Below are 72,089 nucleotides of genomic sequence, written 5' to 3'. Positions count from 1 at the left end.
GCTGTTGCCTGAAGGGTGCATCAGATCCTTGAGGCTGCCCACAGCTCCTACCTAGTGGCCCTCTCCAAGGGCTGTTCATAACACAACTGTTTATTTCTTTGAGGCCAGCAGGAGAATCTCACTCCAGTCTGCTCATATGGAATCTCTCATAATGTAACATAACCACAGGAGTGACACGGCATGACCTCTAATTAGAAGAAATATGTCTGTCCACACTCAAAGGAAGGGGATCATGCAAAGGTAACATTCACTGGGGGGGTCACCTTAGGGTGTTTCCACCATATTCTGGTTTCCTCTCCCACAAATTGACTTCCTCTTGACACTTCCACTCCCTCGTGCCCACTTTTAGAAAAGGCCTACCAGTGTGTTGGAAATGCTTAGGGATGCCTTGTTCCTTCACCTGCACATCTAAATCATTGGAAATGATGTTTAAACTCCACCTTTAAAATGCATCCCATTCCTCACCTCTTCACCTATATCCTCTTACTCCAAGTGCCATCAATTTGTCATATCACTGCCACATTACCCGGGCTCCATCCTCCCACTTTCTCATCACCCATTTCCACACAGCAACCAGAGTCATCTTTTAAAAGTTGTGAATCAGATCATATTGTCCCATGCCTTTCACTCTCAAGTGGCTTCCCACTGTGCTGAAAATCCAAACTCCACACCATAGTCTTTGAGGTTTCACTTAATCAGGGCTCTGTCCCGACTCTGACTTCACTTTCTCCACCCTCAGGAATGTGAGGTTCATAAAGCCTGGGACTTTATCTTATTCTCTCTTGGAGTTTCAGTGCCTAAAATAGAGCCTGGGATATTTAAGACAGCTTAAATCTTGTGGATGCTTCATAGGCTCAAGTTGAACATCTGTGATACAAAAATGGAGCAATGAAGTTTCCATGTTCAATGGAGGAAACAGTGTTATAACAGTTGGCTCCAGTTTAGAGAAAAACTGACTTGGGTTAAAAGAGCCAGCTGATAGAGGGCATTACTAGGGCACTGGGGCCACTGGCTAACATGGCGCTTCTGTAATAATCCCAAGTTCCAACATCCATCAGCCTTTAGCCCATGATATGACCCAGTGTAGGAACTTGCCTTTTCCTATTAGTCCTAATAGAGCAAGGATGCTAAGTCAGGGGCTACAGTGAGGAAATCTAATTTCTTTGGATTTAGCCCCTTCACAAGTATGAAGTTTTATAGATGGGGTTTCCAGCCTCTGATACTAGCAGAAATCCAGAGCCTAAGACTTTCTGACTTTTGCTGTTATTCTGAAATCCTCAGTCTAAAACCTAATTTGAGCTCCCACTTTTCTTGTGTTGCACCAAATTTAAAAATACTCCTTTGAGACAAGGACTATTCACCTCCTTCAAGCCCACATAGATCGCACTGATAAATCAAGATACTGATTTTTCTCCCCAGATCATCTCCAGTGCTATTTCTCAAGCCATCATGTATGTTTCAAGTAGCAGTGGTTTGATGGTCAGGATGAAAACAATTCTTACTTTAATGAACAGGAATTCCTTACCTCAAAAGGAATAACCCTTATTTTATGTCATAAGGAAAGGTGGTATGATCCCTTCACATTTCAAATCCTCTGGGTCTAATATAAAGAGATCTAACCAGCTTCGTCTCCCAGTAAAACTACCACTGTAGACAAAGCATGGTAAATGCATTCAATCTAAGTGGTGAATTCTGACCAACTGTTAGCAGCTGGTGGAATGTAGTCATGAGATCACTAAAGTTATATCTGGGCTCAATGAAAAAGAGTATCTTGGTCAAGGGTGATAGCTGCTATGAATTTTCTAATTTTCCTTCTTGTTCATGTTCCAAACAACCCCCCTCTGGATGAGGTTGACACCACCATACTCGATAACTCCGTGGGCTCATGGCCCAGAGTCCCCCTGAATTTACTGACTTCTCATTTCTCAGAAGTAACAGAGAGAGCCTGTAAAGTTCACTTCTGCCTTCTTAAAGAACACAATGTCAGCCAGGTGCGGTGGCTTATGCCTGTAATCCCAGCACTTTGGGAGGCCAAAGCCAAGGCAAGGCGGGTGGATCATGAGGTCAGGAGTTCGAGACCAGCCTGACCAACATGGTAAAACCCCGTCTTTACTAAAAATGCAAAAATTAGCCGGGCATGGTGGTATATATGCCTGTAATCCCAGCTACTCAGGAGGCTGGGACAGGAGAATTGTTTGAGCCTGGGAGGCGGAGGTTGCAAAGAGCGGAGATCATGCCACTGCATTCCAGTCTGGGTGACAGAGTGAGACTCCATCTCAAAAAAAGAAAAAAAAAGAACACAATATCATTTCCTGACCCAGACGATGCTAAATCACATACAGGACACCTAGTGTTTTAAGTTTCCCCATCTTTGGTTTCTGGGAATACAAAGCAAAAGATCCAGGGGCATGGAGTGACGCATAAGTCATTAAAGGCTGCCCTGGCTTTTCCCTTCATGATGTACTGGGAGACACCATGTGGTGTGAGGCATTCATTTGCAGGTATAGAGTCCGTAAAATTGTATTCTAAAATTAAAAAAATTTTAATTAGAAGGCAGCATCTGTGAACCTTTTGCTGGAAGCCACTATTTTTTTTTTTTTTTTCTGATAAATTATCCCAGCTCTGTGGCTCCTTATCCCCCTCCCACCATGTCAGAGATTGTAAAACCAGCCTCTGCTCCTGTTGCAATACTCCTGTAACAGTCACATGGAGATTTCTCTGCTTAATATTTAACAAGCTACCCATGCCTCCTGGAAAACTTTGAGAAATATTTAATTTAGAGCCACTTCTTCCCTCATAGACTCTCATGGTTGCCCTGTTTTGCTCTCATTTCCTTATTTCCAGAAATTGTGTGAATCAAAGGCGGGTCTGGACTTCTGAGGAGGGCACTGGCTTCTTAATCCTTGCCTGCTGCCATCTTTTGCCATTTGAAACAATGTAATTCACTCTGGCTGCAATGTGAGTAGCCAAGGTTGAATACTTTTTTTTTTTTTTTTTTTTTTTTAATTTCAAGTGAGAGTTTTTTTTAGGTTAAAAAATATTCTGCGTAGCAATGGTAGTCTTAGGGTCTCTGTATACGTCTATTTTCACGCTGCTGAGGAAGACATATCTGAGACTGGATAATCTATAAAGAAAAAGAGGTTTAATCAACTCATAGTTCCACATGGCTGGGGAGGCCTCACAATCATGGCAGAAGGTGAAAGGCACTTCTTACACGACAATGGCAAGAGAATGAGAAAGCCAAGCGAAAGGTGTTTCCTCTTATAAAACCATCAGTTCGTGTGAGACCTATTGACTATCACGAGAACAGTATAGGGGAAACCCTCCCATGATTCAATTATCTCCAACTGGGTCCCTCCCACAACTGGTGGGAATTATGGGAGCTACAATTCAAGATGATATTTGGGTGGGGACACAGCCAAACCATATCCATATGCAGATGAAGGCGGAGATTGGGCTGATGCATGTACAAGTCAAGGAATGCCAGAAATTGCCAGGAAACCCCCAGACTTAGGAGAGAGGTGTGGAACAGTTTCTTCTTTAGATCCCTCAGAAGGAACTAAGCACACTGACACCTTGATTTCTCAGACTTCCAGCCTCTGGAACTGAGAGACAATACATTTCTGTTGTTTGAGCCATGTAGTTTGTGGTACTTTGTTATGGCAGCCCTAGCAAATGAATACTGTAAGTATCATATCCATGTGGCAAATATGATTAGTCTGTAAATATCCAGCCTCTATTTTTCCCCCCTCTGAGATGAAGTTTCCCTCATCACCCAGGCTGGAGTGCAGTGGTGGGATCTTGGATCACTGCAGCCTCTGCTTCCTGGGTTCAAGCGATTCTCTTTCCTCAGCCTCCTGTGTAACTGGAACTACAGGTGCGTGCCACCATGCCTGACTAAATTTTTGTACTTTTAGTAGAGATGAGGTTTTACCATGTCGGCCAGGCTGTCTCAAAATCCTCACCTTGGGTAATCTGCCCACCTTGGCCTCCCAAAGTGCTGGGATTACAGGCATGAGCCATCATGCCCAGCCAAGTTTCTTAGTAAAAGAATTTACACTTTTGACTGAGACATTGCCACTGGAAGTAATGCCTGTATTTCCCAGCCTTCTTTGCAGCTACGCCAATAACATGTATGGTGAGTTGTGGGGACTTTAGAGAGATTCCTTAAAAGAAAGGGAGAAGAGGTTTTGTCTTTTTTAAAATCTACTTTTCTAAGTATTCTGGAATTCAATAGTCCAAAAGAAAGCTTGAAGGGCTGAAGTCCCCACTGCTAATCACAGAGCTACCACAACAATTGTACATTGCCTTCTCCCAGTCTTTCATGGTGTGAGAAATAAAGCTCTGTCTAATCTAAGAATCATTGTTTGGAGTTTACTCTTATAAGAAGCATCATCTATTAGTAACCGATACATGGCAGTTGTGTATACGAGAAGACTTAGAGAGGTGATGTGACTCACCCCTGGTCATTCAGCCTCAGCAGCTGGCAGATGCCCAAACTGAAGTTCACATTTTCTTCTTCCCTAGTTCAGATTTTATCAAAATGTGGTTCATGTGCCCCTGTTCAAAATCGTTGCAGGTGCTGGTTAAAAATACCAATTCTCCTTTGTACTTAGCCTTTTGAATATCAGTCTCTAGAAATCTATGCTTTAATCAGCAACTAATTTGATCCTTTTAAGCACACTGAAGATCGAGAAAGCCCCCGTTTCAAGCCACTTTGTGCTCAGGTACCAAATCCGAGAAGCAGATTCAAAGGGCTAGAAACAACAGTTCTGGATTTTCCATTCACGGTTTTACAATCCACTGTCCTGAAGATGAAACAAGTCCTCAGCAGTGAATGAACAGGAGAACAGAGCCATCTATCACATTTGCCTCAAGGAGGGGAATTTAGGGGACTCTTAAATTTCCTTGGGAATGCAGAACACACCAGAGAAGAGCAGTGGCCAAAGCAGTTACTGTGCATTCTTCCGCCCCACAGACATCAGGGTCTGAAGTCGGTGTGAGTCATCCTTGTTGTCTATTGCTACCTCCACACCATTTTCTCCCTCCTTCCCTCCAAACCCTTGATCCTTTCAGGCTCATACTCTCTGCTTGCCTATACCTCCCTCACTTCCTCTCCATTTCAGACATGTATTGTTGTCCTTGTCACTTATCCTTATTCACTGAATACTTTGGCATCTAGTCTGTAGTCTTTCTGTCCATTTCAGCTTCTTCCTATTAACCAGTGGAAATCCTGGCCTCTCTTCCTTGACCTCATTTTCTCCAATGACCTTCTTATTCACTCCATTTCACCCGTTTCCATTCTCACATCTTGAAGCATATTAGCTGTAACCACAGCATTTCTGAAATCGCCAGTGGAAACAGCTAATTCTCCCAAGGGAGCCTCTTTGCTCTCCCAGGTCCTCTGCTCAAGTTTCTCTATTAGAATACTTTATCCAACCTGAAGCTCCCATCTTCATCTCCCCCTATTGCTCCACCAATCAGTCTCTCCTTTACTCAGTGGATGTGAATGCAGGTTAGAGTGCCTGCTCCATTGAGTCAAGCACTCTTTTGCAAACATGCTTAACTCTGCTACCACTTTGAGCATTCAGCATGAGCTAAATCCCAATCCAGGGTGAACCCAATTACTTGCATCCACCATCTCACATCCATCCTAAAAGATGAGCCTGACTAGGGGGAAAAATAACATAATTAGGCAGATTAGAATCATTATGAATTCATAATCTTTTAATCACCTGCTTCAGCTGGGCACTCATTAAAGTCTAGCAAACATTCAATTTCTCTCATCAGCTCATCCCTGTCTGTTCTATCAAAGGAAGATCCATCTGCCTCTGCACTGGCTCCCAAGAATTCACTAGCTTGTTTTTCGCATTCTGCCCAATATCTTAAATCTTTGTCATCACTTCTCCATCCTTCTCATCAGTATACAAGCTTACTAGATATTCTCTTTTTGAGAAAAGTTTTTTTTTGTTGTTGTTCTTTTGAAAAAAAAGCATGAAACCTGGAAGCTCTCCTTGGATCCACATCATCCAGCTATCACTACTTCATTTTACTCACCTTTCTTGCCATATTTCTCAAGAATGTTTTATATATGACACGCCATACCAACAGCTCTTTATCATTTTGTGATCTGCTAAAGTCTGCTTCTACCCTTGCTACAGCATGAAAACTGTTATTATTAAAGACATTTGTGTTCTCCACATTTTTGGATCCAATCATAAAAAGAGTTCCAGTCCTCATTTTAGGTTAACTGTGGTTCTGTTTTATATATCTTCTAACTTCTATCTTATATAACTAACCTCTGTTTTATATATCTTCAGTCCAGTTTCCAGCCTGAAGAGGCAGCCCATTTTCATGGATCCAATTATTTTAAAATGTTAAGTCCTTGGGAGGCTGAGGTGGGCAGATCATGAGGTCAAGAGATGGAGATCATCCTGGCCAACATATGAAACCCCGTCTCTACTAAAAATACAAAAATTAGCTGAGCGTGTTGTTGTGCACCTGTTGTCCCAGCTATTTGGGAGGCTGAGGCAGCAGAATTGCTTGAACTCAGGAGGCGGAGGTTGCAGTGAGCTGAGATGGTGCCACTGCACTCCAGCCTAGTGACAGTGAGACTTTGTCTCAAAAATAAATAAAATAAAGTCCTCATTTTTTGTTGACTGTGGGTTGCTCTAGGTCTGTTTCACATGACTTATTCCAGGGTCCAGTTTGACAGGCAGCCCCTATCTGGATTATGCCCTGGTATAGACCATTCTCATGGCAGACAGAAACACAAAATCTGATTGAACAAAGGTTTTTGCCTCTTCTACTGGGATGTGACATAGGTTAGGCCTGCTCACTTTACGCTGGCCAAATTAAGTCACATGGCCAGGCCCAAAGTCAATAGCATGGGACTGTACACTCTCACAGATGGGGAGGGGTAGTACACTGCCAGACAAACAGCAACAAACAAGAAAGTATAATTCTCTTACAGGGAAAGGGTGACCAAACATGTGGGGACAGTACTGCACTCTGACAATCATTTTAACTTGATCCTTGATCTCTCCTGTTCTTATTTCATCTCATACTTTAATCACACTCGCCTCTGTATCTACCTGATCCCCAAGTCAACTCATTGAAACACAGTAATTTGCTAATTCTTACCCACTTGACTATTTGCCATTTCCATTTTGCAAATACTTATTCTTCCTGTATGCTTTCTCCCTATCTTGTTATACATTGATAAAGAGAAAAAAATGTTGAGTCAACTGTGTGATTATAACTTTGTAAGGCCCTCCCTGCTATATTTTTTCTTCCATCTCTTATAACTTCATAGTGTATATGTTATAGTGGCTATTAAAATAGCATCTGCCCTTCTCTGTGTATCTCTCCCACTGTGAATATTTTCATTTCAGTGGATAAATAAATCTTTGGCTATATGAAATGTTCCAAGCCATCTGGTTTGAGATCCATCAATTTTCTTCCTTACTATTTCTAAATATCAACTCATTGTCCCTCTTACTCTCCTTCATTCTTCACAGCACAAAAGGAAGTATTCCTCTCTGAAAATATCCAATTCTTCTTTGTGCTCACTTGTGACAATATTATAACCTTATTGTAATCCATTTAATGCTATTTACTGAGGATGCCCTAATGACTGGTGTATGGAAAATACAAAATAAATAATGACTTTATTTTCCCAAAGACAACTGGGGTTGCATATGTGTCAAATAGAAAATAATAGATAGGGATTTATTCCTCCATTAGCTTTTTAGGTTTGCTTATCTCTCAGAGTAATTTAAATTGAAATGGAAGACAAATCCTTATTTGATTGTTAGCCAATTCAATACTATTTATTTCGTGTAAGTTGGTGTGAGATCTAAGTGCACTGTTGTTAAAAGGCTATTTAATGTCACATAGAGGGCCTATTAATTTTTTCGATAAAGTGTCAGCATGCCCAGCCAATTGCATCTATTTAATAGGGAGAGTCTAAAAGTCTGCCTCTATACTTTATGGTAATGGTGCTATAGCTTATATTCTGCTATACATACTAAAGCACTGCTTTTGTCATCAGAAGTCTAGAGATAAATTTCAAAGCGAATTTGTGGCTCTGTTAGAAAAAAGCTCAAAGAATGATACAAGTTTTGTAGTAGAACAGAGATTCAATAGGCAGCACATGGTAGGGAGGATGGGCTTTGTATTAATAGTGAAAATATTGATAATTCAAGTTAAATTTTAACACATTGTTGGTAAGGATACATATTTACATAGGCTTGAATCAGGACATTATCATGGACATTATTTTCTTACTTGGTCTGAAAGACTAGAAGTCACAAAGCTGTTTTCCTTTTCTTGCCTACAATTGGCATACATTGCTAACTAATTAATGCTTACAAGTGAATAGTTTTCTTTTTCATAGAAATAATTGACAATGCGAGGCAGAATCTTAACATAATGCCTAGCACATAACAGTCAATATTTGTAAAATAAATGAATGAATTAAAATTGGATAAAGAAACACAAATGGCACTTGTGGTTTTAAAATGGTGGAGGAAAGATGATGTCTCCTCTTCTTTCCAAATGTCTAATCACTCACAGAACAGATGAAAATGCAGATAATATATACTGCTATGAAATGAAAACCTCAGTAGCAATAATGAAGTTTAAGAATATTATAGTCTTTAAATTTTAAAAACCCATATCAAAAAGGGATAGAGGCATTTAGAGAAGATACAGCAAAGCAACAGAAGAAGAAAAAATACTGAGTTGTTACACCCTGGGGTGGCAGGAATAAAAGAAAATCATCACAAAAATGAGAGCTGTATTGCCAAGAACATAAAGTGAAAGAGGCCTTTTTAAAAATACAACAAACATGAGGATGGATTGAAATAAACAAGAAAAACAAGTGTTAAAAAGAATAGAGAAATAATAAGAATTATTATAAAGAACAAACAAAAAAAATCCAGCCTATAATTACTCATGTTTCCAAAGAAAAAAACTGAAATGGAATAGAAATTGTTTATAAACATAATTTCTAAAAATTCCATAAACAGTTGGATCTATGGATTTAAATAGTACTCCACGACCAATAAAAAAGTTAACAAATAATGACCAACAATAAGATATATCCTAATAAATGTATTGCACTTCAAGGGTAAAGAAATTTCATTAGGAAATAAAGATATAATATCTAATCTCTAAAATTAGGAAAAACCAAATAAGCCTAAGGTGTTCTCCCTCTTTCTCCTTCTCCATCTCTCATATATATGTACATATGCTGTATGTGTATACATGAATATACTGTATATGTATATTTTATATTTTATTTACATATTTTATATCACTCTTGTATTATAAATCTCCTGTATGCACATGTTTACTACCACACACATACAAACACATACACACACAAACACACATATATATAATATATATATGCATACATATATATATATGTTTTCAGGTACAAGAGATTGGAGTAGTGGTTAAAATATTATCGAGGAAAACAAAGATGACTCCAGAATTTTATACCCAGCCAAACTACTATAACAGTATACATGCAACAGATAAACACACAAGCATTCAGGAAATAGTTACTACATGAGTACTTCTTAAAGAAATTCTAGAGTTTAATGGAGTAGAAATAAATAAAATTTCTAGGACAAAGTTTAAGAGAGAAAATTATGAAGGAGACCTAGCCATACTAGATATTAAGCTTATTGTAAACATCATCGTATTTGAGACAGTGTGGAGAATAGAAAGTCCAGCAATAGCTCAAATACATATATGAATTTCAGTTGTAATAAAGGATGTCTTAGTGTGCAAACTACTTTTGAAAAAAGGGTGGATGCTAATCCAGATTAAAAGAAAAAAGTTGGATTTTTATCTTACATTTTGTACCAAAATTTTAGATTCAAAAGAGTTTTATAAATATCAAAATCATAAAATAAGAATGTAGGAGAATTTTTATGATAAAGCAGGAGAGAAGGCTATTCTAAAAATGATAAAATCTCAGAACTCAGAAAAAGTAGATACATCTAAAAAGATAGTCAAAAATTGCTACATGGCCAAAAAAGCCACGAGAGCCCAGAAAATAAAAGTACAAAGTACAAAATTGGGAAGTAAATATTTGCAACTTATATCACAGATCAAAAATTAACACGGTAATTGTTCTTGGTAATCAAGAACAAAAGTCAAGAATGTAAGGTTAAAAAGTCAAGAATCAGACTTCAGAAAACAAAATGCACACAGCTATTAAGCCTATGAAAAATTGCTCAAACAATAACTAGTATGAGAGGTATAAATTACAACTATCCCACATAACAGTTATGTATTTTTATTTCATTATGTATAAAATTGGCAAAGATAAAAATGTTTGAATTCACAACCTTATACTTTACTAGTCAAAATAAAAATTGGCATGCCTATATAAAGAGAAACTGGGGAAAATCAATTAAATTTAAAATTTTGACATATCCCTTGACCTGTTGTGTTAGTCCATTCTTTCCTTGCGATGAAGAAATAGCCGAGACCATAATTTATAAAGAAAAGAGGTTTAACTGGCTCATCGTTCAACAGGTGGTACAGAAAGCCTAATGCTGGCATCTGCTTGGCTTCTGGGGAGGTGTCAGGACACTTACAGTCATGGCAGAAGGCAAAGGGGAAGAAGGCACATCTTACATGGCCAGAGCAGGAGGAAGAGAGAGAGGGGGGAAGTGTTATACACTTTTAAACAACCAGATCGCGTGAGAACTCTATCACAAGAACAGCAATAGGGGTATGGTGCTAAACCACTAGAAACCACCTCCAGGATCTAATCACCTCCCACTAGGCCCCACTTCCAACAATGGGGATTACAATTCAACATGAGATTTGGTGGGAACACAGATCCAAACCATATCACCTGTCAATTGTACTGCTGGAAATTCATACTACTAACAAAAGAACGTAGGAAATTATATATGTACAAAGATATTCAATAGTTTAATAGTAAGTTTGTCAGAATCTAAAATGTCCATGAACAGAGAATTTGCTATAAATTATGGTACATCCATACTCTCAAATACTATGCAAGAAAAAAGAAAAAGGCAGTTATATATAAATTGTTATAAAAGGAGGTCTAAACAATATCATTAAATGAAAAAAGAATTGACAAATGTGTAAAGCATCCTGCCATTTTTGTTCTTTTTAAAGAAGCAGCATATCATGTATAGGTATATGTTCAGAGATATCTATAATATTTAAACAAGACCCAGTAAGGGTCATTGCCTCTGTTGAGAATTAGGGAACCAGAAAAGGGATCTGAGAACAACTTAGATTTAATTGACTCTATCTTTTACTTCTAAAATGATTTTACTTCTAAAATGATTTAAGAAATAGGTCAAGGTACATTTAAGTTTTTTTTTTTCTAACTCATCTACAAAGATTTTGAGAGAAAGCCTTTTTTATAACTATTTATTAATGATTCCAAGTGGAAACATTTAACTTCTACTCTGGTGGCAAATCTCACTAGATTTGTACCTCACTTTGCAACCGTTGATTAGGATCTCACTGCTTCCCTCATACTCCTGGTTATTTACTCCAATGGAATTTCTCTACTTACTGCAAGAAAGAACCAGTCTTATCGGGGCTACCAGAGAGAGGGGGTCAGCACTCCAGTTCTTGGCTCTCCCTCAGAGCCTGGGACTTCCCTTATTTCCGAGAGGGAACAACAAACTTTTCTCTTGCTGCTCTTCTTTTGTTGTCAAATCTTCAACCTCATGACTGAGAACTTATGGACATAATGATCACATATGCTTGCACCACATTGGCTAGTGTCTAGAGCTTCCATTACCTTTTCCCTCCTGTAATGTACATTTCTTAGCCTCTTGATTCACAAAATCTTCCTATCTCATTAAGAAAAAAAATTAGGCTGGAGGACTTAAGGCTGAGTCTCTAAGCCCTGCATTAACAGTGTGGTGCCTTCCTGAGAGCAGTGCTTGATTTTTGGAAGTTAATATTGCTGGGATATTTCAAATTAACAAGGAAGTCCCAGAAAGTCCTCGGGAAATTGTTACTTGATCAATTACAAATTAACACTCTCCTTACACATACACACACATGCCAAATCTATTTTGGAATTGGAATTTCCTCTCTCAGAGTAGGAGAGGTGGGGAAATGGGGTGACTATTTCTATACCTCAGATCCCCACTGTCCTGCCAGCCCCTAAATAGTCTGGTCCCTGCCACCTTTGTGGCTATCTATTCTAAAAGCATTTTCTCAGCAGCATTTGTTCTGAAGATTTGACCTGATGAGACAGGATGCTCGAATGAAACTTCTGCTTTATTCTCCCAAGTTAATCAGATGGTTTGAGCTTTTGTAAATGAAGTTTTATTGGAGCACAGCCACATTTATGCACTATATTTTCTGCTTTCATGCTACAATGGCAGAATTGAGTGGTTTCCACAGATACCGCATAGCTTGCAAAGCCTAAGATATTTCTTAACTAGCCTTTTATGGATAAGTTTGCTAACCTCTACTCTAGATCCTGTAAAGTCCACAATTGTTTATATTTAGTGTAGCTGGAGACACTCATTAGTCTTTTAAGTACAAGCCACATCTTCGGTCCTCTTCTGATAGCAACCCTCTCACAGCCTTATTCCTCTTATCCTCCTCATCTGAGATAACGTTTGGGAATAAAGGCATCCCCTGGGGGATGGAATAAACACAGGATTGACGGGTTGGAGGGGTACTGTCTGGTGTCATCTTAATTCCATCTCACAGCTGAACAACTTTGTACCCAATAGGTTATAACCACCAATGTTCTTGCCCACTGCCTAGATAGAGCTGATTCATCAAGGTAGGGGAATTGCAATAGAGAAAGTTTAATTCATGCAGAGTCAGCTGAACAGGAGACTGGAGTTTCACTGTTATCAAATCAGCCTCCCCATGGGGGTTAGGGTATTCCAAGGATAGTTTGATAGGCAAGGGAATGGGTACTGCGGATTGGTTGGGGTTGCAATCATAGGGGTGTAGAAAATGGTCTTCCAGTACATGCATGCTGAGTCTGCTTCTGGGTGGTGGGTCCCCGTGGAGTCATAGGTCATCAGAAATACAAAAACCTGGAAAGGCATCTCCAAAGGCCAATCTTAGGTTCTACATCAGTTCTCTGTATAATTGGGGAAGCTGCAAATTTTGTGATCTCGGGAATAATGACTGGTAATCCTTCATGCCTACACCTTAGCAGAATTCAGGCTCCTTTCATCCTCCTAACCCGATGCTCTTTCATTAGTTTTACAGAGCAGTTTAGTTTTGGGGAAGAGCTATTATCATTTGAACTCTAAACTAAATTTCTTTCAAATTTAGCTTGGCCCAAACCCAGGAATGACTAAAGGCAATTTGGAAATTAAATGCAAGATGGGAGTTGGGTAGATCAGATGTCTTTCACTGTTATAATTTTCTCACTGTTTTCATTTTTGCAAAGGCAGTTTCAAAATTATTCAACCTCTCTGTGCTTCAATTCCTGCATCTGCAAAATAATAGGAATAAGTACCTAATTTATAAAGTTTTAATGAAGTTCAAATGAGATCTTAGAGTATATAACTCACTGGTACATAGTAGTGATTGTTTAATGTTACTTACAATTGTTGCTCCTCAGACACCAATGATCATGTAATTTACCACAAGGCACATCTTGGCCAGTCTCTTTCAACCAAAGATAAGTCCTTCATTCAAGAGCAAGCAGGTCCATTCTATGGAGTCTAAGGAGTCCACAAAGTGACCAGGAGCAAAGTTTTTGTCTATCCAGTGTGGCTGAGACTTAGAGAGAATATATATTATATACACATATCCCTGATTGCTCAGGACAGGCCTGATGTACACATATCATCCTGGCATAATTAATAGATCTCTTTCACTTTTTAATTTGGATGATAACTACACAGCTATTATATCCCTACAGAGTGGTGACTGTCAAAAGCAGATAGCTTCAGGAAGTAAATTGATAGTGGGAGAAGTGAGAGACTCACAGAAATGTCATTAAAAAAAGCTCTTAGGCAACAAGAGACTCCAGGGGTAAGCTGATGCTATGAGACATGTCAGGACAAAGAGAACAGTATAGACAGTAGGGAGAGATTCTGCCATGATATTCAAATAGCTTCAGAGATAAAATTTGTATTGGGTTTGTGGCTGTGGTTTGACGCAGAGCAACACAATGAAGCCTGTCAAATTCAAATAGAGAGATAGAGGAATCCCAAGGCTGAAGGTTGGTCTGAGGTCAAACTTTCCTAGAGTTAACGAGGACCTATGGGGACCTATAGTAGGGATAGGCTTATCAAAATAACTCCCAGGGCCTCCTGGGGCTCTTCCTTAGTGAGCCTCTATCATTTGTGGAAGTGACAATTCTAAGACATCTTTGAAGAGAATAAGCCAATTTGATAACAGCTTTGTGTGTGTGTGTGGTGGGAGGTGGGAGGTGGGTATATATAGAAACAGATAAACACAAAAGCAAGACAGGTCAGTGTTTAATTATGTACCGTAACCCCGATCATCATAGACAGAGCATTATTGGATCCACTAAGGTAGGATACTTATTCGGTGAAACATCCAAATGGTGACTGGAACCAGGCTGGGGCTCTGGAGGTGGACCCTGTCCTTAAAGGGTAAGGGTTAGCTTGGAAGGGATGAGCCTGTCTGTCGCATTTTCTTGTGGTTGGATTGAAGTTGACATCTTTGGGTGGATTACAATATATGATCACATGAAGCTACAAGCATCCACAGAATGACCAGTGATGAACTGAGAAAGACCTCTGGCAAAAGAGTTGGTACAACGAACCTTCTGTGTATGTTAATGAAGAGTTTCCTTTGGGATGAAAAAGGAATATGGCCAAGCCTTGCACCTCAGGAGTTAACTTTTCTACAAGATTAAAGAGAGAGATAGGGGGAGAAAGGAAGACAGGAGGAGGAAGAGGTAGGGCCGAGGAGGAGGCAGGGCAGAGGGAGAACCTGCAGAAGAAAAAAAGGAAGAAAATGACATTTAATTATATAAAAATGTCAACACCATAAAACAACTTTATTGTAAAGTTAATTTGATGAATGTTTTCTCAATCAAGCTTCCATCAGAGAAACAGAACCCATGCAATATATACCTATATAAAGAGATGTATTGCAAGAAATTTGTTTATAGTATTGTTGGAGCTGGCTACGCTAGTCTGAAATCTGAACGATACATCGGGAAGGGTAGGTTGGAAATTCTGCCACAGGAGTTAATTCTACTGTCCATGGCCCAACTCTCTTCTTTCCAAAGGAAGAAACACTATTGTTAAGGCCTTTCAATGTATTAGATTGGGCTCACCTAGATTACCCAGGGTAAACTCTTTTGCATAAAGTCAATTGACTGTGGATGTTAATCACATCTACTAACCTACCTTTGTAGCAACACCTAGCTTAGTGTTTGATTAAATAACTGGGACTATAACCTAACCAAGCTGATATATAAAAGTGACCATCATTCATGTCAATTTATTTTATTTATTTTTTATTTTGAGATGGAGTTTCACTTTTGTTGCCCAGGCTGGAGTGCAATGGCATGATCTTGGCTCACTGCAACCTCCACCTCCCAGGTTCGAGTGATTCTCCTGCCTCAGCCTCACGAGTAGCTGGGACTACAGGCATGTGCCACCAGGCTCAGCTAATTTTGTATTTTTAGTAGAGACAGGGTCTCCATGTCTCTGATGACCAGGCTGGCCATCAATTTATTTTTATAATCATATCTGTTGTGCTTAAAAATTAGAAATCAGTGCTTCTCAGGTATGAGGTGATTTTTTTAAATAGAGTCAAACCAAAGTTTTACAATTGTAATACACTGTGATAGAAATAACAGAGTTAGACATTTTTTTTAAGACCTAATATATCCCCAAGTCCCCAGTGCTTCCCTGTTACCTCCAAAAACATCCAACCTAGTCCCAACCTACCATTCCCAATCCTCCCTTCTTTACTCCACACCTCCTCATTTCAGATACTCAGATCCTTTATCATTCACTGTGGGTGCCATACCCTTCCATGGCATGTATAGCACATACTATTGTGCCAGCCTAGAATGGAGGGGAAATACCAAATGAATGAGTGAGAGATTAAAAAAGCAGGAGAAGATGAAGGAAGCACAGCCACGCAAGGTGTCATGGCTCCACGCACATTGACTACTGAGAAGAGCACATCAATGCCTTCATCCTCAGGCACAATCCTGCTGACCCTGCTAGTCACTGATTCTGAGTCAGGCCCCTGGCTCCTAGTGCTCTGCACAGCAGGTTGCTACTCCAGACCTATAGAAATCCTGCCTGGGACCCAGGTACTCTGCAGTTCCTAGACAGGGGCAGTGTTAGGGCTCCTGGTTGCAGAAGAGGTACAAGATCTCAAAGTTTAGTGATTATGTAGATAATGGGGTACTAAGGCTTCAATAAGGCCTTACAGAGGCACCTCTTCTAGAGAAGGTGGTGGAGAGTTCAGTCAATCTTATTACAGACTCTGAAAGTGCTGGAAATGTCCCTCAAGTTATCTATCCCCCAGCTGAAGTGGGGGTCCACCCTGAGCTTCCTTTTTTTGTCAGAGGAGTTGTTTATGGCAGGAGAAACAGTGCCTCCTCTCCCCTATGAGATGTCGAATAGGGCTGAATACTTTTACACTTGCAGTTAGAGTTTAGACAAGATTAGTTAAGATGTTTGAAGTAACATTAACTACTACTCAGGATTAAGCAATCCCAATTAGAGGTCAATCCTTGAAATGATTAAAAGACATTAAACAGCAGTTTTATTAGATGTCTAAGTACAGGAGAAGGGTCATGAATTACAGACAGTAATTCTTTTGGCAAGTGCTAAAGACAAACTTTTTCCATTGGAAATCAGGTTGAGGCTCAACTAACTGACTCTTATGCCTGTGGTCATTAGAAAGTCCTCAGGGGCAGCATTTCTGATAGTTGAGGCCATTCTCAGTTTAGAGGAAATCCCACACCAAGGACATAAAAACTTTAAGTCTCTGTTCACTGGGACAGCCCTTGTGTAGGATCCCAATCTCATAGTGACTCAACTTGGACAAGGTCAAATTTTTGTTCCTTATCCATTAAGGAGACTGCTGCCAATGGATCACTCTCTAGAGATAGAACAATATGGGTACACTGAACTCAAGGATGGAGTCTTTCTGCTCTTCTCTCCATCCCTGGTGGCAAGCACAGCACTTGATTGTTTTACTGAAGAGGCTGTTAGCATTATGGTTAAGAGCCAACGATGGGAGTTCAGACTTCAGCCTGGCCACCTTCTAGCCGCATGATCCACTAACCATGCCTCACCTTCTTCATCCATCCAAAGGTCCTAATAATTTTCTTCCCACTTTAGGATGTTACATAGAATAAATGAGTGAAAATTGCCATATTTTATGTTTCTAAAACTCCATCTGAATTCAAGTTCTCACACACCTAGATGTGAGATATCCAAATGTCTGCCTGACTTGAGGTTTTCCTCTTCCTAGGATGGCACAAGAAAAATGTGTGGGGGAGGGGGCTGGTTAAACAGCACCTGCTAAGCAGGGAAAGAACCTCTTGACTAGTGGCTGACATAATCATGACCTCTGAGATGTTCATTGTCCAAGTCCATTTTCAGGCCTGTTGTTACATCCTCCAAGCCAATACTAGAGTTCAGTCCCTCCAACCATTTCAGGTAACCCCATGGGATGTCCCAACACTAGTTCAGCCTTAGGAGCTAGGTTTGTGCTCCCTCAGAGGCAAGCAGGGAAAGAAACCAAAGAGACTGTTTTTAGTTAAATATTTGGGAAGGGTTTAGGCAAGCATCACGGCTTAAAGTTGGTAGAACTGTTTAAGGGAGATGTTTGGGGCAAAAAATCAAGCTGGCTTGAGACAGAGTGGTTGATGTCCAGTCATAGGGAAGTTTTTCTTTCATCTCTGCTCAGAACACTGATGTTTGGAAACTCTAGGCTGGAAGCTTTGAGAGCATCTGTCATCCTGTATCTAGTTTCCATGGTGAGCTGAAATAATCAGGCTGAGGCCTCATGGACAGCAGGTATGGACAGGTGGGAAAGGAGCAGGGAGGAGGCCCAGTGTGGTACGGAGGCTGCAGAACACAGACCGGTTGAAGAAACTTCCAGAAATAACTGGAGGGCACTTGGAGGACTATTAATTTTTAGCAGTCAGGTCTGCAGGGGCTCAAATGCCATAATTAGGTCATTTAAAGTAAATGTGATAGAACTTTATATTGAACCAAATGCTTGGCCAACAGGGACTATGGAATAAAAATATGTTCAGATATTAAAAGGAGAATATGAATCTTCATATGCAGAGACAGGTAAGATCTAGGTAGTATATTCATATTCACAATTACAAATGGGTACATATTTCAAGCTGATAAAACAAGGATCTAGTCTCAAATTCTACTGATTCTGTGAGATACTAAGTATCAATTATGCTCTATTCCAAAGCTAGGTTCTGGATCACCTAAACAAAAGTTCTAAAGGAAGTGAGAACACTGGTGTCAGGACTACACCCAACCACATACCTCCAGCTTATAAGAGAGGTTGCAGAGGCCTGCACAGGAGAAGCTTGAAATTGGCAAGCATGGTCGTATTCTTCCAGTCTCAAGCTGGCTGAAAGGGCACAGAGTACTCATAAAGAATTCAACGTGTGTGCCTAGACCCTGTGCCTCCTGCCTCCACTGAAAGAATAATCTGATGTGAGGCTGACCTTAGCAGCATGACCTTAGCAGCGTGCTCTTCAGACAACAGACAGTGTGAACCATGTGAAAGAGTCAGCTACGAGTTTTACCTGGGCATGGGGGGGCTGGAGTCATCCCATCAGGAAGAAGCTGAAGGTCATCTTCCAATTGCCCAGGCGGAAGAAAGGAAGAATAGAACTGTGGCTGAAGGACCCTAGCTAAAGCTGGAGAAGGGGTAGCTGAACGTGCCCGGGAAAAAAGTCATCTTCAACTTCTGCTTCGATTGGGTAGAAGAAATGAAAGCTATAATAGTGGTACTCAAATGAAACGTTGCTCATTCCTTGCCCCTTGTTCCTCCTTGCTCACCACCCTGCCTCAACTAAAATAATAAAACTATTCGAATCTGAAACCTGAAACAAGGGGGACAAGGGAGGAGCTGGAAGAGATCCAGAGAGAAGCAGCCGACCTTATCCCACCTCCTTGACTGCAATTTTCAGCCTGGGGAGGGGAAGAGTTTTAATTTTAATGATATTCAAAATATCTATTATTATATTGGATAGGCCAATTAATGAATGGAGACTGTTTTACAGAATAATATGACTGGTGAATGTTTTATTATGTGGGACTGTCTAGAAAAAACTATGAGACCTGCCCTAGATTTCACTGGAGTCATGGGGACAAAACCTATCCTACAGAATATATTTAAAGGACAATGGCTGGTGAAGAGGAGGAAATATGATTTTTCACTGTGCCATGGAAGTTATTTACTTAATGAAACTGGCTACATCCACCCACAGACACATTCCTTATGCCCATTAGCTTAGCCCCTTCCTCACTTTCCTTATCTCTTTTGTGTCCAGTTTCTGAAAACCATATATTGCTCTCCTTGGTTACTTTGCCACATATACAGGCACTCCTACAGCCCTTCGTGGCCTGGAGGCACTGCTCTAAACTTCTACTTGCTTTGCTGTGGCCCTGAGATGCCCCCTATCTCTCAGGATCACCCTTCCCTAGTATTGGTTCATGCCCTACATAGTCTAGCTCTTGGCTGAAGTCCACCTAAAGTGAGGACAGGGCCTGATTGACTTTCTCTTCCCCCTTTCTCCTGTATTACTGCTAGACTTTTGTATCATATCCAAGCCTCTCCAGTTGAAGACACAGATGGCCTTTGGGAATTTTTCTAGAGCCCACGCCATAGAATTTTATTTTTCTTTTAAAAAATTTTTGGGAGAAGGAAGAGAAAAATTTTGCCCATTATATAGGCAGCACCTGTTTAACATGCATCCCTTATTTCTGGTGTCATAACTAATTATTTGATATCTCCAAGAGGAACTTCCTATTCATCGTGTGTCATTTAGCAGCAAATAACTGAAAGCAAAGCAACAGTTTGACAAAATATATGCTGCATTAAGTTGGATATGAAGTTATGAGGGGAGAGAAACAACTCTCACACTCTAAAGTTTTAAAAATATATTTGTTTAAAATAACGAATTGTTGTGAGTGCCAGTAGAGTTGCAAAGGTGTGGGTTGTCAGGATCTGAATGTTCTGATCTCTTCAGTCACCCTGACAGCTAAATTACTAGGAAATATGACGAGAACACACTTCAGAGTCAAGAAAGTGAATTTTCAAGAAATAAGACTAATGTTGAGGTTAAATTAATTTATTGAAAATCTGGAATAAACACTTTAATTTTCTCAAGGAGAGCCCTGACCTCTGGGAATAAAAGGTTTTGGTTTTGTGGCCCATAATTATTTTATCTAAAGACATTTTGAGGGTTTTTTTGGTTGTTTTCTTGTATCTCCTTATAAAAATATTCAAATGGTAGACCCTGGATTAAAGGACTTTCTATTAGGTTAACATATTAGATTGCCAATATATTAGTTTTTACTTACAAAAGTGGCAGTTTTATGTAGTTGAACTTAATACTGGTCTTGAAGGCAGTTACTGGCCAACATATGAGATAAACCACCTTTATTTATAGACAACAATCATGTAATCCTGGATTTCTACTGATTCCCACTATAGCTTGCTGGTTTAGTAGCCATTTGAGCTCAATGTCATTAACTATAAATACTTCAAGCAGCAGACAAAATAGGGATTTGAGAACATGGCTGGTACAGTAGAAAACAGAACAGTCAAAACAACCAGTTGAATACCTTGTCTCAAGACTAAATTGGGCTGGTTTACACACCTGACAAGTCATGTTCCAATTGGTCAGAGAGAGGATAAAAAGCCAACTCATTACAAAGTGGTCTGTTCAGTGGTCTGCAATAAATCTACTCAATATGGTTGTGAACTTGGTTGAGATGAACATCAAAAACTACTGATTGTGGGAGCGCTGATGGTAAAAGGACAAATCTGCTGGAGTAACTAGAGGTTCTCATTACTTGCATAGTTATCACCACTAGCAGAAATGGTGGAAAGCTCTTAACTGCGAGTTTCTCATCTTACTTGTTGAGAATAATCAACTGTGGCCAAATTCAGACATTGCTGCCTTGGTACTAACATATCTGGAATGGTGGAATTCAAAGAACCAGATAATCTGGAAGGAAATACAACTATGGCTAACAATGACTACTTTCTCCAGGTGCATGGAGGAATCATACCTGCTAGCTTCTCTGAGAGCAGAAGGGGTACTGAATCCTGAATTACAATTGAAGCCCATTCTTTCACAAACAGCAACAAGATAAACGAGGATCAAATAATCTAGCACTGTGTGAAATTTCAAAACTCAACACTTCCACCCAGATTTAAAGATGGTCAAATAGAGAAAATAGAAAAATGAACCAGTCAAAGTTTATGTGGAAGTGGAACCACTAAGATAAATATAGATATCTCATACTTATATGTATGTGTGTGTGTATAAAAAATAGGTAGCTATAAATACATATAACTATATGGTTATATCTATATGATATATAGTTATATAGTTATCAATAGATACATAGATCTATTATATGTAGATATATAACTATATATAACATATATAACCAGTTATATAACTATATATAGCTATATCTATGTAGTTACATAACTATATAGTTATCTGTATAATCTATATATAGTTATATATACTTATCTATATAGTTAATCTATATAGATATAACTATATACTTATAAATCTATATAGATAGAGCTATATAGTTATATAACTATATAGATAAATAAATATATATATATATATATAAAACCATTACATATAACTATATAGTTAATATCAACTTAATACCTAGATCTTGAAGCCAGTTACTGGCCAAAGCATTAGATAAACCATCTTCATTTATAGACAACAACCATATAATCCTTGGTTTCTACTGATTCTCCCTATGGCTTGCTGTTTTAGTAACCATTTGAGCTCAATGCGTCTATCTACGTATCTATAACTACTTCTTATTAAATAGGTTCATCTTAAGTGGAAACATGTAAGTCGTAGAATTCTGAGAAATATGTTCAGCCTAGACAAGTGTTGTGCTGAACTAGGGAAGGCACCTGTTTTAAGAGACCTATGAGGAGACCCAGAGCCAGCAAATGAGACATGGGTTTTTATTAGGAGCTTACATACAGGGGAGAGGGTCCTGTGGCGGTGGACTGGACAGTACTGCCTTATGCACAAAAATGGCCCAGTGGCATTGGCCTGGATGACGTATTTGCATAGCCCAGAATGGGCAAGAAAACTGTAACCACTCGCAATCAGCATGCATCTTGTAGAACATTTTTAACTTAACACCCTTCCCCTAATGACCTCCACTGGTAACCTTCATTTAACACAACACTCAGGGCCCTCAAACCCCTGTACTGCCCATGTTCCACAGAATGGGTCATGTGCTCAGATGTTCCTCATAGACAAATAATGAAGTTCTGAGGTTGCTATTTTTGGATTCCCTATCTTAAAACACACACTCAGGTGCATCTGCCATACAGGGTTGTTCTAAGGGTATGCTTCAGTTATTGCTGTCAGGTGCATTTACCCTGCAGCAAGTTGACACATTACAAATCCATCACAGGATGACTTAAATCATTTAGGGAAGCCTGATTTTCATGTATTTGCCCAATTTAATCTGCTGTTGTTTATACCAGCAGATAAAATTTCCTGACCATACAGTGCTGTCCTCTAGATACAGCCAGGGAGAGGAGTCAACCAGCCCTGCCTCTCATCTCTGCAAACATAACTTTTTTTTTTTTTTTTTGAGACGTAGTCTCGCTCTGTTGCCCAGGCTGGAGTGCAGTGGCCGGATCTCAGCTCACTGCAAGCTCCGCCTCCTGGGTTTACGCCATTCTCCTGCCTCAGCCTCCCTAGTAGCTGGGACTACAGGTGCCCGCTACCTCGCCCTGCTAGTTTTTTGTATTTTTTAGTAGAGACGGGGTTTCACCATGTTAGCCAGGATGGTCTCGATCTCCTGACCTTGTGATCCGCCCGTCTCAGCCTCCCAAAGTGCTGGGATTACAGGTTTGAGCCACCGTGCCCGGCCCCAAACATAACATTTTAAACTGCTCTAAGACAAGCCGAGAAAAATGTCAGTAAGCCTAAGGCTATTGGGATGGGCAGAACACCTATTGTTGCTGAGACAAATGTGCAAAGATGGGCTTCTTATACAAGTCAAACAATTCAGCACGAGTTTTGGTGTCAGTTATCAGAGCATAGAGACTTTGTGTGGTTATGGTTTCTTTCTAAGCTGGTCTTGAGATCTCTTTGTTGAGACTGGCCATGGCTGAGATAGTCACTCTCAAGGAAAGTGCTAAGTGAAGGGGGAAAGTTAGGTTTTGGTGTGTTACTCAAGTGAGACATGACGAAGAGGGAAAAACCAAAATGCATGAAGCAGAAGAAATGTATTACTTACAAATCCCAGGGAGGTTGAGGAGGCCAACGGAATGTCTGAAAGCAGCAGGGAGTGCGACCTGAAGACGGGGAGCTCAGGAGAGACACCTGTACTATTAGGCCTTTATTAAGGTCCGTGGATGTTGTCCTGTAGGCCTTTTCCTGGTGAACGTGGATTGGCTAATTTAAAGAAAACACGTGCAAAGGGTCATATGACTCTTGCATTGGCCATTGGGTTTTATCATGATTAGCAGCTGTAGGATGCCTTGGGCTTGGGGTTGGTGAGATGAGGAATAACCGGGCCGTGTCACACTCAGCCACTAGAGGGCAACGTTGAACTAGGCCAAAGGTGATGGGGCACGACTAGGTTTCAAATAACTTACGTGAGGATTAAAGCAGTGACTTTATTAACTAATTTATGACAAGATTTCAGAATTCCAGCAGAGAAAGTGTCTATGAAGACAATGTGTTTCCAGAGAAAGTCCAAGCCTGGCAGACCAGGACTTGTGACTGCTCCATTTCTAAAGCAATCACACAGTCCTGGTGACGTAACTAAATGAAAGTGAGTGCTAATAGATTCAGCTCCACCAAGGGGAGTGATTCTGGTCATCCTTCTCAGGTGTGCTCACCGAAGAACGTAGTTAATTAACTGTGGGCTTCCCTGTGATCTAGGTGCAAGCAATTGGCTGATTAAGAACTGCCTCTTCAGGCCCCGGAAGTAAGTCTTTGAAAGCTTTCTCCTACAGTGCCGCCCTGTGCTCTGACGATCATGGGAAAAGAGGAACTTTCATTTGTAGTTATCCCAGATCACCAGAATAGTGGCTTCTGTGTTTGGCCGTAACAAAGAAGAATGCATACCACCCAGAGAGCTTGGACTTTGAGCAAGATGAAGTATGCAGACATACCTTTGTGTGGTCTCTCTTTGGAAAGGAGGGGAGTGGGTTGCAGTTGTCCATATCAAGCAAGAAAATAACTTTAAAAGAGTATAAAACAAAATGGCAATACCTGGGTGCTAGGTTGCCTTGTGATGAAATGTAGTGGATTTGGATTGTTTTTGTCTGCCCAATACTCTTTCCTCTTTTTGGGGAGAATTGACTCTTCCCATAATCTTTATGACTGAGTGGGACCCTCACAGCACAGACCTCCTCTTGGTCACAGCAATGGGCATAGGATCCAAGATATGTTCCATTGATCAACTGATCTATCTTTACATCTACCTTTCTTTCTAGCTGTTTACTTATTTATTAACCATCTATATACTTACCTCTCTATCTTTCTATTCTCTTTCACCTGTCTACCTACAGATAAAAATTGATGTAGGCGAAAGTGTGTTCATATATGAAAAACAATGTTACTAGAGGCAACAAATTCCCTTCAACCAGCTTGAATTTGGTTTCTGATATTTGTATCTAAATGGAGTTTGATCAATGCCACACATCTTTGTCCCAGTTTTGCTTACATAGTATACAATCTGAAAAATAAAGTGAAGAGTATCATTCTCTTCCTTTCCTTTTAAGGTAACAGGCACACTGAGAGTTTAAGTAAAATAACAAGGCCATGCAACTTTTAAGTTGCTGACCTGGGATGTGAGCTCAAGCCTGTGTGACTCAAGCCTTAGCACATTCCTTGTGTGCCAATCTTTTTTTCTTTCTTGGTATCATGGTAAACACGACATTTCATGGACTCATTGGCAAAAACCACCTGGTTTCACAAATAAAAATGAAGCCTGTGTGGGCATTGTGCAGAAAAAGAAGAGTGTTCAACTATTTTTTAAAAGAGAAAAAGTGAATTTAGTCAGAATCATGTTAATAAATATAGTTTTATATTAATAGCACCTTACATCTGTGTGCCTCTATTTTACAGAGCACCGTGATATATCCTTCCTTTCTCAGTAAATTATTTAAGTTATTCTGGTAAGCTGGTAGAGTAATCGTTATGATTGCAGAGAGGTCGTGCGTTATGGGCTCAGAGAGACGAGGTACTTTACCTAATGTTTCACAGCTAGGAAGAGATAAAAGCTAGACATAGCCCCAAATTTTCTGACTCCAAGCTACAGTTCTCCAATTAACAGAAAAAATGGCATTTCTAATCCAGTGGCCATTTTGAGATTATTCTATGTGTGGTATTTTAAATTCTGCTAGGTAATTTAAGTTAAAAAATGGTTCTTTTCTTGTTTAATGGAAAGACTCTGTTTCTATCTTCTATCTCTTCCTCTCTGAATCCCTTATTTATCCCACATAACCACTGACCTGAATGTTAATCCCAGTCACAATAATTGGATATATATGTTGATTTCTATGTGCCTGACTATTAAACACCAAATAAAACCATTATCACACTCCCGATCTCTTGTTGCTCAAATTCATACCCCTTCTTTCTATTGTTTTTTAAAAGTCCTGATGCAATTCTGATTATGTGGGTCCCTTGCTTATAAAACTCAAAGTCTGCTTTGCATGGCATCTCACCTCTCACCCAACGTGATTCTGAAGCTCCGCCAGGATGGGATCCTGGTCCATGGAGGTCTCAGGTGAGTGACAGAAATATCTTGGGATCTGGGTTTTCTGAGATGCATGGTCAGGACAGCTGCAGAGGGAGGAGGAGAAGATGATGCATGCCCTTGGCAGTCAGTGAAGGACAATGGGCTTATGTGTAAACATTGGTGACAGTGGACTGGGCGTGGCAGGCAGATAGAGGAAGGGGAAAGGAACGCAGCCAAGACAGCGCATGCTACAAGTGCCTGGACAAGACGCCTGCAGTGCAGGGAGCAGCCAATCTCGGTTCCATTATACCCAACTTGGTTTGTGGGATCAAGGTTGATAGAAAGAGGGGGAAATGCTCTTACTCAAATGAATAATAAGATATGAAAACACACGATTTTGCTTTAAAAATATCTACAAGAAAGAAAACATTTTAAAATGTGCTTTCTCCGTGGCCCCCCATTTAATATTAGAAAGAATGGTAATGTGCGAAGAGTCTGAATTTTAACATTAATAAAATTAAATGGGAATTTGATTATGCTGTGTTACAGCTACACATAATGTTCTCAAGCATAACTTTTGCAAATCTGTTAATTCCACTGGTGATTAGACATGTGCATTTCAACACATCTTGCTGCCCTTTGAAATCTAGTACAATCAAGATGTTAGATTGTAAGTTATTTTCTGGTTATTAAGATGTATTTCAATCCTCATCTTTAATCAACTGAAGATTCGCAAGATGGCTTTGATATGCACACTGGGGGGTGTGTGTGTGTGTGTGCCGTGCACACCTCAAATTGATGTGCTGTCTCTCTCATTTCCTGCATCTCAGGATGTACCCTCTGGTGTATGTTATTAATAGGGAATCTGTGTTCAGTTTCATTCACTTAAAAATGGAGGGGGGTGTGTTGGAAGGCTCTTTACATCCCTAAATCCTAGGGGGAAGCCCCGCGGCTTGGCCCCTCCTGTCAGAGTCTATAAGGGAAGGCAGCCAGTTGGTAGATAACGCCTGGCTGCCCTCTGACCCTCGGGTTAAACTGCTGTCTGGGCTGCTCAATCTGGTAAGCCGAGTTCCGGGGAGGGAGAGCTGCCAGTTATCTGTCAGTGCGCTAAGGCATGGACTTCATCACAGAGAGGTGCACGGACCAAATCTTCCTAATGACCTCTGTCAGGCCCCCCTCTCTCTGCAGCACCGAGGCCATTCTAGTATACACAATTTAGGGCGTTTCCAAATCATCGAGGAGCTGATGACTTCTCCGGACCTTCCAGGGAAAGTAAAGGAAGGAGGTAACCTGTTTCTGGAACATTCTATTTCAGACCTTCATTGGCTATGTAAGCTGAGACGGTGGTGAGGCATATTCCCCCAACGTGCTGCTGTCAGCATGAAGGACTCTGCAATTCTGTGATTTAAATAAGCGGTGTGCAGCACCTCCACCAAGGATTTCAGTCAGGAGAAGAGGGATGGGAAGGAAAGACAGGACACTTCTATGTCAGATGCCACTAGAATATACACAAAGACAAAGCAGTCTGTTGAGAGTGAAGAGGACACACACAGAGACTGTGAGTACGCACAAAGAGAGCAAGGGAGAAGTGAGAGAGACAGGCAGAAAGAGACACAAGGACAGAGAGACATGCAGAGAAAGCCACACAGAGCTGACAGACATAACAACAGTAGACACAGAGACACAGATAGATGCAGAGAGAGGCAGAGACACAAACGCACAAAGGGAAAAAGAGATGGAGATGGGCAAAGAAGCAGAGAGAGGCCCACAGAGAAGGAAGCAGAGAAAGAGGGAGAGACAGGCTGCCAGACCAACCAAGAGAGACAGAAAGATGCAGGCCGGCTGCAGAACTTGTTTAGGGTTACAAGGTGGACACTCGTGGGTCTCTAGAAAGCAGGGCTCAGCCATTGGGTGGGCTGTGGAAGGGAATGCACCCTGACCCCCAACCCACAGTACAAGGCTCTCCGCTGAGGATGGAAATTTGGCTGAGCTTTGGAGAAGGAGCAAGTGATGGCTGGGCATACAGGGGTAACAACGGTGGTAGGGATGAGAATTGCTTTTTGGTTGAGCTGAGGAGGCAGACACATGTATGAGCTGCTTCTCTATTAAAAGTGCTTCCATCCTGTTCCTCAGAAGGCTGTCTTCTTCTTTCCTACCCTTGTCTCCTGCCCTCCATCTTTCTACTCCTTTCTTTCCCTTGTTCCTCCTTCTGTGAAGCTCCCTTTGCTAGTATTTTGATTCACTTACTCTACAAATATTTTCCAACAACCTGGCTATGTAGTTCTCAGCCTTTTTCTGGACACTGGAAACAAATCAGTGAGATGAACTAAGTTGGGAGTCTCCTTAATTAAGACTTTTGCTGTCTGGGTGCCCCAAGCATTGTACATGATGAGCATCAGAGTCACAGTTCGCATTGAATGAAGGAGGTCAGAGGGCTCAGGAAGGGAACTTGCATTGTGGCTGCAGAGCTGAACATCAGGCAATGGAGAGAACAAGTTCCCATTCCCAGGCCAGATGGCCAGTGTGTTTCATTCATTCATGTACCAAGCACTTGCGCATCATCTACTGCACACCAAGAACTGGGTCAGATGCTCAGGCAATTCAGTGTCAACAAGTCCAACATGATTGGAATTTAGACATTGGGTTCTTCCACCCTTCCCCTCAACTAATGAGCAAATGCTAAAGCAGGAAGTAGGTAAACTGAGTCAAAACCCAGTGCTGTTTGCCGGTGACTCATGAAAGATAGAAGCCCAGGCCCTGATGACCTTTATCACCTCATCCAAGGCTATCCTGCTGTTGAACATTTTGACTAAATGTCCCCATACTTCACGGGAAAAGCCAGCAAGAACAACTCCGTAGCCTTCCGCAGCATTTGTACAAAAATTATATGATTCTTAGTAAAATGCAGCTGAATTATGAGAAAAATGAGTTCCCAGGAACTCTAGTTTGGTGCCCAGCTGAGACTGAGATTAGAGCCACTGGGCTGCCTGCTTCCCAAAGCCACCAAAACACACAAACGATGGCTCTTCAGAGGACAGCAAGGCATGCAAACTAAACGAGCCCTCCTTTTCCTGGAGACATTATCTTTTTCACAATCCTGTCATGTTCACTTAAGCTCTGGTTAAGCTTACAGTTAAGTGCTGTGGCACGGTCTTGACACAATTCGCATTTTGGCCTCTTTCTGGGATGTGGGAAGTCACAGTTCAGTAGGTGGTGCTGTCGGCCTTTGAGTCAATCTCAGACTGTCCCCTGGCCTTGAACTAGGGCAGTCCTGGGGTGGAAGAGAACACTTGTTGTATTAAAGAAGACTCTAAATGTCATTGCAACATAAAGGAATGTGCTGTTTCATTAATAAGGTTTTCAGGTGCAAACTCAGCCAAATACGACAATTTTTCTATATTCTTCTAGAATTATTTTCTTATAACACACAGGCATTTGTTTATACATTCACTTAATCAGGCCACAGATGTGTATGTTGAGCTGCTCTTCTGTGTCAGGAAATGTGAAATTTTTTTTTTCTGAGATTCAGTTAAGAGGAACAAAGAAAATATATAAAATCTGATCCCTGGTACCTAAAGCCTTCAAACTAGTATTAATAAAATGGATTAATAGAGTACCTATCATATGTTGGCTACTAGGCATTTGATATGCATACATTATTCCTATAATCTTCTAAGAATTTCCACTTTCCAGCAGTGCAAATGGAGATTTTGAAATATTAAATGACTTGCCCCAGATTGCACAGCTATTAAGAGGCTAAGTGGACTCTGAGGCCAAGTCTATGACCTTAAACTCAATTTCCTTTCCATTGCAATAAGATTATAACACCACGAATACTGTAAAACAGGAGAGGCTCTGGTGCACAAAATTTAAGGACTCACCCCCTCTTACCCTGATAAGATATAAATAGAGATGAGGTAGCAGCAAGAACAGAGATCTTGGAGCCTGCCTTTTGGTCTTTGACTCCCATAGTCTCCTTTCATTAGCTATGCAATGTTGCACAAATTTCTTGATTTCACTGTATCTCAGTTTCTTCATCTGTAAGATGGGGATAATAACAGTATAAGGCACACAGAGTTATTGTGGGGAGTAAGTGAAATAATGTACATAAAGTGCTTAGAGTAGTAATGAACACATATGTAAGTATTAGACATTTTATTATTATATTAAAATAATTCCGTGGAATAGCTATATGTGAGAAATCCCCTCTATGCAATTTACAGTTCAGAGGGGAAAGAGAGTGCTTCCAAATACAGTAACCTTGGAGGTTGCATTTGGATTAACTTTTGACATGATGACAGGATTTTGACAACTGGAGGTAGTAATATTTGTAGCAACAACATCCTCTCTTTCTTTAGTCCTTACTTTATGTCATGTGCTCTGCTGAGTCCTTTATATTTATTTTCTCATTTAATACTTGCAAGAATTCTATGAGGTCAAGACTTTCTGAGCACTTTCAACTGAGTCAGTGTTCTCTCTGCCCAAGGCTGCCTCACTAATAAGCGGCAGGATAGAGTCAGTTCTAGGTCTGCCACATCTCCAAATCCATTAGCTCCTGGGTAGACCATAGGGTGGAGAGCTGCAGGCGAGACCTGAAGTGAAGTTGACTTCCCAGTGGTTGTCCAGACGCCCTTGGCTAATTTGGAGCAGGATGAGAAGTCCACTTTAGCACATGTGGTGTGCCTGTTGGGAAGTGTAGGAGAAAAGAGCTGAGAGCTGGGGTGGGCCAGAACCTGAACTTGAAGAATCTTCAAGGCCAGGCTAGAAAGTTTGCGTGTCAGTTGGTACTGAATAGAAAACCATTGCAATTCAGGGATTGGGAATAAGCAAGTATGTTTGCCAGACACATTTATATGATAATTGAAAAAGAGCTTGAATGACCTATAGTTTGGTCATACTTACATTATAGAAATGGACAATTTAGGATTAAATCCCCCTATAATCTCATATTGTTAAAAGTATAGGGTTATTTTTATCTGTCCTGGGAGAGGCTGTTTGGAATTTTAGATGAGTTAAGCAAAAAGGTGCTAGGGAAATGTGAAATTTTTAAATGCCAGTTGGTTATATTGAATTACTTGCCTTTGGCTCTTCATTTCTACCTTTTTCACTAATTCAAATGCATGTACCACCTAGGGAAGCATTTTGAAAATGCAGCCAGCCATTCTTTCATAATAGCATGAGCTAGGGCACTTCTATAGAGCCCAAAGAAAATTATGCTCTGAACGTGGAATTTAACTCTAAATGGAGACCTCCTTATGATCCAGAATGATCTATCTACAATGCTTTTTCTTGAACATGTAACCACCTGAACCTCTCTTCACTGTCGTCCGGAAAGTTATAATAGGATATAAGGGATTTCTGCTCCTCTTTTCTGTTCTAAATTAATCTTACCATATGCCAGGAGCAGGGCGAGTAAGTGGCAGGAGACAGGGACCCATTCTCCCCGTATTTCAGCAAAGCGTGCTGCAAAAGAGAACTCTTAGTTATAGCACTTGTGGTTTAGTTATTGTTTTAATGAGCCTTTGCTGTGTAACCACAGCACCATTATGACCCGGCCACACCACAAGAAAAGGAAGTTCCCGTAAGCCGCCTCCTCGCTCATCTTTTCATGTTGCTGGAAGTCAGCTCCTCTTGGCGGTGTGCGGCTTGGGCTTCCGGAGTTGGCTGGGCCTTTGTGCTTATCAGCGATACCCTCCTGTCTCCCATCCCTCCCTCTCCCTCTTCCTTCTTCCTCCAAACTGCCAGGCCTGAAGTATCAAGGAGAGAAGGCAAAAGGGAGTGTAATGAATCACATGTCTCGGTCCCGAACCGTTGCGGAAAGAAATGCTGGCCAGGAAAGGGCAGCACGCCACTGGAATGAGAGGGCCCCCTTTCTCCTCCTGCCTTTGTCTGTCTTAAATAGAAACAGACATTTTTCACATGACTTTCCCAAGAGACCACAGTTATTAAGAAAGTGCCAATAGTATATTTAAGAGAAATCGCACTGAGTGAGGAAGTGTGTGTGTGAATTAGTATGAAATGATATAGTGGGATTTCATGCACTTTTGGGAAAATTTGTTCTTTGAATTAGGAGAACGAGCTGGATATCCCAAAATAGAAAACAGGGATTCCAGAGCCCCAGGTTTTCTGTCACTTTTGCTACACCACCAGGTGACTTTTAATGACTCGTTTCGTGCTACCTGGCTCTGGTCTTCCCATGTGAGCACATGGTTGTGTGGTATAAACTTGACCCCTCCACTCTGCTTGGTCAGTTCTGTGTCATGGTGAAAAACGTGGCCTTCGGAGTTCTATGAACTTGAATTTGAATCCCAGTCTCATCATTCTCTAGTGGTGTGATATGGGTACAAAGTCAGTAATTTATGAGTCTCAGTTTCCTCAGGTGTACAACAGAGAGCTTAATACCTGTGGCATTAAAATTTTGTGGTGATTAAATAAAACGACATATGTAAAGTACCAGGTACATAGTAGGGGCTTAATTAATAATAACCCTTCTCCCATTTCTTCCTTCTCTTCTTCCCCCTCTTTCTCTGTTCTCTTTCTCCTCCTCCTCCCGTTTTGGTAATTCGGGAGCGGTGGAGTATAACACTGATTCTGCGTCCTACCATGAGGAGGTCTTGGCCAAATGTAATCTTCCTGGACATAGCCATATGCACAGAGCATCAGCTTTCCAATTAGAGCTTCTCAGATGAAGCAGGTCCATGTGTATCCCTAATGGCAAGGGAGGCTGGAAATACAGTGCTGGTCTGATTCTTTGATAGTTTCCCGATTCCTAGGGCTCCAGCCAAGCTGAGACTCCTTCCCTGTACATGGGCAGCAGCTGGAGGCTCAGAAAATGGTAGACCACACACTTCTTTGAAATACGGTAATTTAGAATGCAGAAGTGAAACATATGCCACTAATCATCATGGTAGCTTTTTGTCTGTGTACTAAAAACTAGGATTTTTTTAGAAAGAAATATTACAGTAGGAAGGGTATGTTTAAATCAACCTGAGTCAGAAAAAAAATGAGGAACCTCTATGTTCTTTCTTTCGACAAAGGTCTACTGTCCACCACTCAGGTACCAGGCAGTGGTGAAGTAGGGAAAAACAAGATAGCCATGGCCTCTGCTTCCATATCTGTGGTCCTTAAAAATGACCAAGAATTTTCTCGATGCTCTGGGCTGGCTCTGTGACTGCTTTGGTTAACAGCAATGTGGTATCAGTATATTACTCTCCTGGAGCTACCATAGCAAAATACCATAGACCTGGGGGCCTTAAAAACAATATTAATTATCTCACAGTTCTGGAGGTGGTGAGTCCAAGATAAGGTGTAAGCTAGGTTGGCCCCTTCTGAGGCTCTGAAAGAGACTCTGTCCAATGCCTCTCCGCACATCCTGATGATTTGCTGGCCATCTTTGGCTTGTAGATGCATCATTCCATCTCGGCCTTGATCTCTGTATGACATTCTCCTTGTGGATCTTTGTCTTATCTGTGCACATTTGTGTCTCTGTCACAATTTACCCTTTTTATTAAGGACGCTACTTATATCGGATGAGGGCCCCCCCTAATGACTGACTCTAACTTGACTATATTTACAAAGATATTATTTCCAGATAAGGTCATGTTTCGAGGTACTGGTAGTTAGGATTCCAATATGTCTTCTTAAGGGGACACAATTCACTCCTAACGGTCAGTCCAGCCCTTAAGAGATTGATGACTTACTCTTGTCTTGAATACTTGCATTCGCAAATTGGCCACCATGTCTTGAGGAAGCCAAAGGGCTTCACGGGGAGGCCCATTTGGAGAGAACCTGAGGCCCTCTGACCAACAGCCCTACCTCAGTTCCCAGCAAGGACTGCCAGCTGTGTGAGTGAGCTATCATCTTGGAATAGATAACTCTTTTTTTTTTTTTTTTTTTTTTTTTTTGAGACGGAGTCTCTCTCTGCCACCCAGGCTGGAGTGCAGTGGCCGGATCTCAGCTCACTGCAAGCTCCGCCTCCCGGGTTCACACCATTCTCCTGCCTCAGCCTCCCGAGTAGTTGGGACTACAGGCGCCCGCCACCGCGCCCGGCTAGTTTTTTGTATTTTTTAGTAGAGACGGGGTTTCACCGTGTTAGCCAGGATGGTCTCGATCTCCTGACCTCGTGATCCGCCCGTCTCGGCCTCCCAAAGTGCTGGGATTACAGGCTTGAGCCACCGCGCCCGGCCGGAATAGATAACTCTTTTCCAGACCTCAGTGGAGCTAACACAGCTGCCCTGTGTATAACAATCATATGCTACTGCTAATGAGTCTGACCCAAATTGCATATTTGTGAGCAAAGTAAGTGTCTGTTATTGTTTTAAGCCAGTAAGTTACACGGGGATAGATCACCATAACAATATCCTTGAAAGCAGACATTACACAAGTAGTTGTGTGTGACAAGTGTTGGAAAGGAGAAGCACAAGACCCCAGCGGGGAGTAAACAAGACAGTTTAGCCGGTCTTGCACTGGTCTGCTTTGTTACTAAGTAAATGCTCTTCCGTGCAGATCAATTGGAGGTGCTTTACTAGTTTGGCATTCCTAGCAAAAGGTATTTCTTCTTGCCTACCTGGCTTTCTGAGATGCATTTAATTTGAAAACACCTTCACTCTCTTTGCATCTGTGTTTCCCCTTTGGGAAGTGGGAAGGGTGGGAAAGCCTGTAAGTGGGTGATAACAGCGCCCATCCAAAGTGAACTCCATTTACTTTCATCTCCTTCATAATGGCACAGAAAATGGAGCATAAAAATACCCCATGGAAGGTTAAGTGCTCTGTACTAACAGTGGAGGATATGGAGGAGGCAATGAAGCGAAGGTCAGAATGAACAGGGAAGGGTGAGTTCAGATGTGGGTGGTTTCTTTTCTTTTTTTCTCCTCTTTTACTACTGTTCAAATGAAGCTATGTGATATAACACTTGATAATTAAGGGAAATTGCACAGCAGATAGGCAACGATGACCTCTTTTGACAGGAGTCCCTATCAAATCAGGTAATCCGGAGGGGTAGGCTACATTCAGCAGACCAGAACAAGGCCATCTTGTCTTCTAAGAAAACCTGAGGCCAGGTTTATATTCCAAGTCTTTTGTGAGGGATGGGCAGAACCGGATGGGGCCGGGTCCAAGGGGTCATTCTGTTCAACATCTAGGACAGCTGTGTTGGACAATGGTGTGCTTTTAGTTTAAGGAACCCAGGGTCCAGGCTTGGGATGTCATTGGAGTTTTAGACATGGATTCCTTGATTCATTCACTCAATGAATACTGAGTGCCTTATATATGCCAGACATTGACATAGGTAGGCAATGAATAAGTCACACAAGTACTCTATTCATGTCACAGATTCATTCTAGCAAAAAGAGAGGCACAAATATAACAGACATATATATATATAAAATTTTAATTATAATAAAGTGACAAAGTGAAGGGTTAAAGCTGTCAGTCTTTTATTCAAAGACCTTTCATTCAAACCCTGATATTTCCTTATGTGGCTTGAAAAATAAACTCCAAATGACTTCTCATGGCACTTGAGAACCTGCACAATCTAATTCCTACTATACTTCCAAAATTATTTCTTTTCTCCTTTCATCATTCCTCAGGATACACCTGTACATTTCCGTCTTATGAAGCATAGCTCTGGCGTCAGACTGCCTAGGTTCAAATCCAGCTATGGCACTCACTAGCTATGTGACCTTAGGTAAGTTACTCAGCCTCTCTTAGCCTTAGTTTTGACTTCTATAAGATGCGTAGAATATGATTGCTATCTCCCTGGGTGATTGTGAAAATCAGATGAAAACATGGATATGAGAGGGCAGCACTCATACTAAAGTAAGATATGACTTACTTGAAAGTACTAATGACTATATTATAATAAAAGTGTATGTGTGTATTCATATATGTATCCTGTATTTAATCTAAGTGACTCTATTCTGAATCAGAATATATCTTAATGCCACATAGTAAGCCTTAGACTGTGACTATTTTACTATTCATGCACAGTGGATAGATGCTGAATAAAATATACTCAACTCACTGGTGTCTTGCAGTGATGGTAGAGATCCTTAACTAGGAGGAATGCTGTTTCAGAGGGCTCAGAATGGGTAATTAGGAGACTGTCACAAGGAAGCGGTGAAGAACTGCACTCTTTAGCTTAAAGAACTGCAGTTGGGAGCCATATGATGAGAATCCATGTGTGCCACTTGGCAACATTAGAATTCCAAAATAGAGTGATCTTTAAAGATTCTCTCCCCTTGCAGCTGGGTGGAGAGGTGGTCTGGGCTGCTCTGGAAACAGCGGTGAGCTTTTTATCATTTAAATATTATTCCATTGGGGGCAGAAAAGGGGGACAAAATACTGAAAATAAAAGTTAATTAAAAAATAAAATCAAGAGAAATGTCTCTCAGAGGCCACCTCTGGTACAGAGACCACCTGTCATTAAGCATTTTCCTGTCTATAAACCCAAGATTGGAAGCTGATCGACTCTTCTCTTGTTTAATTTTTAATGCCTCCTGTCTGGTCTCTGTGGTAGCTATTATAGACAGAGGCTGTCACATAGATATGTACCTTGCCCAGAGAAAAAGTGATGCTTCCCACTACCAGAACTGATATCCACTGGGAAAAACCTGCAGTGGGATTTATTACTTGCCCTCGGGAATTTTCTCTTGCAGTGATGCAAGTCTCTCCTCTCCTTGCGGGTGGATTAGTATAATAATAGAGGAAGAAAATGTCACTGAGAAAAGAGAATAAATGGTGGCTCCTCAGCAACAGGGTATCTTCAGATCCTAATTTTCACCTTTCTGGTTCCACAGGTCACTCATTCAATACAAATTTATTGAGCATCTACTATGTGCCATGCATTGTTGTGTGTACTGAGGTCAAAACAACAAAGCCAGAGAAAAATCTTTATTCTTATGACGCCCACAAGACATTCTATTGAGGAAAGGGAGAGAATAAATACTTTTAACAAATAAGAATGCTGGGCCAGTTTAAATGATGACAGGGCAAAGAAAGTAAAAGCTGGAAATGTGGCACCCTGGGAAGTGGGTAGGAAAGGCCGCCTGAGGGAGGTAATGGTTACGTAATAAGGTGAATGGTGAGGAGGAGCCAAGAAGGCAAAATCACATGGAATGGCATTCCAAGAAGAAGAGGCAATGGCAAGCACAGAGGCCCTGAGTTGGAGATGAGCTTAGCTTCTTTAAGAAACAGAGGCGTTCGCTATGCTAAGAGAAGGGACTTCAGGCTTATGATGAATACAGGCAATTGAAGGTGCCAGAGGACTTTGAGGAACCTGTAAAAAGGGGGAAGACTTGGTTCTGAGATTAGGTTTCAAACCTGGGATGCAAACATTCAGTTACAGTCTCATTTTGGCCAATGTGAAAGAAAAGTGTGAGATCATCTTTCTTGAGTGCATTCACTCAGTCACGCTCCCTAGACATGACCTTCATGGACCTGTTGCCCTGGTCTCCAGGGACCTGTTCCCTCCTGACTACATGAATGCAGCCGCCTCTATACTGGGAGCCCTTTCTCGTTCCTTCACTCCAGGCCCCAATATTCCATCTTCCCTATCACCTTCCTAAAACACACCCGTAAAGCCTCCCTCCCATTCAATAGTGACCTTCGAATTTCAACAGGAAGTACTAGCTCCTTAGCACCACACACAAGACACTCACAGTCTGCCCTCTGCACACCTGGATTCCACGTGGCTGCCCACCACTTCTCCACAAGCACCCATGCCTACAAAGCACCACCTGTATCCTGGCGGCCCCCAGCACCTTGACTTCGGCTCTTCCCTGGGCTAAATGGCTCATCTTTTTTTTTTTTTTTTTTTTTTTTTTTTTTTGAGTCAGAGTCTCACTCTGTCACCCAGGCTAGAGTGCAATGGTGCAACCTCAGTTCACTGCAACCTTTCCCAAGACAAGAAAGCCAGGCCAGGTAAAGTGTTAGATTGGAGAGAAGGAGGAGGCCAGGCAAAGTTTACAGGGAAGAGCATTTCAGTAGGTAAAATCGCAACGCAAAGGCTTGAGTTAGAAGTGAACTTGGTAGGTTGATTTCTAGTTTGTACCCTCTGAGCTCTGGGTGACTGAGCGTGTGATTGGTGGAGGGGGCTGGGGAGTGCCCATAGTTTACTGAATTTTGTGCTTCTGCCAGTCCCTGCCATACACAATAAGAACTCACCCTCTTTCTGACCTGGTATTTTGAAGAAATTTAAGATAGTTTAGAGGGGAACAAAAAACTTGTGGTACATTTATTAAGTGACAATATTAAAATGAATTCTGCTGCAGTTTCTATAATGAGATTTGTAAATAGCATTTAATGTTTATAATCTCACTTTTGGAGGACTTTAATTTTGTTGTTTCAGGAATGTTTATGAAGTAAAAAGGAACTCCTGGTTGCATCAGTGGGGGAAGCTGATTGCTTCAGAGGGACCTGGGAGGAGATTTACAGAACTCCTTGTTCTTGCCCTAATTAAGGCATTTGTTACTATTTTAATAGCTCCAAGATACTTACTGTAGCTGGGTTTATAAACACCTTTTTTTTTTTTTTTTTTTTTTTTGGTCCAGAGGAGAGGAGATACATGCTTTTATGAGTTATACACTATGACTCCTTGAGGGCAGGGATGATGGCTTGTATTAGGAATTTACTGTGCTCAGGCCCTGTCCCAGAGATGCTGACTCCTAAACTGTGGAGATAGAATCCAGAAAGTTGTTTCACAACACAGCCCTCTGGTGATTCTGATGTCCGCTCAACTTTGAGGACCACTGAGATAAGGGAACCATCTTCATTGAGTATATATAAGCCAGGCACACTGCTGGGTCCCTGCTACTCAAAGTGTGGTCCTCAGACCAGAAGCATCCGGGTTACCTGGGAGCTTGTTGAAAGACTCTCAGGACTCGCCTGAGAGAGACTTGTTGCATCAGCTGGTTTCAGATGCATTATCTTATTTAATTCTCAGAGCAAATCTCTGAGGTAGATCTGAATATCGTCACAGAAATCTTTGTAATTGTTCTTATATAATTCACTCTTTTCCCTTTAATTTATTGTCTTATTCAGTTTATTGTCTTATTTAATTTATTGTCTTATTCAGTTCAGCTATTTCAATTACAGCAATTTCCCTGTTCATGGTAAACCTTCAGTTTAACACTGTGTACACCACTTGCTGAGGAAATGCTTCTATTGACTGGACATCTCTCTTTCCCCCAAGTCTTCTCTGTAATTCTCTCTTCCACCACCAAAATGTTGTGCACCAAATTTCCTTGGTCTACCCCATTAATTAAATGTGTTAGTCAACCACTCAGTCACCATATTTGAGGCATTTAGCGTTGTTCTGTTCTATGATCTCTCTGGCAGGTGGCTTCTGAAATGACTGATAGTAACCCCCGCCTCCTGGTGCACACTCCTTTGCATAGCCCTCCCCCTGAGTGTGGATCTGCTTCTCATGAATAGACTATGGCAAAAATAATAGAATGCCCTTATGAGATTAACTTATAAAGGACTGTGGCTTCTGTCTTGATCACCTCTCTCCTTTGTTTTTCTTGGGTGGCTCATCCTGTTGAGTCAAGCTACTATGTTGCAGGCTGCCCTCTCAAGAGACCCACACACAGGCACAATACTGAGGGCAGCCTCCAGCTAACAGCCAGTGAGGACTTGAGGTCCTCAGTGTAAGAACCCACAAGAAACTGAATGTTGCCAGGAGCCACTGCATGAGATTCTAAGCACATGAACCCCCTCAGTATAACCCAGAGATGACTTCAGCCTTGACCAAAGCCTTCATTGCAGCCCTGAGAAACCCTGAGACAGAGGACCCAACTACTAAGGGATACTTGGAATTTCTGACCCACAGAAACTCTGGAATAATAAGTGTTGTATAAACCTGCTAAGTTTTGGGGTAATTTGATATGCAGTAATTGATAACTATTATACTCTCCCTGCAATTGAGGTTGCCAAGATCTAGCTCATGGGATTGACAGAGAAAGGGGTTCTGGGCTTGATCTAAATCTACACAGAAAAATCAAGTGCTTGAGTGACTGAAAGTATTTGTCAAATTTGGTTTTCCTCCCTTCCTATGTACAATGTAAACCATGTGTCTCTAACTACCTTGAATCCAGATGGATGATGGACTTGAATTTAAGGTCGATAAAATGTGTGCCTGGAAGTAATGAGCACTTGGCAGATATACTCAGCCTGGTTCCTAAAATACCTCATTTCAGTAGATCCTTCATGCTCTTAGTCTTTGCTTGTCAGCTGGTTGGACCAAGAAGAGAGCTTTAAGAAGGAGTTAGTGGTGACTGAGCTGATGGAAGGATTCCAGTCCTGTGTGACCACATTGAGAAAAATATAGGAAACTGCCAACCAGAAGCATTCACACTGGACTTTGTGTGAGCAAAAAAGGAACTTTTGTTGCATTGAACCCTTGACTTACTGGTGATGTTTGTTATGCAGCCAACCTAGCCTACCCTGACCAAAACATATATCTTATATTTTTGTCTATTTTCTTTGTTTTATATTTTTAATATATTAATATAAGTTTATTATTTTTCAGTCCCTTAAACACATTCATTGATCTGTTATCTTTTGAGTAACATTCACTTATTCACTTTCTAAATATTTAATGATTTCTAGGCACTGGGTTTACACTGATAAAAGAGCAAAAATTTTCTCCTTAAAAAATGCATAATGAATCAGGTCAATAGATGCACAAGAGGCAATTAAATTGTAATTTAATAGAGATATGCACATGAACCCTGTTAGAATACCTTTTAAACGTCAAACACTACCCTACTCACAAATATTGTAACAACATGAACACTTAGAACTCTCTTCATCACACTGATCATGGGTCTACTGTGTGTGAAGGTAGGAAAGTGTGTCTGAATTGGAACATAATACATTTAGCTCAAATAGAGATATTCTATATAACAAGACATTAAGTCATGGAAGAAAAACGTATCTAGGCATTTGAAATTATTCAGTAGCCACTAGGGAAACATTGATGATTGTAGTGGAAAGATACAGGGTAACACTGTCTTTTAGAAAGATTTATTAGACAGAGCTATGTAGGGTGGCCTAGAAAAAGGAAAGCAACATTTGTATAGGAAGACCAGGTGGGAGCCTCACTGCATAGTAGATCAAGCATATGTCAACAGAGCCCTGCCTGAGGGCAATAGGAGAGGAATTTAATGGATGGAAGTTAGCTTTGAAAGAAAAATCTATAAATCTGGCTGGGAAATTAGCCCACATGATATGAGAAAATTGCTTGGTGTTTAACTTTTTATTTCCTCCATTTGTGTTTAGGTTCATGCACATGCACATGTGTGGGTGACTGTGTACATATGTCTGCATGTGTTGTATCATTTTTTCCATATAAAGTATCACACTATATCTAGGAAAAGTACTAGTTCTAATAATGTAATCTTAAATTGTTTGTATCTTACACACATGTTTAAAACAATCCAACCATATATGAATTCTAAGGTATTTTTTGGAGAGAATGAAAAACACACGTTTTTTGGTGTGAAATTTTGGAGACAGCTCTAGACTATGTAGAAAAGGCTGAGTTCGCTGAAAGCTGAAGAATGTCTTCAGAGTGTGAGTGGTCTCTGCTCCGGGTGATTCCGGCCCCTCTTTTCTATGGGGGAGAGGTCATGCTTCCACTTTTCTTTGGCTAATTGGTAAGCTCTAGGAGAGCCACGTGGAAAATTTGACATGTGTCCCTTGCTGGATGTGTGTGGCTGTGGAGATGGAGACAGATGTTTGACTCTCAGCTGCATGTAAATTGTAGTGGGTAGAGCTGTCTTTGGGTAGCTTTGGAGGTAAGGGGCAGGACTGCATGGGGAGTAATCTGTGCTCCAAAGTTGGCTGGGCCAATGAACCTGTTTCTCAGGGGCTTGCTGTGTCCTAAGAAGAAGCAAGATTGCGTCCTGTGGAGAGAGATCCACCTAAGAGGGCAACACCAAAGGCCTTAGATATGAAAACAGGACTGAGGGTGTCTTAAGTGGCCATCAGGAGAGACTCTGTCCATGTCAGAGGCACCACAGAATAGAGGCCCTGAAAACAGTAGCTATCTAGAGATCCCTCCACTCCTACCCCAAGTGGTCCCATGTGAAAAAGATGCAGCCTCTGGGCCCCACAGCAGCCAGAAGCCATTAGTATCAGAATTCAACAATTCTTGCCATAGAAGCCTTTTCCTGGACCTCATCTCTTCTCCCTCAGACCCCTGGAGGGGACCTGAACAGCAAGAAACATGTGGTTGAAAAAGTGGCCCAGGGAAGAGAGGAATCTGACCCTGCCTTCCTTTCCTACACAAGGTCCCCCGGCCAGGGATTTAGTTCTGAGTCAGAAGTTACAATAAGTTTAAAATGGGCTGAAAACTTTGACATGGCCCTGAGCTAGGTATTTTCTTACTCAAAAGCGAGCAGGCAATTTTGTTCACTGATAAGGGACAACTGGAAAAGCTTTGGGTTCTGCTCAGGATTTCAGGCAGGATGGGGAGGTTTGGGATCCCAGGGTGGCTGTGCTAGGGCAGGTGAGAGAAAGGATCAATTGCTTCTTACTTATAACCACTAAGTCCAGCCCTCCAGACATTGGAAAAGTGCATTTCCTGCCTTCTATTAGAATAACTTCAACAATGTTCATGGCATGGTCTAACTCAAAAAGAGACCAGGTAAGAAGGATTTTATAAGGTCTCCAAATTTAAATCCCTCACCCCATGTCATCTCCACGCAGTGCCATGCTGAATTCGTAGTGGAGTCTGAAGCAAAGGAACTGTCAGTGCTATGGAGTGAATGTTTGTTTCCCCTCAAAATTCATATGATGAAATCCTCACCCACAAGGCGATGTTAGCAGGAGATGGGGCTTTGGGTGATAATTAGGTCACGTGGGTGGAACTCCCACAAGACCCCAGAGAGATCCCCCCTCCTTCTTCCATGTGTGGATATGAGGGAAAAACAGCCATCTCTGAACCAGGAAACAGTCCCTCACTGGGCACTGAATCTGCCAGCAACTTTGATCTTGGACTTCTCGGCCTCCAAAACTGTGAGAAATAAATTTCTGCTGTTTATAAGATACTCCTTCTGTGGTATTCTGTTATAGAAGCCCAAATGGACTAAGAAAATCAGTAATACTGATCCCACATTTATGTAAAATTTTGATATTTTGTTCATCATGGATTTTTGTATTAATTGTAATCCCTGCACTTTGGGAGGCCAAGGCAGGTGGAGCATGAAGTCAAGAGATCAAAACCATCCTGGTCAACATGGTGAAACTCCGTCTCTACTAAAAATACAAAAAATTAGCTGGGTGTGGTGGCATGTGCCTGTAATCTCAGCTACTCAGGAGGTTGAGGCAGGAGAATTGCTTGAACCTGGGAGGTGGAGGTTCCAGTGAGCTGAGATCTCACCACTGCACTCCAGCCTGGCAACAGAGTGAGACTCCATCTCAAAATAATAATAATAATAATAATAATAATAGTTTTGATTTTAAAAAAAGTTTTAAAATGTTATTGATCTTGATTGTTGACCTTTTTTGGTGTCTTAAATTTTGTGCCCAAGCTAGTCCCAGCACTGTCTCCCCTCCAGTTCAACACAATTAAGGTACATCCAGTCTCTAGGGAAAGAGGGAATATGGAAAACCCTTAGAATGGTTTCGATACAACCTTCTGCTCTGTAGCCAGAAGTCTCATATCCCAAAAAGGCAATTGTGAGACTCCTTGGATCCCAGATCAAACTACTAAAATCTTAAGGTTATGTATTTACTAAAGGGAAGCATATTCACATTTCCCAACTAGACCACTGTCTATAGAGAACTGGAACTGCCCTTAAGGACTTCAGGTGAGCTTACTTAATAGAAGTTTTCATAGACGACTATTACGAATACATTCAGTCATTGAATGCCAATATGTCTTGAAGATGTTCTCTCTCGGAAACTTGGAAAGATTTTTTTTTTTTGTCATCTACTAGTATAAATCAGTGGTTAAGATATGGACTTAGTTAGCAGAGAAGCTTTGATCTCTAGTTCTGCTACCTCCTCATTGTATAAATTTACTTCTCACCCCAAACCTCAGTTTACCAATGGTAAAATGACACTTTAGAGGATACATATAAAGGATGCAAGAGTCTGTTTAGCTTAGCAGGGATGGAAAATACGGTTCAAGGGAAACAAGGTGAAGGATGAATTCATAAAGGTAGATGAGACCAGATTGTAAAGTACCCTTAGTTTCGTTGAAGTTCCAGTGAGAAAATCCACCCACAGCACTCAGATGTACACAGAGGGTTCCTGCACTAAATGATAGCTGTTTTCATCATTAGACTTTTACATGATCAACAATCTTGCTAACACTGAATATGGGTGAGATTCTTAGCGTGGCAAAGACTGTGCCTCCTCGGTGTATTAACCTTTATTTAGTTGTTTTAGGTATCTGGCCTAAATTGCAAAGTTTGGCCCAAATATCATGCTGGGTCCTCAGCCACGCAGTCAGAGAGTAACGAGGAGGACTTCAGGATTGGTGGGGTAAGGGAATCCCCCACCTGGCTGAAAATACCAATGTATGCCTCCGGGTCTAGTGAAAGCAGCTGTGGTTCGAGTAGGCCCCAGGGTTAAAATCAGACACTACCATAGATGTCCAAGCAGCAAAAAATCCTTAGCATCAGGCAGATAGGGCGTGAGAGCAAGACTGGGGGCAGAGGTGAAAGATAGGCTTTGATGATGCACGCCAACACCAACTGAACTGGGACAGCTAACAGGCAGTGTTTTGATGAGGCTTCTGAGGCCATGTCCAGCACAGTGGGGAAAAGGAACCTGACTGAGGGGTGATGCCATCCCCATTCACCCACCACTTCCACAAATTTGAGATTTTCTAATGTGATAATCCAGACTCTTTTTAGCAAATCCCCAGGAATGAACAAGAAGTATCCTGCCTCCCTGGAACAGGAGGCCATGCAGGGTTGCAGCAGAATTAGGAGACATAGAAACAAGTCTCTCTCCACTGTGTACCTCCCACACAAACACACTTGGAGAAAGGAGTTTGCAAGACCTAAATAGACTGAGCCAAACTGACTGGGCTTCTGCCCCGGTGGGTAAATGAGTAATAAGGAAATGAGCAGAAATCTTGAAACCATGGTGGCTTGAACGTGATTCCAGTGGTGTAGGCTTTAACTCATGAGGCCCTCTGGGTGCACGGAGACCCCTCAATCTGCATTCAAAAGACCAGTCCTCAATTGCATCTTCCAAAGGATCAGAGGCTTTAGGGAGGAAAGCCTGGGTGGCAGGAGCAGGAGGAGTCTAGGAAATCAAAGTCCAGACCAATCAGCAATGAAGCAAGAATGTTTCTGACCAGAATGACACATTTAATCTAAATATTTATCCTCTGGACATGAGAGAGACGAGAACAGGGAGTCACAAATAGAAATGGGCTGTCAACTTTGCAAAGCTCTTGATTAGGCTGGAAAATGCTTACAATTTACGCATAAATCACTAGTGAAGACATGTTCTTTGTTATTTTGTTAAATTATTTTAAGCAAAGTCTCTTATATTTGGGCAATGTGCCCCAATGTGTCGGGACGAGAAAACTCTTTTGTACTCTGATTTACTCTTATTTTCACGCAATTTTCTCATGTATATTCTTGCTGTGATCTTTGCAGAGATAAAGAATAGGCTATTATTTATATACAAAAATTGGTGGACTTTGGGAGAGACAACCTCTTTGTTTCTGTGTTCCTGTAACTGTTCAGTGGGATGGTGGTTGTTTGGAAAATGTGGGAACAAGGATAAATTGAGTTACTGCATATGAAGCACTCTTAACAGTTCTTGCATGACTCAGTAGAAGTTAGCTAGGACTGTTACTGCTATTATTGATCTAACTCTGAACAAAAAAATAATTATAGAATAATCTTAAAAACTAGAAGAAATCTCAAAACAAATTTGTTTTGACTTCTTCAATTTTCTACTCTTCTTCCATGAGACCACATAGCAATTTGACTAATATCCTTTTACTTCTCACCAAAAACTTTTCCCAAAATTGATTGAAAATTGAATGCATTGGTCCTATTTAGCTGGATTTCTTGGCTTTATATATACATGGAAAAAGCAAACCTTTGCATTGGTTTTATACAGGAATGTATAAACTTAGAAAAGTTCAACAAGTTACCTTACTCATTTCCTTCATTTGTCTCTTCATCCATTAATTCAACAAATATTTGTTTGAACTCTTACTGTAAGGCAGGAACTAGACTGGATACATAAGATGGATGGTTTCTTTCATCAAATAACTTTCAATGTAGCCAGTGCAGTAACACCAGACAAATCAATAGTTACGAAAAAAGGTTATATAGTAGTTACCCCCTTATCTGAAGCTTTGCTTTCTGAGGTTTCAGTCACCTGTGATCAACCATAATCCAAAAATATGAAATGGAAAATTCCAAAAATAAACATCACATTGGTGTTACATTTGCACCTTCTGAGTAGCATGATGAGATCTTTTGCCATCCCTCCTGGGACATGAATCATCCCTTTGTCCAGCATAGGCATGCTGTCTGCACTCTCCACCCACAAGTCACTTAGTAGACCTCTCAGTTACCAGGTATTTGGAGAGAAAGAAAGACCACATTCACATACCTTTTATTACAGTGTGCATATTGTTCTATTTTATTATTAGTTATTATTATGAATGTCTTAGTGTGCCTAATTTATACATTAAATTTTATCACAGGTATGTATAGGGAAAAACATAGTTTCTGTGGAGCATAGTACTATCCCAGGTGTCAGGCATCCGCTGGGGGTCTTGGACCGTATTGCCCGAGGATAAGAGGGGACCGCTGTATGTACTTTGGTGAGTAAGATGCACTTAAGACTCTGGGGACCCTAGAAAGGAAGGGTAAGTGTTCAGAAAGAACTGAACAAAATATAGCAGTGTCCCAACAGGAAAGGAGATTAGTCCTGCATAGAAAGCACGCAAATGAAGATGCAGAGGCTTGGAAGAATCTGATGAGCTCAGCCTTCTAGACCCTTGCTTCTCGAAGTGTGCTTCAGGACCAGCAATGCCAATTAGAAACTCGGCCTCATCATCTCCACCCCCAAGAGTGGAATGGCGGCAGAGCTAGGAGGGAGGGGCAGGTTCTGAGAACCTTCACATGCAATGGTGCTATTTGGAAATTGCTGCCCATGAGCTCCAGGAGGGCAGTAACCCAGCTGACCTTTTCCCAGTATCTCCTCACAGTCTGTTGCAGGTGGGCACTCATTTATTTGTCCAATGAATGCAATGCTATATAACAGGATGACAAGAGCTTTATCAGTTGACCAGCCCTGGTTGCTTCACCTGACCTCTCAATCTCCTTTATAAAGGCAGGGTAGTAGTTTGTCTCTGAGTCAGAAAAAAAAGAGGCCTGAGTGGTTTTTTTTTTTTTTTTTTTTTTTTTTTTTTTTTTTTTTTTTTTTTTTTTTATTGTATTGAGACAGAGTCTAGATCTGTAGCTCAGGCTGGAGTGCAGTGGCGCCATCTTGGCTCACTGCAGCCTCTGCCTCCTGGGTCCCAGTTCAATCAATTCTCCTGCCTCAGCCTCTCGAGTAGCTGGGATTACAGGAACGCACCACTATGCCCAACTAACTTTTGTATTTTTAGTAGAGACGGGGTTTCACCATGTTGGCCAGACTGGTCTTGAATTGTTTACCTTTTACAATAGCTCAGGACTGTGACAGGAGATATGGGGGAAAATATACCCTTACCTTCCTATTTTGTTCCAGACCGATTGTCTGCCAGTTCTCCATAAAGTTCTTCCCTCTCCCCACTCCCAGTCACCCAGGTTGGGGAACTGACCTTTTGAATTCAATGGCAGTCATAGCAAGTCCCAGTCATTGTTGGTAATATTTCTAAAGCTACTGAAGGTCACCTGGGATTAAGATAGGTGCCACCTGCATGCAAGGTAGCATGCAGTAACTTTAATTATGAAAGACACGATAAATAAAGGAAAGCCCTTAGAAAGAAAAGAAGAAAATCCCTGCCACAGCCCAACAGGTGAATAGGCTTTTGCTGGAGCCTGGGGCTTGGGCTTGGGCTTCCCAGGGCCTGTGATCAAAGAGGAGGCCTGGGCAGTGTGAGAAGCCATGCGGTTCCCATCTCCTTGACAGTGGGATTTTACTAACCCATTTCCTTCTTCTTCTTCCCCCTCCTCCAGAACAGAGCAGTGACGGTCTGAAGAGGGTAGAGATTTGAGATAAGGATGCACATCTATTTCTTTCTTGTAGACAACATGTTTATGGATATGAAATCACACTCACCTCTTGCTTAGAAAGCAGCAGCGATTTGCTCGATGGAGTGGCACGTGTTTATTCTCACTGATGCTGTTTGAGGTGATCCGTTTTCCTGGTAACAGACAGAATGTGTTCCTTTCTGCGAATTCACAGAAGCTCCAATGCTGCAGTTCCTTGGGAGGAAACTCTGCTGTTAGGCACTATAATTTTTGATTTTGCAGTTCACATGATGTCTCAGAAGAGGGATATGTCTTTTCTAACAACCGTCATTTTTATATAAAATGGAAGGTATTCACATTATGTCTTCATCTTCTATATCTCGACTAGTAACAATATCAGGACTACTCCCTCCTGAGAACTATATTCATTTCTCATTAAAGATATTTCATGTTTTATTCAGGAATTTAAATGAAGCTATCAGAGCCTGGAATGGCATCCGTTTGGTATAATTGTATCTCACTGATGCCAGCCCCAAGAGTTCTAATTAATATATATTTAGCTCCCTGACTGTCTTTAGACCAAACGGTTGAGTGTAGAAGACAGGAGGGAAAAAACACATTGAGACTGGAAAAGGAAAGTCTTTTTTAAAAGAGGAAATTTTTGTGCAATGCTTTGCTCCTATGTCTATGTCAGAAATTACTTTCAGGCCACTGAGTGCCTTATGAAAAATGGAGTGGAAGATGATAATTATTTTTATTGATCACACATTCAAGTTATTAATTTTTTAATCTCCTTTCTTTCTTTTATTTTTCACAAAAATGTTCATGCCCAGGGAATTCCGTGCATTCACAATCCTCCTCTGGTTTGTTCTCCCCTCTCCTCCCTCTGCCCTTTTTTTCTCCGACCTCACACTATTAAAAAGCGATATTGTTCCTCTTTGCCAATGTGAAAATGACTGGAGCCATCTTGGGATTACTTGGCCTCCCTAAACCCATAATATGAAAAGAAGCTAATTGGGTACCAACCTCATTCCTTATGGGGTTTGCCATTCCCCCTAATTCCCTCCAACCACATCCCCATTCTCACTTGCAGGAAATGAGTTTGGGGACATTTCTTGTGCTGGTCTAACATTGCAATTCATAGCACTTGTGTTCACTTAGAAGCTTCAATTCACTCCCGTTCCTGGGATGCTGTGGGACTGTGGTTTATAAATCACTCCTGTGGTGCACTGTATGTAGAGATCAAGACCCCTGCAAGCTCCACTCATATTGAATTGTACCAGGCAACGGAGCATCCTTAAGAGTTTACAGTAAGAAAAAACAAAGGCCTTATAAATAGGACAATCCAACAGACATTTACTACATTTACAAGGCACTACTGAAAAAAGGGAGGATGCTATTTTCTTTTGTTCCAAATGTTGGTCTCATTCACATGATTGATGAGGTTAGTTTTTCAATAGGACATAAATTGGGGTTTAGAAATAGCCTATACTCAAATTGAATTGTTTTTTAAACAACTGTTAGAGGTCATTTAGTGGCTTATTAGCCTATCATTAACATACCATGAATCAGGTTCACACTATAAAGATTTGTGCTCCTCACTGAACCTCCATCATGACGAAGTCATTGCCACTTGTTCTCATCGGTATGAGAGAGGCGAGTGATCCTTCCATTTGCTGGATGTGTAACCTGGGTGAGGCCAGCAACCTGGTCTCCATGCGCAAGCTACCTTACGTACAAAAAAGAAATATGTTTATTTCACCGGAGTGTATCAGACTCAATATTATAATGACAAAAAGACCAACTTAGTGTTTTAAGTGCTAATCATGCCTAGGCACTGTGCTCAGTGCTAAACATCCAATTTCACATTCAGTAACAAAGATACATTATAAATTGGTGTGAATAACAATTAAAAAAATCTGTATTTAACCAGGTTAATTTTATATCTCCTGAAAGTCAGACTGGGTGTTTTGTGGGAATGAGGACTTTGAAAAGATTTCTAGTGGAAGGTGGACTCGGGCTGTTTCCCTCTCAGTCCAAGAGAGCATCTCTCTGAGTGGAAGCAATATTGTCCCAAAGCGGGGATTGGAGAGTGCATGAGAGTGCTCAAGCACTCATGCTCAGTTGATTTCCAGATACATTAGCTCACAGCCTTATTGACCATCACATCCATTTGACCAGACTCTGAGGGTGTTTTATTATCTGAAACGCCTCACTGCATGGGCATGATGACAGGTATGTCAAGAGGAGAACAATAACCAGAAACAGATGCATGGAATATTCACTAATATGTCAGCAACTATGATGCATTTCAGCAGTGTCCATCCTCACACACACACACAATAAAAAAAAAAAAAAAAGGAAAAGAGAACATTTATTTTCATGAGGCCAATTTCCATGCCAAACTGAGCATCTGTCTGGCTTTTGTGTTTGGTATAAACAGGACTCACACACACTCAAAAATAATGTCAAAAGTTCAAAGGGTGGAGAGTTGAGAATTCTCACATGGGCAAATAAATGAGGTCTGCGGATTGGCTGGCCTTCACTCAGCTTTACATGAAGTGTCTCCTTGGGACCGGGGTGATGTGTGGCTTTGATTCTCTGCCCTTGTTCTTCCATAACCTGGTTTGGAATGTAGCCCAGTCCTAAGAGATTGGGGGTCACTCTGGCTTGATAGTATAAGGTCAGAAAATGGAATGAAGCTGGGATATCTCAATTGAGATTTGAGTGTATAAAAGTATAAATCAAAAAAGCAAAATCCTTGAAGGGACACCTTGCAGCTGTTGCTACAAATGAGAGGCTTCAAAATAAGTAGATACAAGAATGCCCAGACCAGTGCAACTAATAATTCCCCTCTAGTCCTACTTGAAGAATATACAAGTACAACTGAACATTGAAAAATAAAGAATATACATTATTCCAAGCAAGCATGCAAACCTGAATCCTTTAATAACAAATGTTGTGTTATTTCAGGTGCAATAGTTAGAGTACTTAAAAAAATCCTTTACCTGCTTTTTTGCAAATGTAATTTAGGAATTATATCCAGTGACCAAGGTTAACTTTAGAATTTGTAGGATTATCTGTTCTTTGTTTTAGAAAAATCTGGATAATCTCAAAGTTGCATCATTCATTCAAAAAAAAAAAAAAATGAGGAGAAGCAGATTTTGTCCGCTTTTACTCCTAAATGCCACTGTCTCATTTGGCTGTAGGATATTCATGATGTTATGTTTATTTAAACAGACATATCTCTAGTTTATGGGCATATTCCAGAATAGAACTGCATGTTGCTTGGAGTGCAGTTCTTATGGGCAAACACCTGATCCCCTTTAATAAAAGATAAAAGGGAAATGGTTCCCTTGCCATTCAAAGACCTTACTGTGCTGTGCTCATAGACACAACCTTGTTGCTTGACCTTTCTTAACCGGTACAAGCATCCCATGTACTGAACTCCAGGTACAGTGATTAAAAATGACTCTTCTAGCTGCCACTTAGAATCTACTGTAGCAGAACTTGTTTGAATTCAAGACTGTTCTAGGATTATGATTATAAAGCAAGTCTTAGGTGTTGCACAGTTATATGTGGTAGGTGATTCGAATTACTGTTAAATTACATCACAGCTTATTTTCTCAATACTAGAATATTTTTAGTTTTTTATATTTCTAAAATATTTTCAAGGCAAAATTTTCTAATAATTATTTAAAACTATGATTTTCCACCATTTTAAAAAAAGACTATTTGATTTTCAAAACAATCACCCTTAATATGTTTCATTTTCAGGTTATTTTTCCTTGTTTAGAAGAAGACGATGAATCATAATTATGCAGTTGAATTTGTGCACTTATCAGCTAAATGAATATTTTCCAAACTGTTTTCTGTGGAACACAGAGCTGAAAGAATCTTAGTAAATTTTAGGAAAATAAAGAGACCCTGTGTCAAATAAGTTAAAGAAATGCTGAATTAAACATAATCAAAGAGTCGTATTAATTGTAGAACTTCCCAAAACATTTAATATGCAAAGTAGCATGTGATTTGTCACTGCAGGATGAACTTTATACTGTCTTTCCTTTCCTTTTTTTTTTTTTTTTTTTTTAAGTCATAGACCTTTCTTTCTGAGATCATCTCTACTTATCTAAAGCTCCAAACTCTTTAGGAAATGCTGTGCTAGGAGCAATGGCTCACATATTAGGCTCCTTGGAGAAGAAAAATGTTTATTTTCTACACAGCTAATGTCAAGAGCATGTGACATTGGAGTTTAAATTAGATTAAGTGGTCTGTGATTCTATTTAATTCAAACTGAGAGTTTTTAAAAATCTCACAAACTGTTATGTACTTGAAATGGAAAAGAATAAGCAAAAAAAAAGAAGGCTTTAAAACATGTTCAGTAACCTCTTCAGCAGACACCCACATACAACTTCATTAATCATTTAAAATATGACAAGATAAAGAAAAACTGATCGAATGACTGTCCAAATAATTATAGTTTAGTCCTCCACTTTTTCTCATTGAAATCACATTGTCATTGGAGTGGTCATCTTGACACGACTAATTATTGCAATCCAAGAAAAAGGAAAAAGAGTCTCAAAATGTAGCTTCACCAATTCTCACCATCATGAGCAACCATGGGAAAAAGGGAGATTGTGGAGAATGAAAACTTGAATACTTCCCTCTCCACCCCTCCTTCTCTGTCTCTTCTACCTGGGTTTCCCGGGACCTCTCTTGTCTCTCCACCCTCTCGTCTGCGATCTCTCCTGCCACCCTTCATCGATCACTGGCCCACAGTTTTAGTCTTTTGCCTCATCAAGGAGAACCCATGATCTGTTTTGCCCACCTAGGCAAAATGGATTGAGAAGTGTGCCTTGAGCTGTGGCAAAGGTTCACGAGTGGTACGGTGATAGAGGTCTTGCCCAGCTCTGCCATTCAGGCCTGGGACCGTAAACAGGCACTCAGTCTCCTTTAGCTCCATTTCTTCCTCCATAACATGCTTCTGTTGAGCCAGATGACATCTCGAGTCCCTCTGAGCCTTAAGGGCACATGGTCCTATGTCTCTTTGAGTTTTCATTCCCAGTCTCCCACAGGAAACAACACAGCGAAGTCGACAACCTTGAGGTAACTTCAGAGTTACCAATAATTAGTTAACCATGACTGCCCTACCCTTAGAAGAAATGGCACTTCATCAAAGAGGGGAATAGAGTCAGCTCCTGTGGAAAATGTTCTGAATGGTGTGCTCATGAATTTCAATCTTTGACTGGAAGCCGATATGAATGAACAGCTTCAAGACAAGCCTCTTACATTAATCACCTCATGCCTTTAACTGAGAAATTGATGAATTGAATTGAATGTATGCCTGGGTTCCTGGGGAGCAAAGATGCTGATGGAACTGGTCTTCTCACCATTTTCTTTGAAAGAGAAAGGAAATTGCACATGGTCCATGCTCACATCCAGGAGACAAGTATTAAATTGCTCCTGAAATGGAACCATTCCTCTCTGATCACTGCTTTTCTCCATAGTTATCTCTTAAACATAACGTCGTTTATATGTAACCCCAAATCAAGGAAAACTAAAACAGCTCATGGAAAACAAAATTGCCATATAGCACAAGCACAATTTGCTTTTCACTGCATGCAGGATTGCTTCTCTGCCCTGGCTGGTTGCAAGATACTTCCAGGGAACACATTTCAGGGTATGAGAATGAGGCCAGTGGCTGCTGATGTTAAAAGGACATGGCATCTGCACTAGGTCGGAGAGGGGGCTGGTTGCACAAATTAAAGTCAAACACATCACAGTCTGATCAGCAGACCTGGGCTTCAGTGTGTTGTCTAGATTTTTTCTTTTCTTTCCTTTTCTTTTTTCTACCTCCAAGTAACAGTGAGGCAATTAAAAAAAAAAAAAATACAACTCCATTGGTCTCCTATCATCATTTCTTCTTGCCTTCCCTAATCTTGGTTCCTCACTCTATTTATCTGGGAACACAAATTACAATTGAAGATGGGAGAAATTTTAAATATAGGTAGCTGTTTAGTCTGTCTTTGACTCATTCTGGTTAACAGAAATTTTCACCCAAATGGAGCTGGAGAATATAAACCCACTGAGGAAAAAAGAAATGCAAGTGTATTGTGTTTGGAACAAAATTAGTTCTCTTACTGCCAAAAATCAGAAAAATATGTTGGGTTTTTTAAAAGACAGATTTAGAATTTGATAAAGCCACTAATTCATATGCTGGAGGATTCCACTCAATGGGTGAGTTCACCCATGAAGAGCTTTAATTACTTGATACTTTAAAAGAGTTCCGATTATATATATAAGAGAGAGAGAAGGAGAGACATTTGTGTGGGAGAAGCCTAAAGTTGTTTGTAGGAGGCAGAGAGTTTAAAAGGTAACATCTTTAATGAAAAAATTTTCATTCCCACAGTAAGAAGCTGTTTTTGAAATCTTCCATGGCCTGCTACCAGGGCAGGGGGAATAGCTCCATGAGAAAGCAGGTTGTGAGTCAAGCTTACAAAACCAGTAACCACTTGTTTAAACCAAGCCAAAGGACAAACCCCATCAAATTCTGTTTTTGTAGTTTTATTATTATTTTCTCACATTGATTTGTCCTAGAGAACACCACGCGAAGGTCTCACAACCCTGGTACAAGGAGGAGCTACCACAAAAACTCAGAGGGGCTGAAGTGGCTTCCTGCTCTCCTTCCGGCCTGACACTTCCTTTGTTCCTATAATCTCAAAACAGCTGTTTCCTCTGGAACCACAAACCCCAGCTGGCGGCCTCTCTACCTCCTGGATCCTGCTGCACATAATGTACATCAAATCTGAATGTTGATATGAAATCTTCTTCTTTTTCCCATCCTCCTCCCTCCCAAGCTCCCCCGCCTCCTCTCATCCTGTATTTATGTTGGCCTTCACTGGGAAGGGGAGGGGAAGAGCAGTTAGAAAAAAAAGTGATACAAGCATTTCAGATCTTCCAAATGGCAAAGCAAATTATCAAAAATATTTAGAATCTCAGGTATCTCAGGTTGGGAAACATGTTTCCAGAAACCTCCTTTGTGAGACAGAAATTGATGGTCAGCATTACTTTTTGTCTTCTTGTAAAAATCAGTACCTCTTAACAAACAGCGTATGAGTTATCTGTAGCAGAAACTGGGCTCTAATTTCACATAGGAGATGCAATGAGCTGTGCATGGTAGCTTTTCCTTAAAAACCATACAATTTTACTGATCGATGTCTTCATTGAAACCTTTTGGGTAAAAAATAAGGAAAAGGCTAGGTTCCAATCAGGAGAAGGTACTAACAAGTCTGGAAGAAATGACACAGAGAAGAAAATAATTGGAGAAAATGCAAGGCTGCATTTGAATCATTGCAAAACGATGGAGTGTTTATCATAGTCCTTAATGTGTTGGAATGAGGAGTAAGAAAGAGTCAAAGGGCCTGTGTATTAGGGAATACAAGGTGGGGGAATGAGGCAAGGAAGGCCCATGGGTGGAGGTGTACTAGGGTTCTTCAGAGAAACAGAACACATACGAGATAGATAAGTAAATAGAAAGACAGATAGGAGATTTATTACAGGAATTGGCTGGAATGGTTATGGGGGTTGAGAAATCCCATGATCTGCCATTTGTAAAACAGAGAACTAGGAAAGTTGGTAGCAAAATTCAGTCCAATTCCAAAGGAAAGTTGGTGGTATAATTCAAAGCCCCCCATGACTTTGAATTTTGTAATTCAGACCACATAGTCTTCAGAATTTGAAGCCTGAAGAATCACCCACATAGACTTCAGAGAGGAAAATGCCAGAGGCAGAAGGGCATGCTGGAGGAGAGACAGGGCACTAACTCTGCCTCTAGCCCTGCCTGCTCCTGGGCCCTCAGTGACCTGGAGCATGTCCTTCTCTGGAATTCGCTGTGTCCTGAATTTTCTAAATTCAGACCACAAAGTGTAATTTGTGGTCTGAATCTGAAAGCTGGCTAACCGTAAACACTGATATCTGAGGGCATAAGAAGATGGATGTCCCAGCTCAAGCAAAAGGCTCAGATTTGCCTTTCTTCTGCCTTTTTGTTCTATTCAGTCCCTCAAAGGTTTGGAGGAGGCTCATCCAGGTGGGGAAGGGTCATCTCCTTACTCAGTTTGCCAATTCAAATCCTGATGTCTCTCAAAAATACTCTTACAGACACACCCAGAAAAAAATGTTTTACTATCTGCCTGGGCATTCCTTCGCCAGGTCGACACACAAAATTAACCATCACAGGAGGGGTTCTGTGTGGGGAGCTGGGAAAGGAAGTCAAGACGATGGCAAATGGCTTATCTAAAAACCTGGAAGGGAAAGCACATGCTTTGGACTTGGGACAGACCTTAGAATTCACATGAGTGCTGCCCTATTAACCAGAGGGCACAGCAAATTCCAGAGAAGGACATGCTCCAGGTCACTGAGGGCCCAGGAGCAGGCTGGGCTAGTGCCCTGTGTCTCCTCCAGCACACCGTTCTGCCCCTGTTGTTTTCCTCTCTGAAGTCTATGTGGGTGATTCTTATGTGGTGTAATGGTTAGAGGCCTGCACTTATGAGGCAAAAGCTCTTTTTTCTTTTCTTTTCTTTTCTTTTTGTTTTTTTTTTTTTGAGACAGCATCTTGCTCTGTCGCCCAGGCTGGAGTGAGGTGGCGCGATCTAGGCTCACTGCAAGCTCCGCCTCCCGGGTTCACACCATTCTCCTGCCTCAGCCTCCCGAGTAGCTGGGACTGCAGATGCCCGCCACCACGCCCCGGTACTTTTTTTGTATTTTTAGTAGAGATGGAGTTTCACCGTGTTAACCAGGATGGTCTTGATCTCCTGACCTCATGATCCACCAGCCTCGGCCTCCCAAAGTGCTGGGATTACAGGTGTGAGCCACTACACCCGGCCGATCTTAGCTCTTATAGTTATTAGCCATATCATCTAAGGCAAGTTATTCTAAACTGTAAGTGCCTCAGATTTTCTAACAATAAACAAGAAATAAATTACATCTGACTCCTTCGACTATGGTGAGGATAATCAAGTACTTAACCTAATAGCTGCACAAAGCCAACTCAATAAATGCATGCTTTAATATAATAATACTACAAATTATTATTATTAAAAAAGATATATTTAGGTTGGTAGAAGAGTGACTTAGCTACAGTTAATATATTCCCTGAAAAAAATGCAAGACACGAAATGAAGCAAATAAAGATTATCAAAGTGATATTAAAGATCAATTGATAACAGATAAAGCTTAACGTGAAAAAGAGAACTTTTTATGCCTTGTTTTGTTTGCGAAATGGTCTCTCCAATTGCAAGTTGATTTAACAGTTTCTGATCAAAATTTAATACCTAATTAATGATTGACATTTATTTGCATTTACTGTAATTTGCTAAGTAATCACAAAACCATAGAATGTGACTTTTAGGAATATAGATGGTTGAGTTGGGCTGTCTAACATTGGGTTGTTGTTCTGCCACTTAGAAGCTGTGAGACCATGGGCAAGTCACTTAACCTCTCTGAGCCTCAGTTTCCTTACTGTAAAATGGAGATGAGGTTATGGAAAGGGTTGCATCAGTTAATATCCATGAACATTTTTGAACAGTGCCCGAAACTTGGGTGCCCCATAGTATGATGAATAATCCTTTAATTAATAGCAAATAATAAAAAATCTTACTAAATGAATAATAAATACTATTACTATATTAAATAGATTTTTATGGTAAAAGTATAACTAATTAATTTACAAAGTTTTTGACTACTTTCTCTACTATTTGTACTGGTAAAAACTCTAAATAATTTGTCAGTCAATATCTAGATTGTTACTATGTACCAGGTGGCAGCAATCATAGTGATGGGCTCAGTGCTTGGGGTGAAATAATTAGCCTTATAGAGGTTGAAATTGAAATTCCAAGCCTGTAAGTACTTTACATTTGCTACAGCCCATAACTACATTTGGGTTTGATTTATGTCAGTTTTCATACTTACAGTATCCTTTGTGGTTGGAAAGGGGATTTCACTTAAAGGCTCTCAAAGCCAAATGCAATGTGGCTGCTTCTTTGGATTTCACCAAATGTTGATGAAACACCCACCTAAACCAGGGATTTTCAGAGTATTTTCTCTGGACCAGCAGCATCAGCATCACCTGGGGGCGTTTTGAGAAATGCAGCTTTTCAGGCCCACCCCAGGCCTGCTGCATCAGAAACTCTGGGCTGAGGCCCAGCGGTCTGTGCTTTTAACAAGCCCTCCCAGGAGTTCTGATGCCTGCTCAGTCTAGGAACTGCTGCAAAAAACCAACACAAATATCAACGGTGACATATATCAAGCATCAAGCATAGTTATTAGGATTGCTACTGGACACTGTAGGAGGACCACGCATGCACTTCTCCCCTTCTGTTTCCTATTTGGTGCCTCCCTCTGCTGACACATTCTTCCTTTTAAACGTGTTAACGTTACTAACCAGGCTGTGGTGAAGTGACTTTCCCCTGAGCCTCAAAGTCTTTTCTGTCACTTCCTATTATATGTTGATTTAATTAATTAAACTCTTTAAAAGCGATTTTATTTTCAACTTCTTAAATTGCACCTCACTGTCTCTAATTTACCCCCAGACTACTGCCAGCAATGAGAATCCTAATTTTAAGAGGACCATGTTTTTGGCAATGATAGATTTAGTCCCTGGAGTGGTTTAATAGGGGGAATGGTGTAATCAAAATGCATATGCTACCATCCTGGTGTTTAAAAGAGTGTTCACTACTACTGAACCTCTGAATGTTCTGGGAAAGGGGGTGAAAAATGGAACTAGAAGATTTGACGCAGAAGAAAACCTAGAAAAATATCCAAGTGGGACTGGAATTTTGGAGCAGGAATGTAATTTAAGGGCCAATGCATATCTGTAGGTATGGCAGTGACCATACATTCTGAACAAATCTCAGATGTTTTGGACTTTGGTCCATGTATTCTGAGAGTAGGTTAACTGGGCAAGAGTTTCTGCTGACTGCTGAAAAACTTACAAAGAGTAGGAAGAGAAAATGGTCAGTGCAATAAGGAAGAAAATGGTGACTCAAAGAGCAAGTAAATTAGTTCTGTTTTTCTTCATGAAGGCTCTGAGTGTGAAACATGGAGTGTGAGGGTTACAGAGTCCCCGGCCAGGCCAGCGGCACCCAGTGACTACAGCAATACAGAGTGGAGGGTGGTGGCTCAACCCTGGAAGGCAGGATGACAGGCAGACCTAAGACAGAAAATGCTGCAACAGTGGAGAGAGAAGCAAGCCTGCCCAGCCTCACACACCAGTGCCTGAACTGAGGAGAACTTGACCAGCCATAATTTGGCTAACAGTATATTGACCAGTGCATTCCTGTCCATATTCTAGACACTCCTAAAGCATTGGCAGGGATGGGTTACATGGCAATAAGAATAGTGGTGGTGGCCCTAGTCATGCTGTAGGACAGGCTTAGATATGAGTGTACTCATAGGGGTAACTTGCATCCAAATAACTTGACTATTTGCTGTCCATCAAAAACACTTGTAAGCAGAGTGTTTCAGGATCACAGAAGATAAATGATCAACTGACTGGGTAATCCAGGAAGGCTTGCTAGAGGAGGTAACATTGGGCTGCAGGGGAGGAGCTGGAAGGAAGTCTAGAATTTTAGCAGGCAGAGCAGGTAGAACTGGTTTGCTACATTCTGGTATAATTCTGGGCTAAAGATCTTTCTTTTTGAGAGTGTGTGTGTGTGTGTGTGTGTGTGTGTGTGTGTTTTATGTGAACACACCAATACTGAGAATGGCATTCTCAGGTAGATCAGGTGCCTTAGCACATCTCATTTCCATTTGCCCTTTGTTACCCCGGTTGCCAATCTTTCTAAGCATTCCATCTCATGGTGTGCTCTGGCAATGGCACACAGAACCCTCTGTGATCAGTTGGTAGTGATGCTGTGCTGAGGATGGTGAAGCTGTGTCCTGACTAGGTGGAGAAGAGGGGCACTCACTATTAATGAATGACATCTGCCATCAACCAAGGGAAAATCTTCATGAGGGTGAGGACTCCGGGCATTGCGCTTACTAGCACAACACCCTCCTCTGTTTAGTGGGTGTGGCACTTGCAAACACTACTGGCTCTTTTCCTACTGACATTTCTTTATCTGGGAAATGCTACATGCATCCTTCATGTATTACTGGAGAAGAGATGTGTGCTAGAAGAGGTAGATTTCAATACAAATAACAAAAAGACAGTTCCTGACAATACATAAACAGTTTTCGTTCAGTTTTGAAGAGGCTGATAGTATTAATCTAGACACCTACAGACAGAATCATTCAGTAAAGTTTCTGCCATTAATGAGTAATGTTTTCAAAATGAGTTTGCTTTTTTTTTTTAATTTTTCCTACAAGATATATAGAGATAGAACAATGTATACACTGCCTAGAGAGTTAAGTTAGCAGAAACTCTCATGATCTTTCCAGAAGTTTCCCTCTGAAATGTTTAATAGTCTATATAATAAAGGAGAAAAATGTTGACATGCCTGTTATATCTTTTTTTTTTTTTGAGACAGAATCTCGCTCTGTCACCCAGGCTGGAATGCAGTGGCATAATCTTGGCTCACTGCAAACTCTGCTTCCTGGATTCAAGTGATTCTTCTGCCTTAGCCTCCCAAGTAGCTGGGATTACAGGCCCCCGCCACCATGCCCAGCTAATTTTTGTATTTTTAGTAGAGATGGCGTTTTACCATGTTGCCCAGGCTGGTCTTGAACTCCTGACCTCAAGTGATCCACCCACCTAGGCCTCCCAAAGTGCTGGGATTACAGGCATGAGCCACTGCACGTGGCCAATATCTTATTTTTGTATAGTATAAAATATTTTTTATAAAATAGTGTATAATGAAGTCATGTGCTACATAATGATGTTTTGGGCAATGATGGACCATGTGTACAATGGTGGTCCCATACTGTATTTTTGCCTACCTTTTCTATGTTTAGATACACAAATACTATTGTGCTACATTTGCCTATAGTATTCAGTACAGTAACATGCTGTGAAGCTTTGCAGCCCAGGAGCGATAGGCCATACACATAGCCTAGGTGTGCAATAGACCACCATCTAGGTTTGTGTCAGTATACTCTCTGATGTTCACACAAGGACAAAAATGCCAGAGACAATCTTCAGTGCATATCGCTGTTGTTAAGTGATGTATGACTGTGTTTGATTTTGTCATACTGGCTATAATAAATAGGGAACATAAATTTTAACATTTGTGCAAGTATAAATGAATGAAAATATGTATATTTCTTCTTTTCTTATTGATGAAACTTCATAATTTAGATGTTGCTAAGGATCTTATTCAAGGTCTCACTGAGGTAACATTTCTTCTGGAGGCAACAGTTAGGCTAGTCTCATCATGGCTGGCATCAATATGGCAATGCAATATTACCCATCCTTTCTCACTCTGGTTCTGCCTTTCTTGATTTTTTTTCCCCTACAATTGTCGAGATGCTCAAATTTATCACATAAAATAGAGATCACTGCATGCAATTCAGTAACTCCCCCTATGGGGAAACCAGGCCACTTTGAAGTTCCTTTTATTCTCAAACTTCATTAAGTTTATGCCAGTGGTTGTCTCAAATTGGTTTTATAAAGAGAGGCATTTTGCAAATTTGTCATTTATTGATTGCATTAAACCAACATAATTTAGCTAAGTTGTTTAGAAAAATGACATAATGTGCATTTATCTCCAGTTATTAGACAGCATATATGTAGTAATTACTAGAAGTGTGCAGACCAGCAACAGATCCTCTAAATGCTGTATTCATTTTATCTGGCACACAGATACTTTCAAATTCACTTGCTTATTTAACAAAAATTTACCCTGCACCTATGATATACCAACATTGTGTTCGGCATGGAAACCTTAAAGGCCAATAAGCCTGAAGGGAAAGCAAAGAGCCCAAACAAATCCACACAACCAACGCAAAGGAACGTGGGCTGTGAGGAAGGACCCATGGAGGTCGGATTAGAGGAGAGAGCAGAAACTCTGCAGGAAGTGAGGAAGACTACAGAAAAGACTTGAGAGATGAATAGGAATGTGCTGGAGGGCTGGGGAAGTATCTTGCAAAGAGATGGGCTATTACAAAGCCTGCTGGTTCTCAGGGAACAGGGACCATTCAAGCGATGGAGATGGAGTGGGGTTCAGAGAGAAGCAGGTGCAGTGAGAAGCAGACACAATTCATAAGTGTCATGATAGCATTTGACTGGGCCTGAGAGCTGGCGAGATTTTTAAGCAGAAGAGAGACCTGGTTGGTTTGGTGTTTTTGAAAGCCGGCCATGAAAGCTACATGAAAGGACTGGAGAGTGGAGGCTGAAGCAGAAGATGGGATGAAAAACAGCCCCCAAGGGTGTGCAGAGTCCAGGTAAGAGATGCTAAATCTGCTCTAAGGAAGTGACACTGAGACTAGAGAAGACCAGAAGGAAGGATCTGAGAAATGTTTCAAGGTTCAGTTAACTGCTGAGATCTTTTCTTCCCTGCATGTCCACATCGCGGGTCTGAGAGCAGTCCTGACTTGAAGCAGAGATGGGGGAGCATTTGTTTTTGTCAGGCTGATTGGCATGTGCCATAGGCTCTCTTTCCACGCAAATCAATAAGTGAAGAAGACAGGATGCTGCCCTCATCTATCTAGGAAGACCTGTAACACTGGACCGATAGTAGCTGCAGATACACCACCTCCTGCCTAATTATCCCTCGGAAAGCGTAAACTCTCCCTCCCACTTCTTCCTGTCCAAGATCAGCCCCAGTGGTGGAGTGTTCAATCGTTCTCCTGTCTCATTTGGGCAGGGTCAAAGTGCCAACAGTGCAGAGTCCAAGTCCGGCTTGGAAAAATCACACAGTCATCTACAACTCTGTAATGGGAAAGGATGATGACAAGGAGGCACAGAAGTTCCTGGGTTGCAAGTGCCTTTCGAGTGCCTGGAAATTCTATCAGAACCTATCAGGTAGGTTTGCAATGATGCTGCTGCTTCGGCAGCTCTGGCCTGCTCTTGCATTGAAAAGAATAGGGCATACCAAGAAAGCACCTGGGTTTAAGAATCCCACAGACCTGTTTTTCAGCCTCACCTATGTTGGCTCTCTTATCTCAACCAACTTATTTGACTTGTCTGAGCCTCAACTCCTTATCATCAAGTGGGGATCACACCTAATTAGCTTTCTATCTGTAGGGATTGAAGATCATGAAAAATACAAAATTCTCAAGAGTGTAATGTCTTTGATCTCACCTCACCTCCCACAGAGAAAGGAAACTTCCTGACTTGAGCCTCTAGCAGAGGCATCAATTGGTTTTCTCAGGACCCCAGCACAACCCAACTTTCTTTTATATGCATAGTTGCTTAACTTTTCTGTCCACATTCTTCTCTCTGATTGCAAGCATTTTGAAGGCAGGCAATGCAAAGATGTATTCCTTTTTCCTGTACTTGAAATAGTCCTAATCCATTCCATCCCTTGGGGTGAGACCCTGCATCTTATTTGTTTATTACCTAAAACGCTGCAAAAGATTAAACAGTTTGAGAAAGATTGGAATTCACTGTCATAGGTGGTGGCGAAGTTAAGGATATGAGAGGGATAGAAGGAGGCTCCTGTCATTTGTTGAATATGAGACAATGTTTTACACAATGAACCAATGTTGTACATTTTACATTTGACTCATCAACCTTGTGAGATCAGTGTAGCTGTGAGCATTGGAACTCCCTCCCAAAAAATTAGTGTGTGGAACAAGGTAAAAGTTTATTACTTATGTAAGATAATTAAGACAGACAGTAAATATGATGGCTCCACATCCTTCTGTCCTAATGTTCTGTAATCCTCAGCTTATTTCCTCCAGATTCAGTATGGTTGCTTGTGCTCCAGCCCTCACATCCATATTCTAAGCAGAGAAATGAAGGAGAACACAGAAGGTATGTCCACTACCTTTTAAGAATATTTCTCAGCTGTGGACCTTTGGTTTCCTCTTACTTCTCTTTCACCAGAATGTACTCTCAAGTCTCTTCCAGCTAGAAGAGAGTCTGGAAAATGAGTATTTTATCTAAATGCGTAGGCAAATGAGGAGAAAGGATGTGGGCAGCTACAAGTGTCTCCTGTAGTGTCATTGTCCCCACATTTTAATGAGAGGAAACTGAGGCCTGGTGAGTGTAACAGTGCTCTGGTTGTCTATTGCTTCATAAGACACCAACACAAACTTAGTGACTCCAAACAATAAATATTTGATCATGTTCATGATTTTGTGGGCCAGAAATTTGGATGGATCCAACAGGGATGACACCGCTCTGTGCTGCAATGACCATGGCCTAACCTGAAGTGACTTGAAGAGGAAGGGATGGCTGGGACAACATACCCAGTGTCTGGCACCTCATTTCTGGCATCATCTGGGTTCCTCAGTTCTTTTCTGCACTGTGTCCAGGCTTGCTTATTCACTCTCAGGCCTGGTGTCTTGGTTGATTGGGATGGCTGGAGCAGCTAAGGTTGGCCAGGCATCTGTCTCTCTCCACATGGGGCTATTCCACATGGCTAGCTTGGGCTTTCTCACAGCATGGCCATCTTTGAAAGTGAGATTTCTTCTACTAGTGGCTGGCTTTCTCCAGAAAGAGTGTTCCAAGAGACCAAGGTAGAAGTTATACAACTTCTTAAGCTAGCCTTGGAAGACATACTTCTGTCACAATTCACTAAGCTCAATCCAGATTCAAAGGATCAGGATTTAAACAACGTATCTCATTGGAGAGAGTCATAGAAACTTTGCAGCCATCTTTTTCACAAAGTGAGTGCTTAAGAAAACACAGCTAGGAAGCCAGTGGGCCCAGCTTGGAGCATAGACTTGACTTTATACTACATGGATTTAAACAGCAGGTCTTGGTGCTTTTAAAGAGTAAATTAAACAAGTTGACTTTTTTTGTAGGAATCAAAGATAGTAGCTGGCTATACAGCAGCAGGATGTAGTAAGATTTGTGGCAATGGTATTTTTATTGGGTGCACAGATTCTGGCTCTCAATGGAGTATGCCCTGGGGCTTTGCACTCAGCTCTCTTACTAAAGGTAGCTGTCCCCCTCCTTCCTCTCTCCAAGCACCCTCCAGCTGAACAACTGGGCTACTGCTCTGCTGTCTGTTTCATATTTGTGAATACTCTCTCAGGTCTGGGAAATCAGATTGTCTCATTTAAATTTAATTTAAATTTCTGTTTGAAGAATCAACCTGAGACATCAAAGGGAATCCAAAAAATGCACTACACAATAAATGATCAAATGACTTCTAAAGACATTGCACCTTTATATCTAGAAATATTAGATCAAAACTCCAATTTCTTTTATTGTTAAAATTAAAGAGAGACTTAAAAGAAACTGCAATGTAAGTTTGACACTGCATTTAACCAACAGACAAATTGGTATAACCTGGTAAGGTTATAACTATCAATACATGCATTCTTTCCCTAATTCATGAGTCACAGTCTTCCAGTCACTGAACTTCGACTTGGTTTCAAGTTAATTTTCTTCAAGTCATAAAAATATTATTCAGAGTACAGGTCACAGATGCCTAATTTACAATCCGGGTATAATTAAAGCACTAGTTTATCTATTCAAAACAGACTGAGTTTGGTGTTGAAATATGGCCCTGGAGAAACCAACTTCTCAGAAAAACTTCCATCTTAATTATTTGTGCATTTAATTGTTGAAGATCTGAAGTCCTATTCCCCATGTTAACATAGTTAGAAATGGCCCAAAAGGTTCAAGGCTGTAATGAATTAACATTTGCTGTGGGTCCTGGCAGGCAGGTGCTTGGAAAGTGCACAAGCGGGAAAGGCATGCAGCCGGCCTTCACAGGTGCAAAGGCACACCCTCTTTCCATCACGAAAGAGTGAGAAGAACACCTGCTAAATGAATGAGTGACCATATCTTCACCTATCAAGAATCAGCCGGGTGATCAAAAACTTGAATGGGTGATTCTTAACTTACCAAGCAGGAAAAGCACAAAGTCATTGGTAGAGAAGTTAGGAGTGTTCGGGGCAAGAAGTTTTAGCTGAGGATGATTGGCCAGAGGAAAAACTACCATTTCCAGTGTGTGAGCAGATGATGTGTTTCTTATCTGTTTGTCACATAGGAGTAGATTAGAAGGATCAATAATAAATAATTAAATCAAGCGATAATAATATTTCTTTAAATTAAATTTAAACATCAAAAAATATCTTAAATTTTTTTTTTTTTTTTTTTTTAAGAAGGAGGAAATGACCATGGTATTCTAGGGGCAAGAACAGCATTCCTCCCAGGAAGCTGGTTCTTTTTTTTTTTTTTTTGAGATGGAGTCTTGCTCTGTCACCCAGGCTGGAGTACACTGGCACAATCTCGGCTGACTGCAACCTCCGCCTCTCGGGTTCAAATAATTCTCCCGCCTCAGCTTGCTGAGTAGCTGGGATTACAGGCCCCTGCCACCATACCTGGCTGACTTTTCTGGTTTTAGTAGAGATGGGGTTTCACCATATTGGCCAGGCTGGTCTCGAACTCCTGACCTCAGGTGACCCACCCACCTTGGCCTCCCAGAGTTAGTAGGATTACAGGAATGAGCCACCATGTCGGGCTGAAGCTGGCTCTTTTATATTTCAGAAAGCCTGTTACTGAACCTTTGCTAGAGACACCATTCTCCTTCCTGCTCTGGAGGTGAAGGAGAGGGTTCTAACAAACTGAACTGAACTGAATTTGTTTGTCTAGTAAAATTATAGTAATGTGATGTCTATCCCCTGGCAATACCATTTGGATTTCAGAAGAACAGGAGAGAGAGAAGAGGAGTGACAAAGGTAAAGTCCATGGTAGGGAGAGCACACTCCTCCAGAAAAACAGCAAGTAGGATCCAAGAAAGTGTGGCTGGAGAGAAGCTCTCTGTGCCTGAAAGCTCTGAGAAAGCGATTATTCACATTTATATTGGTTCTCGTTGTGATCTGGGCTGCTGCCAGTCTCCCTTATGTCCCCACCCTCACTAGGGTCTACAGATAAAATAGGAATGGCTGTGCTTTGCGAGAATGGGGAGAAGGGGCTCAACTACGGTTGGGGCAGTGAAGAGGGGTCTCTGAGAACAGCAAACAGAAGAGATGAGATGCTGGCTCTGAGCTAGGCTACAGTGGCTAAGCACATTGCTATGCGCCCAACTCAAAGATTGGAGCAAAACATCCAACTTGCTCACTTCAAATATCAGCAGGACTGGACCCCGCAAAGTGCCTATACTTTGTATTTTTAAAATTATTTTTATAGTATTATTATTATTATTATTATTTTGAGCCAAAGTCTCTCTCTGTTGCCCTCGCTAGAGTGCAGTGGTGCAATCTCAGCTCACTGCAACCTCCACCTCCCAGATTCAAGTGATTCTCCTGCCTCAACCTCCTGAATAGCTGGGATTACAGGCACCTACCACCACACCTAGCTACTTTTTTGTATTTTAATAGAGATGGAGTTTCACCATCTTGGTCAGGCTGGTCTCAAACTCCTGACCTTGTGATCCACCCACCTTGGCCTCCCAAAGTGCTGGGATTGCTGGTGTAAGCCTCCATGCCCAGCCCAAAGTGCCCGTATTTTGGTGTGTGTCTGAAAGAGAGTTGAAGGTGGACACACCCAGTATTGGCAAGACTACAAACGGTTGGGATTTCAATTCTCAGACTATGTCTTTATACATTTTAAAGAAGGTGCCAGTGTCCCAATGGGTGCCAGAGTGGTGGATAGTCAGCTTCCCTTAGAAAGGAAAACTCTCTGTCTCTCTAGCAGCTAGCACTCTGCATCGAAAAGCATCTCGTGCATGCTTCCTTCAGGTCCCTGCAGAATCCGGCAGGATTCTTGTGGTCCTCTTTTTAGTAAGTCCGGTAATAGGAGTTTCCACCATTTCTCTCTGGGTATTTTTTTTCTATTTATATATTATAAACTCACTGTATGGATTTTGGAAAGTGTTGTTTTCATTGAGCAGATGAGTAACAAAGACTTGTCTGCCAGACCTGACTCAGTAGAATCTGAGATTGTTCCAAAATTTAAAAACTTTCTGACTGAAAGAGGTGATGAAGGAAGTGGGGTGGAGGTGGGGGGTTTACAAATCCCTGCTCCTCCACAGGTTCTTTAATGTTTGACCCTAACTCTCACTAGATTTTGAAAATACTGTGAAACTGGAGTATCATTTCTTTCTGAAAACCAGGAATAATGGAATATTTCTAACTGAAAGGCAGAAGTTGCAGTTTATCAAAAGCTATTGATTTTGTTATGTTCAGTCAACATGGCTTTCAACTCTGGCCCCTGCCTCCATTTGTTTGGCCTCCATGTCAGATAAAACCTTCATCACCCAGCTCCTCTGGTTTCCAATCCAAAGCAGTGGAGACATTGCTGCCAAAGCTATTTTTCTAAAACACAGATCATATCATGCCATTTTCCTACCCAAAATGTCACAATGGTTGTCCATTGCTCTTTCAAATCTGGCTTTTCCCACTTGTCATGCCAATTTTCACTCATGCCCGCCCCCCTGCCCCCATTAGACAGGATAACCTTATAGCAACTCTCAAAAGTGGAGCCACTGGCATTCTTCAAGGATGACTTACTCTTGCATTCTTCCATGCCTTTTGTACAAGTTCTACCTAAATTGCTTGCTCACCACATCCCATCCCATCTGCCATTGCTATTTGACCTTTAATTCCTGAACAGAGTCTCACTTCTGTTTTTTTTTTTTTTTTGACACAATCTTGCTCTGTTGCCCAGGCTGGAGTGCAGTGGCATAATCTCAGCTCACTGCAACCTCCACCTCCAGGGTTCAAGCACTTCTTGTGCCTCAGACTCCTGAGTAGCTGCGATTACAGGTACCCGCCACCATGCTGGGCTAAATTTTTAGTAGAGATGGAGTTTTCACCATTTTGGTCAGGCTGCTCTTGAATTCCTAGCCTCAAGTGATCTGCCTAACTTGGATTCCTAGCCTCAAGTGATCTGCCTAACTTGGTATCCCAAAGGGCTGGGGTTACAGGTTAAGCCACCATGCCTGGCCTTCACTTCTATTCTTTTATCATAAATTTGGTTAACAAATATTGATGAATTTTCCTGTAAGCTATGCATTAGTATATATTATTTTGAAAATAATGCCATCATATTTTACAGTTATTAAAGAACATAAGGATTTTCCATCTTCAAAGACTTGCATTGTAAAAGACAAAAAGTAATAAACAAGTATTTTCAGAAATATGGTATCATTCTTAGGATGTTGATTTCAGGAAAACGAGCAAGCAGAACCCAGCCTCCAGTACACAAGAAATGAAAGGGTAAACCCAAAGGAATAAATAACGCAAAAATACTTATGAGGTTATAATCTCACATGATTTCAATAAAGTATATACTTATAATAAATTTTAATTTTATTATATTATCACTGGATGTGTATATAAATATATATATATACTATAATTATTTAAAATTAATTTTAATACAAAAAAACTATAGTGGATTGGCTGAATGCATTAAAATTCTATGGCCTTTTTATGCCAAACAGGAAACTATCATGGAAATGTACTAAAAAAAATTTGGTAAACTACTAAAACATTGAATTTTATAGAAGAATATAAAATAACATCATGAGTTGTTATTTCAAGAAAGAAGCTTTTTAATGACATATTTGAGCAACCAAGCATTATATCGATGAGCTAGCAGCAAGGATAGGGAGGTTAGCCATGTAGAACAAGTAAGCCAGAAACAATATTAGAATGCAGGGGGAAGGCAGGGAGAATATGAGAGGCAAGGCAGAGGGAGGAGGGGCAAAGGAAGGAGTGGAGATGAGTATGTCTCTGGTGCATTTACAGAGTGGGAAAGAAAAGAGGTTGGGAAGGAGGAAAGAAGACTCAAAATAGAAGACCAAAAGAGGGGAAATAGAAAAAGACAATTGCTGACTTCAGCTTGCACAAAGATCAGCTCCTCATTGAGTCAAAGTCAGACCTCTGTGAAGGTTCATTAAATCTCTCTGATGTTTCCAATAATATGTAATTAACTAGGAAAAAGATTCTTTCCTGGTTAATTGGATAAACTTGAATTCAGAGTCTATTTACTAGCTTTCACCTTACAGATTTTTGTACAAACAAACAAAGCTATATTTTGGAGTGAAAACACAACAAAGTTGCCCACAACTGGAGATGATTCTAGAAATAATAGAAGGTCATATAAGTCTAGGCTATGAATGGAATATTTGTTTGCTTGGCACAGACTTGAGATGTTTTAAAAACCAAATACATTAACTCCATCAAGTCTGATCAGAACCAATATAAGAAAAGGCACAATTATAATGATAATTAGTAGAGATTATTTTAAAAATTGAAAATGATGAATAAACATAACAAATGCATGTGCACTTGGAATGAATTATTCCAAAGTAATAATTATTTTTGAGTACAAAATCCCATACTACAACATGTGAAATTTGGTAATCAACAAAGCAAGTGCAAAAGTAATTGATGTAATAGATTACAAACAACTATAAAAATACCCACGACTCTAGAGTGTGTGACTAGGAGCTCTGCCTCATGTTAACACCTGTTAGTTTAATATTTGCTCAAGTAAAAGTTGGAGGTTTGCATGGCTAAGCATGGTAAAAATGGTGCTGCTAAGGTTAATGCCACAAGACAAAGATTCAAGCCTCTTTCAATTGCATGTGGTATCCAAGGAAGAAGCAAGTCAGTGAGCATACAATTTTGAGAAAAACCACCAAAGTTCCTTTCCTTGGGGAGTTTACAGAGCAGTGAAGGAGAAAAATAAATATCTATTAAATAAACCAATCAACAAGGAATTGCAAATTAAGAAGTGCTATGCAAGAAATAGATTGCTGAGAGAGAGTTTAATGAGGGGACCTGTTTGTGTAGAATGGAGGAGGTAGTCTCAAAAAGACCGAAGAATGGTAGGGAGTCAGGCATGCAAACACCCAGGAGAGGAAGGTCTTCTGAAGAATAAACAATACGCCGTTTTTCTAAATTGGAAAGAACTTGCCCTGCATGAGGTACTAGCAGGCCCCTGTGCCTGTAGCAGAGGAACAACATGAAATATGTGGTCAGAGAAGTTGCTGGTACATAGTTGTTGGAGCCAGATGTACATAGTTGTACATAGCCATTGGAGCCAGATGTTGGTACATATACCGATTTAGTTTGAATTTTATTCCAAGTTCATTGGGAAGCATGGACTTATTCATTCTAGGGACATAATCCGATTTATATTTTTAAAAGACCATCTGCACACTATGGAAGAATGCAATACAGAAGCATGAGTAATTTATGAGGAGTCTATGGCTAAAGTCCAGACAAGGAATAATGGAAGCCTGTGCTACGATGGTGGAAGGATACATAGAAATGGATGGACTGAAGATACAGTTAGGAATAGAACTGAAACGTTTCTTGAATACACTGGGCAGCATAGGTTGGTGGGATGGGGGATGTGCTAATAAGGAAGAGGAAATCATCTAGAATGACTGTCATGACTCTCAAGAGTTTACCTTGCTCATCTGAATAGTTGGTAGAAGCAACTGAAATGAGGACGTCTCGGATAGAAAGATAGAGAACAAGTTTCAGGGAGACATGAGTTCATTTTTGGCCATGTTGTATTATAGTTAGTATAAGGCACTGATTTGAAGAGCTAAGTAGGCAACTGACTGTCGAGGGCAAAGACAGCTGAACTGGATATGTGACTGACTCTTGGACTTGCCAAATGCATATGATAACTTAAATCCTTGGAAATGGATGAGAGCTTCCAAAAACAGAGTACAGGGAAGAAAATGAAGGGGTTCTGCTTTGAAGTCCTGAAGAAGCTAGGGTAGAGGTTTTACAGAGAAGCTCATGAAGGAAACAAAGAAAGATCAATCAGAGACGTGGGAGGAAAATCAGGGTTGTGTTAAAGCAGAAGTCAAAGGAGAGTGTTTCAAGAAAGATGGAGCCATCCTCATTTTAAATATCATGGAATTTCACTGAGAAC

At 40.9% G+C, this 72,089-nt stretch overlaps 1 long non-coding RNA gene across 1 annotated transcript; it reads left to right on the top strand.

Moving 5' to 3' along the window:
* The first annotated feature begins 36,199 nt into the window (after positions 1-36,199).
* Positions 36,200-52,043, top strand: LOC105479364 (uncharacterized). The gene is made up of 4 exons (XR_985834.2): positions 36,200-36,250; positions 46,657-46,776; positions 48,119-48,482; positions 51,911-52,043. It is a non-coding gene; the product is annotated as an uncharacterized lncRNA (long non-coding RNA).
* The last annotated feature ends 20,046 nt before the right edge of the window (positions 52,044-72,089 follow it).

Source organism: Macaca nemestrina, chromosome 7, assembly GCF_043159975.1.
Source record: "Macaca nemestrina isolate mMacNem1 chromosome 7, mMacNem.hap1, whole genome shotgun sequence".
Taxonomy (NCBI): Eukaryota; Metazoa; Chordata; class Mammalia; order Primates; family Cercopithecidae; genus Macaca; species Macaca nemestrina.
Note: the sequence above shows the minus strand (reverse complement) of the source record. Positions and strands in the feature narration are given on the sequence as shown.